Source organism: Chenopodium quinoa, unplaced genomic scaffold (genome assembly GCF_001683475.1).
Source record: "Chenopodium quinoa cultivar QQ74 unplaced genomic scaffold, ASM168347v1, whole genome shotgun sequence".
NCBI lineage: Eukaryota > Viridiplantae > Streptophyta > Magnoliopsida > Caryophyllales > Amaranthaceae > Chenopodium > Chenopodium quinoa.
In genome coordinates this window covers 2,529,694-2,597,884 of record NW_018745454.1, presented here as the reverse complement: position 1 = coordinate 2,597,884, position 68,191 = coordinate 2,529,694, and the positions used below count along the sequence as shown (strand labels likewise).

The window sequence follows — 68,191 nt, the reverse complement described above, 5'->3', positions numbered from 1 at the left end:
TTACAAATATTTAACTATAAACATAAATGATTAAAAAGTGTACATTAGAAACCATTTAGTTACAAATGGAGAGCTTTATATGAAATCATACTTGTGAGTTAAATTTTCGATCATCTAGCACTCTTTAATGGTGGAGATTCTCCCAACTATCTACTAAGGGCCCGTTCTCATACATTTATTTTCAATTCAGTTCAGCTCTTAATTTCTTTTTCTTATAGAATATTCATTTCAATTCAATACAGTTCAGTTCAGTTCAGCTGAGTTCAATTTATGAGAACAGGCCCTAAATCCTAGTGAATTGGATATATGAAGTTGGACTCCTAAGATATGTCAATTTAACAGAGTTTTTTTTTCTTAGTAAAATAAATAAATTACTCAATGAAATCATGGATTGAACATAAAGCACACACATCAATTATCATAGTAAGGTGAAATTTGCTGACTTAAACGCCCATGCATCATGCACTAATCCACTAACTAATTAACACCTATCATGCTATCAATTATCATGTATGATGATGCATAGTAAAGTAATACTACAAAAATTTAATAAAGCAAATTTACTTAACACTTCAATGATCACTCTTGTATAAACTTAACTATGTTGTCAAGAATTGCATTGGTAGCTTGGTACATTAATTGTATTGTTTACAACTTACTCCAAATAGCAAACAAATAAACTATAGAAAAGTTTAGACAAATTCCATTGTTCGAATAAGGCTCTGTTCTTTTGAGCTTTTGAACAGAGTTGAGCAGATTTTAACAGAGCATGTATTAATAGAGTAAAGCAACTTTGAAGAACAATATCTAATTGTATTTTACCAAATCTAATCCGTCTTATTTACGAATTTGGTATTTATGAGCAAATATTAAGTGTGATACTAATTTATCTAGTGTATATTCCGTAGTAATACATTCGAATATCTATCGAATATACTGATTATGACAATGGAGTAAAGTAACATTTTAATTTGAAAGGAAAAAAGAAAACATTTTGTTGATGAAAAAGACTAACAAACTTAGGTGTAAAATCACAACAAATCAAAATATAATTAGTGGAAAAAAGTAAACTACGTGTAAAAATTAAGCTCAAGAAAAACAAAAATAAAAGGGAGGTTGTAATAGTTTTCGGCAAAAAAGTGACATAAGATTCAATGACTTTCTGTGTCACTCCTACAACAAAATCGAAAGTTGTAACTAAGCAAAATTAATTTCAAAAAATAAATTTAAAAATAAAATTGGAGAGAAAAAAAAAATAAAAAATAAATCAGGAGGAGTCCACATCTCCCCACTCCTTTTGAGAATACTCTTTTTAATTTTTTAATTCTTCCCAAAAATATTCTAAATAATTATAAATAAAAATAAAAATAAAAATAAATTTCACCCTCAAAATTCTCAAAAATTTCTTAGTTCATCACTCTCATAACTTCTCTCTTTCTCTCTCCTCTTTTTCTCACTCTTTTCGTCTCTTCTCCCCTCAGGTAACTGTTTACACACAACACACTTTTTTTCTGCTTAATTTTTGTTTTATTTTACTTATTTTTGTTTTGATTTTAGGGTTTTGTGATGATTTTGTTTACTGGAAATTGTTACTTGTTTGTAATTTTGATTTTGTTTTTGGTTGAATTTTTCTGTTGTTAGTAGCATTTTTCGATGTTTTTGTGCTGAATTGTTGAACTATTTTTTCGTTTCATTTATATTTTCGTATTCTGTAAGCTCATAATTAGTGATTAATAAGTTCTAGAATCTGCTGTTTAGAGTAAAGTATCATTGATTTATTTTTATTATTTTTATTTTTACTATATGTTGAGAATTTAGATTTGTAAATGAAGATTGTAGATAATTTTGTGGTGATTTTCATGATTTTTGGTCATAGCTAAATTATGCAGGAAAAATTATGTTTGTTTGACATTTTCGAAGCGGTAGTTTTGTTGCTAGTATGAATTCAAGAGTAAGGGAGGGGGATTGATGTGTGTGAAATCACTTTAGTAGTATATGATTTGGTAGTCGACTCTAATACCCAATCCCGAAAGAATCTGCTCGATTTTTCGTGTCGAAAGTCGATAGGAGCGTATGAGAGGGTTTCCAGTGAATTTATTACCTCTTGGTGATTCCGTAGTTGCTGATTTTGGTGCAGCGAGTTTGATGAGCACAAATTTCATTATATTTGTTTCAAATTATGGAATAAGGTAGGAGTTGAGGTACTTCTGCTGCTAAATGCTACGGAGTAGCTCAAAAAGGGGTATCTAGTTGATGTATAGTTGAAGCTATAGACATAAAAATCACCTCATGTGTTTTCTCATCGTATTTATGTGAAATGCTCTTGCTGTTTTTAAGCTGCTGATTTATCGGAATTTTTAATTTTCTCTTTGCTCCAATTTCAGACAGGCTTTCTAAATAAATCAATGTTATTTTGTTATTTTTCCATCTCTTAGATCGAGTTTCCTTTTTGGGATTTTCCGCTGTGTGACACTAATATCGTTATCGTTGTACGAGTACTTTTGATATGAGCACATCATGCCATCATGGAGTTGGAATCCATGTTAGTCTTATTGCTTGTGTAATACTTATGATTTTTCTTGTTATCTCTTATGATGTACGGCAGGGAGGATTTGTCATGAAGACCTAGATTTTGAAGTACAAAAACTGGCTATGGGTGGTTGCTGTTGCTCTTCCAGAAAGACTCAATTGCAAGGGACACCTGTGTATTACTATGTATGTTAACATAAAGTTTTTTTTTTTTGTACATGTACTCAATCTAATTCGCCTTCTTTAGCTTCTTAGTTTGGTGAAACTGTGAAAGGATGTTAACATAAAGTTTTTTTTTAAGGAGTAGCATGTAATCCTCTCTCATTCTCTGATGCTTTTCGTGCAATTCTTAAGATTCTTCGTTCGGTGAAATTGTGAAAGGATGTTCATCTGCCACGATATATAAGTGTAGGAGTGACTGCCATGCACTAGGGATGTCATCACTGCTTTGACTTGTGAACCTGTGGTTGCCTTTGCATCTCCTGCAACTGTCTCTTTGGAAGTGTTATTAGTGTTACTCCAGTGTTTGCCTCTCCATGATGCTGATCCAATATTTTACTTTTATTTTTTTCATTATTGTGCTATACCATTACTTCAACTAGCAACTGAAGTGATAGAGTCAAGAAGGCATGATCTGATATCACTTTCAGCTGGCTTAAGGATCTTGCATTCTTTATATTGTTGGTCTGTTCTGTTCATCCTTAAGTATGATGTTTTATAGTTGACAAACTTGACCTTCTTATGAGTAGAAAAGGGAGGAGAATCTTCTAGCTGCTTCAGATTCAGCTACTCATTCCAATATACTATATAAATTCTTATGTAAAGAATGGCATCTTTTTCATGAAAAATGTGACCATGTGCCACATTATTTGTGTATTTATTTCAAAAGCACACCCTACAGTTGTTGCTCTGGGCCAGTAGCAGAATGATGTTCTTAATTAAATTTCTAATTTGCATGCATCTTTCTGTCCACATAGTATTAGAATCATGTTTGTTCTCTGGGTTATCTTTCAAAGATCTCTAAAAAAAATAAAAAATAAAAAAATCCCCCGTACTTGTATTGTATACTTGTATTAACTTGCTAATAGTTTCAACAAATTTGGTGTAAGATTGTCCCTAGTGTTGATTTCTTTGTCCCTGCTACAGCTGTAAAAGGTGGGAACTGTTCATGTTGTGGTTGACACATTCCAATTGTATGTGAGCTTAATTTTTTATTTTCTTTCACGCAGTGCCCTCCATCTTTGGAAGAGCAGGATAACTTGAGAGCATACCGTGGGGCAGCCCCCGGGCTGTCAACAGGGCTTTTGGTTGGACTAAATCTGGACACATCGAGCCTGATACTTTCAGACCCCCTCCAGCACCCATTCCTTTTAATGTGCTTTTTGGGCGTCCCCAGACTCCAATTCGTTCTCTAGGATGTCAAGGACCTAAGTGTGATGCAACGAAACAATCAAAACCCACATCTCTCGGAGAGATTGCTGCCATTGATAGATCTGAAAAATTGACACCTGGTGATCATGTTGGGAAATCAGAAGGAAAAACTCTTGCTGATATTTTGCTTGCCTCACCAACGAAGTCTGATGTTGAAATTACAAAATCATCTGAGGCTTATGAGTTAGCCATTGAAGAAGAAGACGCCTGTCCTATCTGTCTTGAAGGTGAGGGTTTTTTCACTTCAAAGTAGGCATTGAGTTACTATCTGTTCCTGTATTTTATCTCACCGATGAATTTTATTTGCAGAATATGACACAGACAATCCTAAAATGGTTACCAATTGTGAGCATGATTTTCACCTGTCATGTCTCCTGGAGTGGATGGAAAGAAGTGATTCCTGTCCAGTTTGTGATAAGGTCTGTATCTAGTATCACTACAAGTACTAATATATATATTTAATTCATGCAGATGATGATCATTATTATGTTTTTCTTTCTTTTTTTGACCTTCCTGCTGGGTGACAGCCAGATTATTTATATCTACTGTATTGGTTGTAGACATTTGAAAACAATGCTTTGTCAGCAGCTCAGCACACTTAATACCTCTCCATGAACCCATATAAACTTGGTTGCCTTCACCCTCTTTCATAGTTTACCATCCAACTTTTACTCCCTTTTCAACTAGAATAATTGGTTAAAACTTAATGTGTGGGTTTCAACTAGAATAATTGGTTAAAACTTAATGTATGGGTTTCTGCTGGAGGGCCAGCCCATTTTAGTGATGGTTGGTCAAGCAAACCTTGGGCAGGGTTTTGACTTGCAGTTACAGTTGCAATTCTAGCAACAGTTGCTGATTGTAGAAGTGTATTATTTTTTGATGTCATGTAAATCGTTGTGGTTGATGAAGTATGAACTTGCAATCTACATTAGTCATAAAAGCTGTTATTGGCTTCGACCGATTAAGACTTTGTATTGGACATCAGTCACATTGGCCAATCCTTTTCAACTTGGGATGTCTGAGTGAGTGAGTTCAGCAAGGTGAATTAAACCTTGATCTGGAGGAGCGAGTGGGTTATATAGGCTGGTGTGAGTTTTGCAAAGTTGCTAAATACCATAAAGTTAGCCTAATTCTCTTGCTTAGAACAGTATTAGTGGGGGATTTAGATGACACAGCCTGACTGGTGGGTACCCTGTTCCTACAATCACTAATAAGTTGTTAGCTGTAAGTAACCTTTATCTGCTTGCCAACTGAACAAGTGATTTGCTACTACAATTTCACAGCATATGATTAAACACAACATAAAAGTTGATTTTACGTTTAATTTACTCCTTGAAATCTGAATTTGAAAATTCCCCTTGGATGTTCTTTAAACTAGATTGGCCACAGGCAGTTGGCAAAGTTACTACATCAGGTGTAATTTTCTTCTGGTCTTTCATTTTATAATTTTCAAACAATGCTTCAATTGTTGAGATATGTGTTGCTGTTTCTATTAAGGGGCCAAATATAACATTTGTTTATTGTACATGGAACAGGAAATGATATTTGATCACCCTGATGGTCAGAACTGAAAATTTCCCTTAATGAGCAGATCTAGTTGCTTATTCCAAATGCTTGCTGGTCGGTAAACCAAACATTAAGGGAGTTATATGCTTCAGTGAGGTCTCAGATTCTTTTTAGCTGACTCAACTTGTGGCTTATTAAGTTGTTCAACATCGTTATTCCATTTAAAGTCTGGTTTGCTGGAGTATCCTGGACTGATCTTTGATGTATGTATCAGTGACTGAAAAATTTGACTGGTTCTTGTCAAAGAATGTGTACAAGCTGCAGGTTAAGGACTGTGATATATTCACAAGCTGTTTGGAAGATTTCGAAAGGGATGCAATGGTTAGCACTCGCCTTTCGGTCTATATAATTGCAGCAAATTCCATTTTATGTACAGATTTTTATTTTGGTCCGTCACCCCTTCTTTTGGTGGTGCTGTTTTGTCTCGTCCTCCATTTATTTTGTACTCCCTCATCCTCCATTTATATTGTCCTCGCTCCCTCATCCTTACCCCGTCTTTAGTAGGTTATGTTTTCCTTACCCATATTAGCTACACATAAAATTAGTGTATGTGCCTCTGTACTTTAGCTTGGTTTCACAATTTTTTCTTTTTTTCAGGAAAACATTTTTTAGTAAAGTCAGTGCTCATTGTCACTGAATTCTGGTCACTATACAAAAATGTCAACAGTGAGTTTGTTCTATCTTCATACTCCTTTCTTGCTGAAGCATTTTTTCAGGATTTCCTTTTCCGTCATTTCTGTTTGCATTTTAGAAAAGCTCTCTTTGCATAAAATAATTATTTTGACTACATGCCCTATGATCTTATGCAATAGTTGATGCATTCATTTCATTATTGGTGATGTACTGATGTGGTCTATATATTCAGTAATCAATAAGCTACGTATTTGATTAGCATGTGATACAGTTGCATCACTTGCATGCTATGAGGTGTAGCACTTTGGTGCTATCCTCATCTCTCGTGGCATAGACCCGGGTTTTTTAATGCACACACCCCTCCCCTTCCTCCTCCCCCTCCCCAGGATATGGAATTACGGCCAGCTCACCCAATATATAAATATGTGACGACCACATTATTCTGAAACCTCTCTATGATATTCGTTCTACGGTTCTACCTATTTTTCTGTGTAAAGTGTAATGACGATTGTTTATTACGTAATGAAGTTGTTTATGAAGGCCAAGGGGGTGATGAAGAGGGAAAAAAGTGGAAGTACTAACCTCGTAGGGTAATAGAATCTAATAGAATGGAAAATTGGAAAGGAATGAATAAATGAATTTGAATGTTGTTGTAAACATTCTTAAAGAATGATAAATAAATATTTTTGACTAATAAAGAGTAGGTTGCTATATTTCCAACAATATTGGGCCCATTTGACATTGCTATCAAAGAATCCTATTTTTACCTTTTAATATTCACTTAAAATTCATGTGATGTCGGTGATATAATACAAAGTTTCTTAAGTAATTTTTCATATAGAGTACTTTATACAATACTTGTATAATATATAGTCACAAATATTAAGTGGATAATCTTTTGCGAATGAGAAAGTATGGATTTAAAAGTTAGAATCTAATCTTAGTTAGAAACATAAAAGGTGGGTTGGTGATACATGGTTTTCAAGTGCCTTGTTTTGCTTCATAATTTTATTTGGCTATTATTGGAAAATTACAAAATTCTGTTCATGGTGGGGGCTTTTGATGTCTTTTCCTCATAGTTGGTTGCGTTGCCTCTTTCTTAAGTTTAAGAGTTAGAAGAGGAAAATAGCATGCAAGAAAATACAAGTATATAAGAATGTAACCCAATCCAAACCCCATTTGTGTGGATGTCACAATCTATGCCAAACTATATATGGACTACATTCATTTTCATGTTACTAGTCTTTGTATTTTGATGACTAAAGTTTCCCAGTAAGGAATAGAATAGTTAGCGTCTTACGAGTAGTTTTTAGACAAGAACGAGTTGTTTTAGCTTTTAAGGTTCATATATGTTAGGATAATTTGCCAATTACTACCACAAGTTAATACCACTTTGTAAATTACTACCCATGTTGTGAATTACTATCGCAAATTAAAAAAGTTGTGAACTACTACTGCAAAAAATTTTAAGATGTTGCGATTACTACCAAATCCCTATTAAACCCAACTATGACGTCATTATATCCCTTTAACCCATGTTTGACCATGGTTTAGGGCTTTAACAAGCCCCTCCCCCCCCCCCAAAAAAAAAAAAAATGGGTTAGGGATATAATGACGTCATGGTTAAGGGCTTTAACCCATGTTTGACCATGGTTAAGATCTTTAACCATAGGTTAAAATGATATAATGATGTCATAGTTGGATTTAGTAGCGGTTTGGTAGTAATCGCAACATCTTAAAATTTTTTGCGGTAGTAATTCACAATTGTTTTAATTTGCGGTAATAATTTACAAAGTGGTATTAACTTGCGGTAGTAATTGACAAATTATACTATATGCTATCTCTTTATTATGAACACAGCCTAAATGAAAGATTTGGAGGTACATTATAATTTTACTTGGTCAAATCAATTTAAGGTATGGTGACAATATCTTATTACTAGCGCTTTGTCCAAATTTTGATTTTATTGATTGGATATACAAATGCTACATTTCTTGAGTTCTTCGCCTTTGTAGTCCTACAATGTGGAAGAACATAGGAGAAACTTTTGTTACACACTTCACCATACTGATTATAAATTTAATACGGAGTAATGCATTGCATATGCGGTATGCCTGTTAAAGCAAAAATAAAATACTATTATTCCTCAAATACAAGTGAAAATTAAGTAGATACATTTGTGTCATTGATATATCAACACATTATTATTAGTTACTTCGTACTTTGATAGTAACAATTAATTTCTCGAATGTATGTTTGCTTAGCCTTTAGGTTGCATATATCAAAACCGTAACAAGCAGAGGGGGACCTTCCACCGGGATCAGGCCCTCCGTGAATTATTATAATTAATTAGTTAATGAACTTAAATAACCTATACTTCGTATTTACTTATAAAATATTGGAGTATAGTGATCAGTTTTGAACAAGAAGTAAAATATTTAAATCCTAGCCCCTATAATATTTTCGGTCAAGATTCGTCACCGGTAATAAGCCAATGTTATTGCATAACTCGTAAAATACAGTAAATGAAAGATTATGATGTTTTAACACTAATCCTGAAAAATTGATTCCAATGGAGTGTGAACTAAAGATGAAGGGAATGACTTTTATGAGTCTGGAATTCTGGATTACATTTTGTTCAAAAGTAGTGCGAGTATCTTTCAGGAAATCAGATGAATATTATATTGCCCCTTTTCTCGTTTCCCTTCACGCGTGTGTCTGCTAGTATCCAACTTCCAAACCATGTGATTATGAATTCATGGCATAAAAATTACAATTTCGATGTTTTTAATAAATTACTATATTTACCTTTTATCATTACCTACTTTTTTTTAGACTATTTATATGTGATTAATAAATATGAACAATTATATTTGGTTGATAAGTTATTTCCTTTTAAGCCTTTCAAGTTTCAATCTAGTAATCGGAGAGAATCCTCGTGTACATAGCGTAAAGAAAAATCAACCCTAGTGTTCGTAATGAGGTTTGATACCACAAACTCAAAGACCTAGAGGCTAGAGTTGGACAAAGGGCAGACCGGGCAGATTGCTACAATGTTGCTTAGCAGGCCAATGTAATGGACAGGGTTGATACACTTTATTGGGCTATGTCATTATATAGTGGGCCTAAAACGGCCCAATATAGACTTTGCTTTGGCATGTTGTGAATGAAATGAGTTAGTGGTGGGGGACATTAGTAGTGGGGAGGCAACCTATGAGTGTCGAGTAAAGGTAACCAAAAAGTTTAACTAACTGTTAGTGGAATAAAGATGAAAACTGATAAAGATTTATTCAAAAGTTGTAGTCTTATTTTATGTAGTGGGAGTAGATAACTTAGCATAGAGGGATAGAGGGCTAGAGGAGTGTATAATGACAACAAGAAATTACTATTTCTAGTAATGAATAGCTAGTGAATAGATTCATACATCACAATAGGTTAAATTGGCCACACATCATCAATCTACTTATATTTCTCTTTTGAACTAAGCACCTTAATCAACAAGGTTTTAAAATGATATATTCCCACCGTCTTCTTTTATTCGTCACTTTTACAATACCTTATCTCATCGACTGGTGTCTATCTAATCATTTGGAGCACAATTTCATCTTAACTTCACATAGTCTAAAATGGATCAGAATTTTCCAGTTTTGATTTGTCTAAATTCAAAGTATAAAAATAAATTGAGTAGATAATATTCCATTCTTATCAAATTAATGTAATGTATATGACTTTTGGTTTTGAAATTAATTATTGATAATTATGAGGCTTTGAAATTTGATTTTTCAAATAAGCATATAATGGTGCATTATTTGACCTTCCAAACTCCCTAAATAGATTCATTGTCGTGAAAAAAAAAAAATTGCAGTACATGAAATCAAACATTTGTTACATCAAGTGATTGTTTATTTGTAATCATTAGGGTAATCAAGAAATTAGTGAAGAAAGAAAATTAATGGTTATAAGTCAAGTGGAGTTATAAAACGATGGGAGTAAATAAAATTTGTAATCGTATCCAAAGCCATTGGCCTTTAATGGAATATGATCCATTGAATCATCCCTATTCACAAGCTCTTGTTCCTTTTGCACCAAACAAACCCAACAATCTCTTTGTTTCCTTCCTTCCCATTTTAATTTTACAAATCATCTCTATTATTACTCTTTTTAAATTTTCTAAAAATAAATCTCACCATCAATTATTATTTATTTGTTTTTTATTTTTTACTCGTATTTTTTTTTTTTTTTTTTTTGGCGTGGAAAATTTTGGACCCCGACTAGACCCTTCATTACTCTGTCACACTCCACTAATTACACTTCACTCCACTCCACTCCACTAGTCCACTTAAATATTTGACTTGACTTCTTCCCCAAAACGCCGTCGTTTCACCCATCTTCTCCACCACCTTCAAAAAATCAAAACCCCCCAAATATTTCCATTCTTTAAAAAATTTCACAATTTTTTCCAAAAAAAAAATGACAATAATTTTGTTCCTCTTAACTCTCTATTCTCTGAGTTTTCTCCCTCAACTTAACTCGTCACCTGACTCAGTCACCATTCTCCGACCAAACTCAACCATTTTCAGCCCAAATCGAACTTTCGAACTCGGATTCTTCACCCCTAACCCAGAACTCGGCAACCTCTACCTCGGAATCTGGTACTCTTCTCTTCCTACTCGAACCTACGTTTGGGTCGCTAATCGTCATACCCCTTTGAAAGACAATACCTCTGCTTCACTTTCTCTCTCCTTTGACCAACTCACTCTCTTTGACTCAGTCAACTTCGTCGTTTGGCGCTCGGATAATCCCCTCCCTGGCTCCCACCTTCGTCTCCTTGATTCCGGTAACCTTGTTCTTCTTTCTAATTCGAACGACGTCGTTTGGCAGAGCTTCGACCACCCTTCTGACACGTGGCTACCTGGGATGAACCTTACTGTTACTGGGTCCATTGTTGCGTGGAAGTCGGAGTGGGACCCTTCTCCGGGGAGGTATTCTCTGCGGTTCAGACCACCGCTTTACGGTGAGATCGAGTTGGTGTATAATGATACGGTGTCGTATTGGAGTACTGGGAGATGGACTGGGAGTTCCTTCGCGAATGTTCCCGAGATGACGGTGACGTACATTTACAGGTTTTACTTCAAGAATGAGTTTACTAAAACGGCGTCGTTTGGGTTCTCGGAGGTTCCGGCCGGGTCGGAGAGTGGGCCCCCTCCGTTGACGAGGTTCCAGGTCAGCCACACCGGGGATCTCCAGCAGTACACGTGGTCACCACAGACGGAGTATTGGAACTCGTTTTGGGCCCGGCCCGAATCCAGGTGTCGGGTTTGTGGGCTTTGTGGGCCCAATGGGGTTTGTTATGGGGAGAATTTGAGGACATGTGAGTGCCCGAATGGGTTCGGGCCAAAAGACGGGCTTGGATGGGCCCGGGAGGATTACTCGGGTGGGTGTGTGAGGTTGGATGGTGGAGGTGAGGTTGGGGTTTGTGGGATGGATGATGGGTTTGTGGAGATGGGTAGTATGAGTTTTGACGAGGCGAAAACGGTGTCGTTTCGAGGTGTGGAGAGTAAGGGGGAGTGTGAGAAGAGTTGTTTAGGTAATTGTTCCTGTATTGGGATTAATTACAATGTGAAAATTAAGTTGTGCAAGAATTTGTTTGGTGTTCTTGTTAATTTGAGAAATTGGACTGCTGATAGTACAATGGGTGGTGATGATGATGTGTTGTATCTTAGAGTGGGAAAAAATGGGTTGAAAAACAAGGGTTTGAGTCATAGAATGATTATTTTGATTAGTGTAATTTCTGGGTTAGTTGCAATTTCAGTGATTATGTGTTTGGTTTTGTGGGTTATTAGAAGGGAAGTTAGGAGGAGAAGGAATGAGGAGGAAGAGGCAGCTTTAGCTGCTACCCATTTGAGGGTTTTTTCATATAAGGAGCTCCACGGGGCGACTCGTGGGTTCTCGGAGAAGCTTGGGCATGGCGGTTTTGGGACCGTGTTTCGTGGTACATTGTCGGATTCATCACATGTGGCGGTTAAATGCCTTGAACGGCCGGGTAGTGGTGGAGAGAAAGAGTTTCGAGCTGAGGTTTGTACAATTGGGAATGTCCAGCATGTGAATTTGGTTAGATTAAGGGGGTTTTGTTCTGAGAATTCTCATAGGTTGTTAGTTTATGAATACATGCATAATGGTCCTTTGAGTAGTTATTTGAAGAAAGATGGTCAAAATATGAGTTGGGATGTTAGATTTAGAGTGGCAATTGGAACAGCCAAAGCCTTGGCTTATTTACATGAAGAATGTAGACAATGTATCATTCATTGTGATATTAAACCTGAGAATATCCTTCTTGATTCGGATTACACTGCAAAAGTTTCTGATTTTGGGTTAGCAAAGTTAATAGGCCGCGATTTTAGTAGGGTGTTGGCGACAATGAGGGGAACTTGGGGGTATGTTGCTCCGGAGTGGATATCTGGAGTGGCAATTACTAACAAGGCAGATGTTTATAGCTATGGGATGACAATGTTGGAGCTTATTGGGGGTAGAAGGAATGTGGAAGCACCACCACCGTCACCACCTAATACATATGGGTGTGATGGGAATCAAGGAACCCATGGAAGCGGAGATACAGGTAATGGCGATAAGTGGTTCTTCCCACCATGGGCAGCTCGGAAAATAATCGAGGGGAACATGGAAGAAGTGGTGGATTCAAGGCTTGGTGTGGCATATGATAGATTAGAGGCGGAGAGGCTAGGGATGGTGGCCGTGTGGTGCATACAAGACGAGGAAGGGGCAAGGCCTTCGATGGGATTAGTTGTAAAGATGTTAGAAGGGGTTGTAGAAGTAGGTGTTCCCCCTCCTCCTAAACTTCTTCAAGCCTTAGTAGCTGGGGAGTCGTCGGTTGGGATAACTTCCGGAAATGTAGTTTCAAACACTGGCGGTTTTGGCTCTGACGATAACAATACCAGAGTTTCTGTAGATTCAGTATCACCTCATTCTCCCAGTAGTCCTAGTAATGCTCTTCATTAGCTACAAATGTCAGTGTATGATACTTGTTACAGAATTCTGTTATCTAATGAGTTTACATAAGGCCATCAATTTTGAGTCTTCAAGATTGTGTGTTCCATTGCATTCTATTCTATATTTGCTACACTGTCTCCATCTATATGCCGATATGTGTATGGGTATGCCGGTATGTTTAGATGTATGCAGTTTTATCCCTACCTTAACCGATCCCCCCCCCCTCCCCCTCTCCCCGGTCTTTGTTGTTGCCAGATTGAATCCTTATACCCTGAGACGGGGACTTCGTGTGGCCGTGTGTGAAAGGGGGTTGTTGTGTACCTGGAAAGGAAAAAAGGTATAGTGCATCATTGCAAAAAGAATCAACAAACAGATGGGCAGTTTTAGAAATATTGATTCAGCAAATCCCTTTACACTCTTCTTATCTTTACAGAACCTTAAGCTTTTAGGCATATAATGCACACTGTCTGCATCATTAGTTTCACATTTGATATCAGGAAAACATCATTCTCTTGCTTTCTTTCATCATACTTGCTATAACCTTGTCACTAAAGCCTTGATTTCGTACGTGTTGACCGAAAACATCCTAAATCTTGACTTAAATTTAATAATTGTACTGATGTTAGATCTGGACTTTGGCCTAGATTTGAGCATTGTGTTCTGTTTCTTTAATTAAAAAGGTCTCTACTGTCCTCTAGGCAACGACAATTTCGTGAGTCCAACTTGAAATTTTGATGGTTTCTAATTTCTATACTTTTATCTTTGCAATTGTTTACTTCATCATTGGTACGACATAATTTTACTTATATATGAAATGTCTTATGTGAATGTCTATAATAATGCGTAATAATTTCTGTATTATATTACTCTCTATACTGTATGAAATGTCTAAGGGTCAATTTTGAAAATTCATCGCGCTCATTTTATTTTCCGCAAGAGGAAAAAAGCACATATACATAGAAACAGTTTGTGCACATTTAAAATACAATAAATTCCAAATTCTACACGAAGGTTATGAGCCACAATTCAGAACGGTTTTCATAGATCTCTACTCCGTAGTGTTTATTTATACATACTATAAAGAATGAAATAAGTTTCAGCTAACACCTAAATGTCAGACATTTAAACCCCTAATCAATAAACTGTCTTCCCCTTTCCATTTAGCAAGAAAATAGTTTTCAACGTATGAATATGACAGTACGTTTTTTTTTCTTATTTGGTTTATATTTAATGCAAACCCTTCAAAAAAAAAAAAACTAAGCTGAAATATGGGAAAATGTAAGAAACTAGGGCATTCCTAAGTTTAAGGGATCATTGTTAAATATGCTTCATTTCATCCAACTTACTATTGTTGGAATGCATGTATTAGTTATCTATCAACCATTGCTTTTTTTTTTGTGATAAGAGTAGAACAAGGACAACAACATCATCATCAACAACCGAAAGATCAAGTAAAAAAAATAACAACAAAATTTGCAACTTAATTTTTATTTTTTTTTCTTTTTGGGGAAATTGGTATTCATAACATAACATAAACTTATATTGTTGATTTTCATCTTCTTTTCCGGGATTGATCTTCTTCCAAAATTTGGATAAGTTTTGAGTTTTAAAATATTGTTTCCCCCTTTTAAGGAACAATTCTAAAGTTCTGTTTTGTTTGAGAAAAAACAATAGAAAATTTCAATACAAAGATAGGCAAGATAGCTAAGGAATTAGAACTAGCTGGACAAAATGTTGGGAAGGTGGGCAATGGTAATGCCTCCCCTTCCCCTTCCGAGGACGAGGTGGAAAATTCCGAGAAGATGGATATACCGTTGATTGGTGGAGACCGGTATGACAGCGAGCATGTGGCCGAGCTCCACTCAGCCCCATCTGGGGTGCTAAAGGCGGAGGATGGGGAGGCTATAGGTGATTATTCTCCTATAAAGAGTTTTGCAGATGCTAAGCATGTATGGTGGACAGAATCGTCGAAGTTATGGGGCATTGCAGGTCCTATTGCTTTCAATATCCTTTGCAATTATGGTATTAATTCATTTACCAATATCTTTGTTGGACATATTGGAAATGTGGAGCTCTCAGCTGTGGCCGTTGCTCTTTCTGTTTTTGGAAGTTTTGTCTTCGGTTTCTTGGTGAGCTTTCTTATACTCCCTACTTTTATTCTTTGGTCATGTTCATATTGCATATTTTCCCACCTTTTTGTTTAATGATTTTGCTTCCTTTTTTCATCTTCTAATTGAGGTAGGGTACTTGGGTGTTGAAATGAGAGCTATGATAATAACTATGGGATAGAGACATGAAACTAATCAAATAATCGAAATTATGTGCTCTGGTCCATTTTTCATCCAAAATAAAGTCTATTTTAATTATTGATCCTGTAATAACTAATAAGATGAACATTTTCCATCTCATTTCTTGTTAAGAGTTGAGATGTGGATCTATCTTCACTACAATAGATGTATACATATGTTTTAAAGTTGATCATGAGCCGGCGTGTTACCAACAAAATACCGTGTGTATATGTTTGTTTGTTTGTTTTCTTTCATAATCTTAAAAAAAAAAAAGAATTTAACTAGCAACCAACATTTTGCTCTCTAGTTCCTGTTCATAGCCCAGAAAATATGTTTAAACAATAACTGGATTTTGCTCATTGGGAAAATTATATTCTCTCCATTAAAATTCTGTTTGAAATTGAGATTTTTCTAAACTTTAACAAATTTGTTATTGAATAGTTGAGTATATATATTTCAGAGCTGATATTGGGCCAGATCTGGCCAAAAAAAACTCAGCCCGTTTTAGCAGAGTGCATGGGGCTGAAAAAGTGTACCCATGCTTGATACTTTGATAGTATTGGGCTGGGCCTTTAATTGAATTGGGCCAGAAATACGCTGTTCAAGCCCAGAACCGTGTTCAATCAGCTCTAAAATGGGTTTTCATTCATTTATGAAAGTATCTTTCAAGAACTAAGATGAACATAGTTGTAAAGTTCAGGAACTATTTTTAAAAGGCTCAACTGGGAGTATGAGGAACAATTTTCGATCACGAATTTTGACTGTTTGGCATATTTAATTTCTTATGATGTACTGCAAAGAATGATGATATTTTAGCTTGAGATTAATTGATCTAGTTTATGATGACAACAATCCACAGTTAGGCATGGGAAGTGCTTTAGAGACATTATGTGGGCAAGCATATGGAGCAGGGCAAATACACATGCTTGGAATCTACATGCAAAGATCTTGGCTTATCCTCTTCGGCGCTTGCTTGTTGCTTTTACCACTTTACTTATGTGCTACGCCAATCCTAATGCTCTTGGGTCAAGAACCTGATATAGCGGAGCTTGCAGGGAAGTTTGCCATACAATGTGTCCCACAGATGTTCTCGCTTGCTGTGAATTTTCCGACTCAGAAGTTCTTGCAGGCACAAAGTGATGTCGCAGTCATGGCATATGTTGGTTTTGTGGCCTTGATCGTCCATGTCATGATGCTTTACCTCTTCATCGAGGTGTTTGGGTGGGCTACCATGGGTGCTGCTTTAGCCTATAATATCTCTGGCTGGGGGATTGCGTTGGCTCAAGCGTTTTACATCATAGGTTGGTGCAAGGATGCTTGGACTGGCTTCTCTTGGTTGGCTTTTCACGACCTTTGGCCTTTCGTTAAGCTCTCTGTTGCTTCTGCTGTTATGATTTGCTTGGAGATTTGGTACTTTATGAGCATCATTGTTCTCACTGGCCACCTTGAAGATCCTGTTATTGCAGTTGGTTCCCTTTCTATCTGGTATGCTAGCTTCCTACATTAAAAGGCCCAACATGCTAAATGACTGCTTTCAATCACAATTTTACAAAATCTATCGTGCACTGGGTTTACGGCGTACGCCTGACATATGTACACCCAGATGTACCGTAGAAGTTCTGTTTTTCATGGTACATTCCCTTTGCACATTTATGCAAAAAAGAGTTGATCTTACTCCCATGTTTTCTGATGCAGTATGAATTTAAATGGGTGGGAAGGCATGCTGTTTATAGGAATTAACGCAGCTATAGGGTAATGCCCCGTCTTTACATTGCTGTTACATAAATTCCATTTACTAGTCAACATGAAATTCCACAACCACTAGCATTCTTCTGCCTGTACTAACCTGTGACCAACAATATCTCAGCGTTCGAGTTTCCAACGAACTTGGATCAGGACACCCAAGGGCAGCCAAGTACTCCGTGATTGTCATCGTTGCTCAGTCACTCTGCATAGGCATCCTCCTTATGTGCATGGTCATGCTCACTAGGAATCATTTTGCTGTAATCTTTACAGAAAGTAAAGATATGCAAAATGCTGTTGCTCATTTAGCTTATCTTTTGGGCATTACCATGGTACTTAACAGTGTCCAGCCAGTCATATCAGGTATATTTTGATCAATCTTTAATTTACAATATCGAAATTATTGATCATGGTTTAATGGGGTTAATAACAATTTCATTGATCAGGTGTTGCGGTTGGAGGAGGGTGGCAAGCCTTAGTTGCTTACGTAAACCTGTTTTCGTATTATGTTATTGGACTGCCTTTGGGATTTCTCCTTGGCTATAAGACTCGCTTAGGCGTGGAGGTAATCGTTAGCTACTGTATTTCTCAGTCTAATTGCATTTCTGTTGGACTGTATCATAGAATTTGTTATGATAAATCTTATGTAGCTTATATTAATTTGATTTAGTATAATTAAAGCGATAAAATTGTACCAATTCATTTGTAACAAGGTTTTGTGGCTACAAAATGCAGGGTATTTGGATAGGAATGATAATTGGGACAAGTCTTCAGACATTTATCCTAGTCTACATAGTTTACCAAACGAATTGGAATAAAGAGGTGAGTCACTATCATAAAAAATTAATGCGTCCTAAAACCATATGGCAAATTGTCCGCATGTGGAATTGTGGAGTAACTCCTTAGCCGTCTTTGGCCTTGTTAAATGATCAGTTCTCTATTCTTTTATCAGTGTGAGACACTAGGAGACTCACACTCGCTAACTAACAATATTCATACCCTAGACCTTACCAAAAAAAAAAAAATGATAATTATGGCAAAAATATAGTCCAAATGTTCAATAAAGTATATACTACGTATTAACCTAAGATTAACATACATATTTGAATTTGGAATGCTGAATTATAACAGGTAGAGGAAGCTTCAGAAAGACTGCGAATATGGGGTGGACAAGCTGAAGAATCGCATGATGATGATAAAAAAGTTCTTACTATGGAGATTGTCCCAAATGATTCATTAAAATAGGTTTTTATTTGTTTTACTCTTTAATCTACATAATATCCAAATTAAACAGGTAGATTTTTTATTTTTTTTTAATTACTCCTTGATAATCTTTTGCTAGTTTTGAACCTAGTTAGGGTTAGGAGATTAAATTGATGGTAGGACATAGTATACAGGACTATAGCAAATTATAGTAATAGTTACAGTACTATCCTTCAGAACATTAAAGTTGGAACTGAGATACAAGAATTCGTTTTTTTCTTCCTATATTAAATACAATATGTCAAACTAATTAATATGAAGTTGGTATTACATTTCTTTACTCGATGAGATAAGGTAGACGATGAATCCTTGATTCCCAAATTATCTTGGTTCCCACTTGTAAGTTGTAATAAACACTTTGGTAAATGGTAATGGTGGTGTCGATATAAATGTCGTCTATAGAGAAATTTATTAATCCTAGTATCATACCCATATCATGTGTGTTATTTCATCAATGTTGTACTTACTAGTTAGTATTTCTTTTTAACTTATCAAAGTTGTACTGTTGTAATTCATCATACTATTAATACAACCATATATGCGACCTTTATATTTGGACAAAGACATGGCTAGTATAGGGCAGTGGAGTAATAGACCGCGTAGAGTCGTAGAGTAGATGGAGGGCTCATAAATCTTGAAGTAGATGTATTAAAGAAGGTAGATCTAACCATAGCAGTCAACACTGAAACTATTTGAGCCGAGACGTCAACACCATCCCAGCTATTATTGAGTCAGTTTTAATCACATTGTGCGCCCAAGAGGGACCAAAAGGTCTAACCGTCTAAAGCTTGGCAACATTTATTTGGGGGAGCTGTGCTATACTGTCATGTGTGCAATAGCTTTCTAAAATTAGTCACGGTTTAACTTTAACCAATAACCATATATAATATATGTTCATTACTCATTTCTTGGGTTGTAATTTTTAAAAATCGAAAATTTCTCTTGAATTTTTCTTATACTCTAATGTCTTATCCACTTATTTTACTCGCTAATTTTTAAAGGATATGGTGGATGAGATTTGAACTCACAGCAATATTATCACGTATGCCCAAATACCTTGTTAAAGAATCAACTCAGCCAAATAGTTTTTAAACTTATTGTAATAATATCAATAAAATAATATTCATACTTCTGTGAGCCAGACAGTATAACCTCTAATCAACTACTAAAAGTGTAGTTTTTCAAACTTGTAATATAATACGTTCGTTGTAGCTTTTCGAAAACCAGGACTAATGGATCGGAATATATAATGGTACTAGAATATTTTGAAAAGCATGACAAAATCACGGATCATCACGTCAACACCATATCGGAGTATGTAATGTGACACAATAATAATTGTACGTTAAAATATAATAGTACTAGAAAAAACGAATTTGCAATACCTGAGTACAGGCCTAGGAAAAAGGCACACACAAATTAAAGATTTCGTTGTTTCACTCAAGATAAAAAAATAAATAAAAAAAAAAATAAATAAATAAAAAAAAAAAAAAAAAAAAAAAAAAAAAAAGAAGAAGAAGAAGAAGAAGGGCGTGCATGGGAGCATGGCTGGTATGAAATTATGTACAATTACAAGTTGGAAGTGCAAATGTGCAATGTGATTGAATTCATCAACCATAAATAAATCATAAATGCACCTGTACAATTCTACAAGGCACTCATCATATAATACCAACAGCTAGCTAGCTATTCAACTAGTCATCTATCACAAAAGTCCTAAAATATCTAACTCAACCTTTAAGTCTCAATCTCTTAGATATCGTAACATTAATTGTTTTTTACTTTACTTTATCCATTATAGATGATTAGCGCATATAATATTTACTTTTTATGAACTAGATTAGCACTCGTGATATTCACGATTTAGAAAAAATAAATAAAAAATTCAATATAGTATAAAATAATTAAATCACAAAAGGAGGGTTTTTGAAAAAAGATCACTAATACGTTTTTGGTTAGTTGATGTTCACACTTTAATTTATTTATTAATAATTATTTTCCCAATATTAAATTTGGAAGGAGAAAAATGATGTCATAAACAATTTTGGAGGAAAATTTTTTCATGAAAAATTGAAATGTGTACAATGATGATGTAAGCGGTTTTTATTTTAGTTATAGTTATCGATAGATAGTGCATGAAAACTAGGTCACTACAGTTTCAGCCTCTGATGATGAGCTGACCTATATATATCTTTTATTTGGCATGATATGTCAATAATTGATATTCCAAAACAATAATTTAATAAAAAATTAGGCCCTGTTCTATTCACCTTAAAAAAATAATATTAAGTAAAAATAATTTCAGTTCAGTAAAATTAATTTCAGTTCAATAAAATTCAGTTTTCTTAAAGAAGAATTATAATAGAAAATCAGTAGAAATAATTTCAGTTTGGCAAAAATAATTTCAGTTCAGTAAAATTAATTTAAGTTCAGTAAAAATAATTTAAGTTCAGCAAAAATAATTTCAGTTCAGTAAAAATAATTTCAATTCAGCAAAATTAAGGTGAAGAGAACAGGGCATTACTCTGATCCATAATAAATATCTTTGGTTCGATCATTTTGGAGTTTTCCTTAAAAAATAAAATCAAATTGAACTGCAAGTCTTGAACCCTTTTTACCTATTTAACTATTTTCTTTGTGTTGTAGTAGTCTACGTAATTATTATCATATAATAATGACATTTCTGTCATTCTACTACTTGTATTTCATAAATTAATTTGGGACCGTCCTCCTGTTACAACTTAATATCTTTAAATACGTATTTTGGGGTCATATACATTGTACTCCTTAGTATATAACATGTAACAAACAACCCTTTAAGCTACTACATACACACATACTAAGAGCTAATCTTAGAGAAAGAAAAGAAAGAAAGATGGTGAACATAGTGAGTTGTTACATGTCAATGTTACACAAAATGATGAAGTTACTAGGAATGCATTCCATAGATGTCGAGATTAACCCAGAAACGACTATTCGTTTCTGGGTTAATACCTCGAACAAGAAGAACAATAAGGAAAAAAAACCACCGGTCATACTTCTCCATGGATTTGCTGGTGATGGTTTACTAACATGGCAATTCCAAATTTTAGCCCTAAGAAAAAAATACACCCTTTATGTTCCTGACCTTCTTTTCTTTGGTAGGTCCCACTCAACTAACAAAACTGAGAGATCTACAAAGTTTCAAGCTGAGTGTCTTGTACTAGGGTTAAAGAAGTTGGGTGTTGAGGAAAAATGTGTTGTGGTTGGGTTTAGTTATGGTGGGTTTGTTGGGTTCCAAATGGCTCAACACTACCCTAACTTGGTGGGTTCATTAGTGGTTAGTGGCTCGGTTGACGCCTTGACTGAGTCTATAAGTAGTGGTTGCTTGGAGAGAATAGGGTTTGCTTCTTGGACTGATTTTTTGATGCCTGATAATGCTCAAGGTGCTAAGGTTCTTCTTGATATTGGTTCTTATGACTTGCCTTGGATGCCTGATTTTTTCTACAAACACTATTGTCAGGTACGTAATCTTATTATTATGTTTTGGCCAAATTAGAAAATAACACCTGCAAAAAGACCCGATTTTGTTTATAACACCTTAACATTTTGAAATTTTATTATAACACCTACAAAAATCCCAAAATTTTGGTTTCACCACCCACTAACGGATTTTTGGATGGAAATCGTTAGAGGGACCCACTAGGGACACGTGTCAGTTGTTTATTGGCTTAAAAATAAAAATTAATAAAAATTAAAATTAAAAAAGAAAAAAAAGAAAACCCCTAAACTCTAACCCAGCCACCAGCCCCACCACCGCCGACCGTCACTACACCGCCGGAGACCCCCCACTGTCGTTGGATTCCATTCCTTCTCCAGCGAAACCACCGGCCGTCACCCCCACCAACATCAGCCCCCCCGTAAATCCCCTTCCCCCTTCCTTCTCCCCGAAAAATCACCCCAACCCACCACAACCCTCCACGAAAACCACCTAGCCCCTTCGCCTCTTTCAGACCCACAACCAAACCACCGTCAACAACCGCTACAAGCACCAATTGACGGAGAACCACCAGCGAAATTTCGATTGGTGCTTGTAGCGGTTGTTGACGGTGGTTTGGTTGTGGGTCTGAAAGAGGCGAAGGGGCTAGGTGGTTTTCATGGAGGGTTGTGGTGGGTTGGGGTGATTTTTCGGGGAGAAGGAAGGGGGAAGGGGATTTACGGGGGGGCTGATGTTGGTGGGGGTGACGGCCGGTGGTTTCGCCGGAGAAGGAATGGAATCCAACGACAGTGGGGGGTCTCCGGCGGTGTAGTGACGGTCGGCGGTGGTGGGGCTGGTGGCTGGGTTAGAGTTTAGGGGTTTTCTTTTTTTTTTTTAATTTTAATTTTTATTAATTTTTATTTTTAAGCCAATAAACAACTGACACGTGTCCCTAGTGGGTCCCACTAACGGTTTCCATCCAAAAATCCGTTTGTGGGTGGTGAAACCAAAATTTTGGGATTTTTGTAGGTGTTATAATAAAATTTCGAAATGTTAAGGTGTTATAAACAAAATCGGGTCTTTTTGCAGGTGTTATTTTCTAATTTGGCCTTATGTTTTCAAATTTTACATGTTCACACACATTCATGTTTAACTATTTATGTCTTTTTTTTTTTGTGACATGTTCATAATTCATAAATAATATATAATATTAATCTATGTGAAATTCTGTTAGACTCACGGTGTTGTACATGGTGATCTCAGATTATGTTTAGCAATAGAAAGGAGAGAGTTGAACTATTAGAGGCTCTTGTGGTCAAAGATGAAGATGCCCATAACCATCAATTTCAACAGGTTTGCAGTAAAAAAAAAAATTTTTTTTTTTTTAGTAATTATTTACTAAATTTTTTGTCATTTAATAGAAATAACCAACATTTTAGTTTACAAGCAAGCTTTTTTTTAATTAATCCTATCAAAATTTTGATCAAATTGAACTCCTGAAATATATAATTAAGCAAAAAAGATGTGCTAATTGATTCTATTTTACATATTTCTAATTTGTTACAGAGGATACACCTATTATGTGGCAGTGAGGACAAAGTATTCAACATGGAGGTGGTAAACAGCCTCAAAAAGTATGATCCCTCCACTTTTGTTCAATTGTTTGTATTCGTCTATTCATAATATGTCTTTTTCAAAACACTTATTTTCTCATAAACATTTAAAAAATATAAAATAAATAAATAACCAGATTTTCTGTCTACTTAATTGCACCCATATATGAGAGGTTGTTATATACACCCGGGTGTATCTGCAAAAGCTAGGGTTTCGGATTGAAAAACCTAGACTCGTGATACCATTAGAGAATATGAGAGATGAGAGAATATTTGTCGTGCCTTCTCATTACTGTAAAGTGAGTATATATACATCAAGGATACTAAGTTAGGCTAAAGCTAACTAAGGAAAGATATACATAAATATTCACAAGATAATTACAATAGATTATTAACATAATCTATCAGTACACCCATGAGTATTTGTCCTTATTTTGATCATTGTTTTTCATTTTATCATCATATTTAAGGAGTATTATGATAACTCTGTAGGTGACAATAGATCTACAATAAGTCAATATGCTCTAATTGGAATCAAGGGTTTACGTCACTGAACAATTTGATTACGTAAAAGTACTCAACTTATAATACTCCATACAAACTAATAATGTGTTTGGTACGATAAAATAATTAGACCAAAATCGAGGTTATTTTACTCATTTTTTCCCTTATGAAATTGTTTATCTTATATCTTAATAACGTATATAAATATATGATGAATGATGCAGAAAATTGGGATCAAAGACAGAGCTACAAGTTATAAAGAATGCTGGTCACCTTGTTTTGTTGGAAAGGCCAATCGCCTTCAACAAATGTCTCGTCAAAATTCTAGCCTCCCTCACTAGCTAATTAATAATTAATGCGTTGCTAATTATTCTTTCAGAATTATATGTATCATCTTTTTCTATTTCTTATGAGCACAAATATAATGCTTATATGGCTTGTATTTTTATAATTATGCATAAGCTAAGGTCGCAATAACTACTCTATAAGAGTTATCCTACCTTATTTATCGTTTCCTTTTGAGTTACACACTTAAATCATATCTTACTAGTAATTATTCTACGCATTGTATTGATTTGCATATCAATGTTGTGAGTATTAATCGCATCAATCAACATTCAAATTAAAGGATTGTGTCAAAGTACAAGCCATGTATATTGTATATACAGGATAAAATATGGTGATAGTTGAGAAATTAATTCCAAATGTCACTTGTTTTAAAGTATTTTGTTAATGACTTGGCCTTTGTGAATTGTCTTGTTGACAAAATGACAATATGCAATTAAGGCAAATAGTATGATTTCATCCGATCTCAACCACTTATTTCAGGAGTTGCAATTGTTATTTAACTTGGTTTAGTTAATTAACTTACGAAATTTTATTTATAATTAGGGTCCAAAATAAATTAGATTGTGATTTAAAAAAAAAAAAAAAAATAGGACAAAAACTATAATATCTTGCTGAAATTGAACAATGCTACCATTCACTTGCATCAATGAGAAAATTTATTGTATGTGGACCATGTAGGTCGTAGGTGTGACAATTTTGGAGGTTTAAAAATGAAGAAAATACAGATTATAGTTTTTTCAACCGTGTAAATTGTACAGGATAGATAATTTCCATTTATAATTACCTGTGCATATGTCAGTTGGTACAAGGTACAACCTATCTTTTTTCAAAAACTTAAAAAAATAAAAATAATTCAACCCTTTTGAAAAAAAAAAAAAAAATTGTAATTTTAATTTTTGTAATTATAGTTTTTTTTTTAAAAAACAAATTTTCGTATTTATATACTAGTAAAACATGGTCAAAGATTGAGAATGTTAATCTTAAAAATTATTTAAATTTAATGGAACTTTAAAACAAGGTCGAACTAGGTATAAAATGTTACGGATTAATTGTAATAATGAGTTTTTTTTTTGTTTGAGAAACTTGTAATAATGAGTAGCAATGAAAATCTAAAAACAAAATCACTCGTCGACTTTTAGAGGAAAAATACACTTCAATTGCTAGTGTTCTTATCACATGGACAAAACCAAAAACTAAATATACAATGGAGAAGGAAAAAAAAAAGTAGATCAAATAAAGAGAAATTACACAATACATAAAAAGTGTAGATCAAGCACTTGTTTATTGGAGGATGCAATCCAAATGTATACATAAAGGAAAATATAGCATTGTTACTTTGTTAGCTTATCACTACTATAGAATTATGAAAAATGAAATCAATAATAATCGATGCTTATTACCTCCGTTTCTTATTAATTGTAAAATTTGCAATAAAAGAACTTTTTTACGTTTTATAAATAAGAGCAACTCCAACGGCAAGCTAATTTGACATGCCACATAAGCTTTTAAGCTAATTGTCATTGTAGTTACTTTGAACTCCAATGACTAGCTATTAGCTTACAATTTTAATGAATTTCACATCCTTTATTAACTTTTTATATTTCATTTTATTAATTCTCTTTTTTTTTTTTTGGTAAGTTTTTTGCCAAGCTAATTGCATTTTCTAGCTCCAATGGTCAAGCTAATAGCTAGGGATTATTTAATATTGCAAGCAAGTCACTAGCTACAACCATTGGAGTTCCTCTAATACCGCTTTATTACAATTAATAAGACACGGAGCAGTCGGAGCTAATATATGTAATTTGATAAATTAGGCAAAAATAAAAATTGACGCACTCTGCAATAGCTAAACATAAGCAACTATGCACAAATAGTGGGGATCATGTTCCACTGCCCTGTATTTCTATTAAACACGACTAATAACTCTAATTTGACTAAGGGCCTGTTCATATTTACTGAATTGAGCTTAACTGAACTGAACTGATTGGAGCTGAATTGAACTAAACTGAACTTATTGGAGCTGAACTGAACTGAACTGAAATGTTTATTTTATGATAGCGGGAAATTAAGAGCCGAACTGAACTGAACTGATTAGAGCTGAACTGAACTGAAATTAAGTAAATATGAACAGACCCTAAGTAAATATCATACAACTAGTTTAATTACTTCTAACTTGCAATTAACTCAGTGCTACTACGTATTTGCTCATAAATTACGGAGTATTGAGTATAATACGTTTATACTTTCTTTTAATCAAAAGAGGAAAAAAAAAAAAGAAGAATAATTAGAGACGAGAAAGTAATTATAAGAAATGTTTAGAATACTTTAAAGCATTATCTCAAGTCTCAAAATACACGATCTATTGTTGAAATTTATTTAGTGACTGTATTAATTCATTGGGTTCCTTTGTCAATTTTTGTTGGGTTTGATAATTACATTAAATTGAGCTAACTGAAAGAAAAAGATTGGGTCATGGGTTAGAAAAATATTTGGGCTTTCGAGTTTTACAAATGCTGAATTACTGACATACATATCAATGGGCTGAAATTTTATAGGTTTGTTACATTTCTATGATAGACTTACTCTTTTTTTTGTTTTTAACAAAGATGTAGACTTGGGGCGTGTTTTGATTTACTGAAAACAATTGAGCTGAACTGAACTGAATTGAACTGATTAAAGTTGAACTATACTGACTGAAATTAAGCTGAACATAGCAGACCCTTAATTACTTTATTAAAATGGTAGTTTCATAGGCATAGTGGACTATTTATCCTACTTTATTACAAGTTTAGGTAAAAAAGACAAATTTGACTCAATGTATCCCGTCTATTTTTAAAATGTTAATCTTTAACAACAATCTTATTACTGTAACAACTAAAAATATCAATAATTGAAAGAATATTTTATCCGTAACATGTGTAAGAAAGGAGCGTGTCAACTAAGAAACATGGATAATAAAAGTAGATATTCAAAGTTGTGCATTGTAGTTTATAATAAAAAGACACATAACAATATAGAGAACATTTATTGACATTATAGTTTTATCAATGTAACTAGTTTCTTGCCCAGGCAATTGCCTCGGGTCATTATATGTATATTGCAAATGAACTTTTATGATTTAACAAAAAAAAATGTGATGAAATATAAATATAGCTTGAAATATTAATTACATTTACTACATATATATGGGATCATATGAGACCACATCCCTTATAAGAGAACCCTATTATATGTGAGGACTCATTATAACCGTTGGATCAATTACATCCAACGGCCACAATTAAATCCCGGTCAAACAAAACTCCTGTGTTTTTTCTCTCTCCTCCTTCCTCTTTCACGCGCTATTTTCTCTCTCCTCATTCAATTTCTCTGTTTTCTACTCTCTTTCTCTCTGCTAGTCTCTCTTATTTTTCATCACTACTTCTTCAATCTTCATCAATTCTTTGTCAAGGTGAGTTTATTGTTTATATTTTCGTGTTTTTCAATTAATTTTAGGTCACATTCAGTTACATTCATCGTTGATTTTCGCTGATTTCAGCTCACACTGTTTATCAATTTGTGTCGATAATGTTTTACTTTGTTTTTTCATTGATTTTAGTTTTATTTTCGTTTTTTTGAGTAGTTATCAAGTTGATTTTGCCTTATTTTCGTTATTGTCCAGTTTTTTCGTTTTTTTGGAAACCTAGAAATCACTGATAATTTGTGCTATTATGTTGATTTTAGCTTGATTTTAGGCATTTTAATTATTTTGTGTATTTTAATTTGATTTTCGGTTTACTTTAGTTCTCAATTGTGTTTTATTTTCTGGTTTTATCTTATTTTTTGTTTGATTATAGCTTTATTTGAGTAATTATTAGTTGATTTTAGTTTTAATTTTGCTTCATTTGAGTAATTGAAGTGGAGTTGTAGTATGTTGAGCAGATCTTAGTTTCAAGTTTTGGGAAGAGGAATGGGGTGACTTGGCATTGTAGTTTGTAGAGTTCTTCTCAGTATGAAGCATAGAGGCAAGTGGCCATATGTGTGCTTTTGTATTACTCATATGCATCTCATGGATATAGAAAAAGTATTTTATGTAAATGTTGGACTTTGGTTACCGCAATCTTGTGAAACTCATTTATGATAAATATGTGATATTTCTTGTGAGCAGGAGCATTATAGTTCTTAATTTTTTGCTCATTTGTCAAATGAGCAATTAATTTTTTGCTCATTTGTCAAATGAGCAAAAACTTCAATGCTCATATAAAGTTCAATTTGCTCATTTTTATATGACTTTGCTCATTCCATACCCACTTTGCTCATTTAAGAAATGAGCAATTAACTTTTTGATTATTTGTTAAATGAGCAAGAAATTACTTGCTCATTTATCAAATGAGCAAAGAAATGTTTGCTCATTTGACAAATGGGCAAGGATTTACTTGTTCATTTCATAAATGAGCAATGATTCCTATCAAATGTTTACTTTAATTTTGAGGTCTATGGTCCATTAATCTAGCAATACCTTAGGTCATTGCCTTACAAGTTACAACTGCAACTTGTGGTGTTACTTTTACTGGTCACTGAGGAAACTTGTGATTAGGTTGTTGGACCTTACGCAGTTACACAACTTGATTGATTTTAAATACTTAACAGGTTCATATTTCTGCTACTGTATATGGTTTGGCTCATCAGAGAATGATGATTTACATCTGAATTATGGAAAACTTGATGCTTTATTGCTTGAGGGTGTTGTTTGTTAGTGACATTAATGGTTTGGGCATGCACTTTTGTAGAAAAACTTGAACTCCTTTGCACTGTAGTTTCTGGAGAAGTTTTTCTTGCCTAGAAAACAGTTTTGCAATAGATTGCAAAACTGTAACACCCCAATAATTCTCTCTTAAAAACCTGTGGGAAACCTGTATATAACCTGAACAATTTCAAGAGAATTACTGGTGTACTACCGCCACGTGTTCAAACATTAAGGCTATCTCAGAAATTTGCAGCGGAAAACCAAAATAGTTTTAAATAAAACTCAAAACAAAGGAATTAAATCAAAATAAGTATTACAAGTTGGAACCATTAAGGGCCCTTATTCAAAACCCAATAAAAGTAGTAAGTGATTAAATTCAGTGTTCAAATAAATTCAAACCCAAAAGAATTAGTGTCAACTAAAATCGAATTAAAATAGATTCAAACTTGCAAAAGAAATAATATGCAAACAACCAACACTCTACTCAAGATCCCACAACCCTGATGAATGCTTCATGTGTAAGAACCTGTAGTTATTCTGCTCCCCAATATTACAAGTGTAAAAATTGGATCGTCACAGGGTCATTGAAAGGCGAATGCCATGACCAAAGAAAGACACACACAAAAGCACGCAGTCAGCAAAGCTGAGTACATACAAGCTGAGAAAACAAATTAAGAAAATACCTAACATGCTACTAATATTCAAACACAAGCATCATTAAATATAGACTCAATTCATGACTCGATTATTAAATTTGTTAAGACCTCACTAATTAATATCAACTAACTCATTTATTTATTTCATTGGATTTAGCAATAGACAAGGTTGTTCAACCCATGTCCCATTTGGAACATCAATAAAGTAAAACCCCATGTCTCCTTTCAGAAACATCAATAAACATCCAACGACCACGGGCGCGACTCCGTGACCGTAGTTAGTATGAGATCTCACCTAACACCTAGTTTTAGAAAAATAATATTTGAAATAAGAGACTCGTAGATCAAACGAACTCGATAAAAGTACACGGCTAATACCCCATGTACCCCAACCCCTGATTGTCATTACTCCAGATGTGCACCATTCCAGAGTTTTATTGCTCATCCATCTTGCACTTTACGTGATTTACAGGTTTAGACTTGGTGATGACTCATATACATATCAATACAAACATCCCAAAAGCAATTCAATCAAACATGGCAAATTCTCAATTTAGATTCTTGATTTATTAGTGACAAACAACATTTATTAATTATTCCATTACTACCTCGGTGTATAAACACCTTGAGTGCATAAGGCACCCCAAAACCTTAACCTCGTCTTACAAGACTTGAATTTCTCCTTTACTCATCCTGTTTACATAATCATGAACGAGTAATAATTTGATCTTTACACCAATCACATACCTTTGCCTTTAAGCGCACCTTGCATAATTAAAGCACAAATAATACTTGCATTATAAACTAGTGCACATCATTTGAAATTCACAATGTATAACCAGACAATTTAACCCAGTCAATCCTATACATGATACTAAGTTCTCGATCCGTCCTTAAACATGCACCTACAAGCAAGGTTATGTATCTTGTACGTACCTTGTGTAAACAATCCGGTTGGCCACTTTAAAACTAGAAGTCGCCTTCTACAAAGTCCTCTCCTAAACCAAACAATTAGAAATAAATCAATATCAAAGCAATTAAAATTACAACAATACTAAACTACTTTAAAACCTCTTAAATCACCAAAATAAAGCCTTTAAATTGTCCCCAAAAATCAAAGTTAGTAATATAACATCCCAACTTTAAGTTTATATGTTAGAATTATGAAAATATAGTGTTTTATATCAAATCACAGCAACTTTAAAGTGGGTAAATAAATCTGGAAATTTGTTTAAAATATCTAAAATAACCCCCCGAAGCATAATTACTTGAATTAGTCATTATATAGCAAGTTAGTGTGTTAAAAACCCAAGAATATATCAATGCAATGCAATTAGAGGCTTCAAAATAAAAGGTATGAAATCTGAAAAATATTTTTAAAGTTAGAATATAAAGTTCAAAGCTTTTTCAATCACAAAATACCCACAATAATTATTTTGTAGGTTTAGAAGCATAAAAACATGAAATTAACACTACTTGTTCATAAAAATTGAAACTTTAATAAATCTGAAAATTTATTTATAATTAAGATAATTATGTTTTAATGTAATTTAAACATAGTATGATTAGATAGTTTGATTAACAAGTTATCAAGCCCTAAAACATGAAAAATCAATGCTTTAAACCCTAAAATATGCAAAACACATAATCTGAAATTTTATTTAATAATTTAGACATACAAAACCCATAAATTTATGATCTTTTGTAATTTATACATACTATTAAAGCCTAATAACAATAATTTTATAATTGAAATCAAATAAAAATTGAATCTTTAATCAAAATAACAAGAAATAAAGAAAAGAGAAATAAGAAGAAGGAGAAGAGAGGAGAGGCGAACTGTAATGGTCGACTGGGCTGGGCGGCGCGACGGTCAGGCGGGCGCGGCGGCAGGGGCGACAGCAGCAGAAACTTCGGGGGGTTTTTTTTTTTTTCTTGTTAGCTGCTCGAATGAAGGAGAAGGAGGAAGATTGAAGCTGCTTTTTTTTCACGTGAGAAGGGGGAGAAGGGTAAGGGTTTTTGAGGGTTTTATTTGGGCTTTAGGTTTCCAAATTAGACTAGGAGTAATATTTGGGTTTTGGGCTATAATGTTAAAATTGTTGTAAATTAGTTAAAAACATATTGGTTTACTTAAATCTTTTCATAAAAATTAACTTATTTAATGAAACTAACATAAAAATATTTGTAAGAATAATATATAAATAAATTATAATTAAGTTAAAAATATGGGGGATTACAAAAACGGAACCTATTTTCATAGTTTTTGACTTTAGTGCCTTCAAATAACTGACAAAATCTTTGTACTCTGTCTCATTAAGTTTTTGTTGGACCTGCAAGGTCAAGAGAAAGCATTTGCAGTGAGCATTTATTCCATCTTAGATCATAAACCAAATTGCTTTGAGCCCATTTGTTGTGTAGAGAAAACATGAGAATTCATGGATATTACCAATGGTTAGCTTGGCCTGCAATAAAGCATGATAAACGATACAAAAAAAAACAGGAAATCATCCTTTTCATTGTCGAACTTTCAAAATGCAAGCCTAAAAAAATACACTATTGCTCATTGTTGTGGGTTAGTTGAAATTAGTTTGAGCCCTTAATCCTTTCAGTTACTGTCTTATAAATGTTAATTGAAATAAATGTTTGCTTATGTTATTGAAATCTCCTTAATTGTATAGGGTTTGATTATGTTATTTGTTTTGCAGCTGATAATCTTGGCTGAACTTCGTGAAAAGTACACCCTGGGAATAATTACAAGTGAAGTGAACACTATTCAATCTGTTAAAAAAATTCCTCAAAAGAAGAAAAAGCAAAGTAAAGTTTCTTTTGCTGACAAAGAAGAAAATGCTGAAAAAGAAGAGCCTGAAGAAGAAAAAGTTCAAGGAAGAAATAGCAAAAGACTGAAAAAAGCTGAATGTTAGGGAATTAAATAGTTAGTAGTGATGATTTGTCTTTTTTGGTTTAGGGAATTGGGTAAATTAAGATTTTATCTACTTTTAAGTAGTTTTTGAATGATGTAAAACTGATTTATAAACAGATTTTACCAACAGAAGTCTACCCTTTTTTTATTATAGTGATGATTATATTTGAATTAAAAATCAATCTTTTATTTGTTTTTACTTCACATACCTTGTTATATACAGCTAGTGTTCATTTGAAATATTCGTTCATTTCTTAAATGAGCAAACAGATGCTTGCTCATTAAATGTTAGATCAATGAATTCTTGCTCATTTGATAAATGTTCAAAGAATTTCTTGCTCATTTGATAAATGAGTAAATAAATGTTTGCTCATTTCACAAATGAGCAACTATTTTTGCTCATTTAAGAAATGAGCATTTACCTTATGGATTATTTGCTAAATGAGCAAGGAATTACTTGCTCATTTGATGATTGAGAAAAGATATGTTTGTTCATTTGGCCTGAGGAGAGCTGATTTTGGACTGGGAGATGAAACAGGAGTGCAATTGTTCCAAGTTCATATAATAGCTAATTTGCTCACTTGCCAAATGAGCAAATAATTATTTGCTCATTTGACAAAATGAGTAGTTAACTATTTGCTCATTTGATAAATGAGCAAGGAATTATTGCTCATTTGAGAAATGAACAAATATTTAGTCACTCGTTTGAATATGTTCTATTTTCAGTTCAACAATATTTGCACAGCATTAAACTATGATTAGTACAAAATTAATTTATTTGCTCATTTTAAATTTGATTGAAAATTAGAACATAACAACAGCATTCAATTGAAAATAAAAACCTACTAACAACATAATAAGAGCATTCAATTGGAAATTTCGTTCAGAACATTTTTTTTATCATAAGTTTAATATAACGTCATTACAATCACCGTCAAGTTTAATCTGATATTATTAAAATCTCTATCAAATTAATCAAACCTAAATAATTGATTCAATTCAATCAAATAATTGATGCGATTAAACATTCAATTCGATTAATGTAATTCGACAAAATTTTCAGAGATGTAAAATCAAAATATTTTGAACATTCATATTAACATGCAATTCAAAATTAAAAGTACGAACAAACCTCAATGATGGATGAAATTGCGACCGTTGAAATTTGCAAAAAGAAACCGTTGAAATTTGCATAAAGAAGCCGTTGAAATTTGCATAAAGACGCCGTTGAAATTTGCAGAAAGAAACCGTTGAAATTTGCCGAAAGAAGAGCATACTCAGTGAATCACCATTGATAAGTAAATCGCCATTGATGAGATTTGATTTGCAGACAGAATAAAGGAGAGAAATAAAGTAGAGGCTGAAGGTTAGTTTGTTAGGCAGGCTTATAATCTCAGCGGTTGGATTTCATCTAATCTAGCGGCTGAGATTTTTCCTCACATAAGGTGTGGGTTCTCACATAAAGGGTGGTTCTCACTGAATCCCGACCTTATATATATATATATATATATATATGAAAATCTAATGCATTCAACGAAGATAATTGAATTAAATAAAAGTTAAACACATACAAACAAAGTTTTTTGAATCAAATGAAAGTCAAACACATTCAAACAAAGTTTTTTGAATCAAATGAAAGTCAAACACATTCAAACAAAGGTTTTTTTTTTAATCAGATGAAAGTCAAACACATTCAAACAAAGGTTTTTGAATCAAATGAAAGTCAAACACATTCAAACAAAGTTTTATGAATCAAATGAAAGTCAAACACATTCAAACGAAGCTAATTGAATTAAATGAAAGTCAAACACATTCAAACAAAGCTTTATTAATCGAATAAAAGTCTAATGCATTCAACGAAACTAATTGAATCAAATGAAAGTCAAACACATTCAAACAAAAGCTTTTTTAATCAAATGAAAGCCAAACACATTCAAACAAAGCTTTTTAAATCAAATGAAAGTCAAACACATTTAAACAAAGTTTTTTTAATCAAATGAAAGTCAAAAACATTCAAACAAAGCTTCATTAATCGAATAAAAGTCAAATGCATTCAACGAAGCTAATTGAATCAAATGAAAGTCAAACACATTCGAACAAAGCTTTTTTAAACAAATGAAGGTCAAACAGATCCAAACAATTTTTTTGAATAAAATGAAAGTCAAACACATTCAAACAAAGCTTTTTTAATCAAATAAAAGTTAAACACATTCAAACAAAGTTTTTTTAATCAAATGAAAGTCAAACACATTCAAACAAAGCTTTTTGAATCAAATGAAAGTCAAACACATTCAAACAAAGCTTTATGAATCAAATGAAAGTCAAACACATTCAAACAAAGCTTTTTGAATCAAATAAAAGTCAAACACATTCAAACAAAGCTTTATTAATCGAATAAAAGTCAAATGCATTCAACGAATCTAATTGAATCAAATGAAAGTCAAACACATTCAAACAAAGCTTTTTTAATCGAATAAAAGTCAAATGCATTCAACGAATCTAATTGAATCAAATGAAAGTCAAACACATTCAAACAAAGCTTTTTTAATCAAATGAAAGTCAAACACATTCAAACAAAGATTTTTAATCCTTAAAAGAGTTTAGCAGTGCATTGACCACGTTTCTTAAAAGAGTTTGGGCCTCCTTACTAGGCTATTTGTCTCATGCCTATTGGGTAGGCTCCTTTATCGCCAATGGGCTTATATCGTTGAGTGTATTATCGTTCGTAGGTTTGAGTCACACTATTCTATTAAGTAAAATTGGACCAATCTCTATAAGGATGGTCAGAGTCAACGAAAATTCTAATTCCGGTGTAAAAATAGCCAAGAAAAAAGCTAACTGCTCAAAAAAAGCTAACTACTCCATACCAAACATGTATTTTGGTTGTATGATGACTATAATAGCACTAAAACTCTTAAACCACACAGATTAGTCAAGAAAAAGAGTCATTCATCAAACATGGCCTAGGTTTTTAAACACGAAAGTCAAGCTTATAATGATCGATTAATCTAATTTAAGACTAGGTCTTGTTCAACTTATTTAAGTAAGTAGGTACTTGTCAATATTGGTAATGATTTGCGTTTACTTTAGCTAAATATCTTTTAAACATCCACAAATGGATATATAGCTTCATCCCATTGGGTTATCAGTTATCACATCATTATTCTCAAACTACATCAATTTAAGGTACAACACATGTTTTGAGTGTAGTCAAACTACATAGCTCTATAAAGCAAATTAGCTTTATACTGCCTATACTCCAATCAAATTAGGTTTGATCTAACCATCTAATATATATATATATATATATATATATATATATATATATATATATATATATATATATATATATATATATATATATATATATGCGTGTGTGTGTGCGCGCGCGCATTATGTTTAAATATTATTAAGAGATTTATGAATAATATCATTAATCTACAAGAATGTTTAGACCTTATATAATTTGTAAAAAAAAAAAATAATAATTAAAAATTATTGACTTAAATTTGAATTCACCCGCCAATCTGTCATCCGATCCCTTAGCTTGCTAACCAAACCATATGGTTAAATCAATTTGTATAACTACTATTAATACTAGAATATCAAACAATAACTCTAAAAATCACACAAATAAGACCTAGCCGGCTTAGATCTCATACAACAAAAAAAGCTCTATTTCGAACCAATCATATAACTATTATATAAAGCTAAACTTTTAGTCAGGCCACGAGACAACGACACTTGGCATTGTAACTTTTTGCCAAATGTCGCGCCACGTAGGCAATAATTAATTATTAGTATGACACATGATTTTATTTTGATATTTTTTGTAGGATTAAAAGGTTGGATAAAATTTGGGATAAAAAGTTAGTTTAACGTTTTGTTTTCAATTAAATTTGGATAGATTTTTTAGATCAAATTATTAATTCAAAAAATTATTTTCGAGAAAATTCCAATTTTATGTATAAGCTGAATTATAACTTTCAATAATTATCTTATAAATTTAGTTTCAAAAATAAAATAAAAATAATTATAAAAAAATCAAGAGTTATTAAGTCACGATATAAAAAAAATTATTCCAACCATTATTAAATATATATAAAGCTATACGATTAATCAAGCCACGATACAACAATACTTAAGCCATACAATTAACCAAGGAATATTTTAACTTTTCGTAAGTGTAGTGTCGGTAACAACTAACCATACATGAGTACGTGACTACGAGAGATTTGAGCCAAAAAAGAGGTTTCATGCAAATTAAATAGGGTTTATAATTTGAATGTTGATTTTATTTTTTTAGCAAATCTTAGAATAATTTGTGAGTTAGGGGAACTTACATACGTACCAATATCAATAAACAACTTGCACACCGCCCCAAACTAACCAAATATCGTGGTTAATTAAACCATGGCCAATAATATGATCACTTTCTCAGTACTTTTACTAACGAATGATAATTCTAAAAATATATTATTCTATATTTTTTTCGGTGTTTAGATAGCCACAAGGGCGGGGTGAGAATTGATCCTAAGATCTCTTGAAATCGGGAGGGAAGCTCTAACCACTTGAGCTATCCTTCACTCTCATATATTATTCTATATCTTTGGGGAGAATATTTTACCATCACTTACATCTCAAAAAATCAAACACATATCAATGAAATAAAAGTCCAAATTGCCCTTACCAAATATTTTATTAGCTTTAAAAAGTTTATAATACAAAAACATATCTTATAGGAATTCAGAGAAAAGATTCAATTTTAAAATCTTATCTTATATCAAATCCTATCTTATATAAAGATAAACTTGTCAATTTTCACACTTTAAAGTTTGAACCACAAACTCGATCCTTGCAATTCAATACCCTCTTAATATACATATACGTTTGGATCTTATGTATATTCATCTTGAATTATAGTTTCACAGTAATAAATTTATCTAACTTATACTGGTTTATAAAGTACTAGATGCAAACGATTGAAAAAAATGTTGAATTGAGAAGCATTGCATGTTTTAAAATTAAACCAAAGAACGTTTGTAATAAAAGAAAACAAAATTAATTTATTAATTATCTTGTAGATTGACTTGTTTACGTTTGATTTTAGTTTAATGTGCTAGTTAAGGGCATAATTGATGCATAACAAAACAAAAAAATTTAAAAAGTATTTGACAGAATTATTATTATTTTTTTTTAATTTCAAACTGAATCATAAAAAATGTAATATAGGGAAACAATCCCAAAATCAATCAATAAAATATATTCTAAATTAAAAAAAAAAGAAATAATAGAATATTCTCAATTTACTTGTTTACATTTTTTTTTACAAAAATTTCCAAGATGCTCAAGGTATGTAAGGCATTAGTCTAAGCCTAAAGAAAACTCTTTCTCCACTACTCTTCCTCTCTTTTAGGGTTTTTTTTTTATTTTTTTTATGCGTTTCGGCGGAAAATAGTCTAATTTCTTCTAAAATTAGACTATTTCACACTCTTTTTTTTTTCTTTAGTTTTGCAATTTAGATTTCAATAAATCTATACGAGTAATGTAGATGTTTGCCCATGTCACCCTATGGTGGAGTTGTTGTATTAATTTAATTATTTGTTTTTGTTTAGTTTTTATTTATTTATTTTATTAAAAAGGTAATCTCTTTTGTCCTATTATCAGTTCACTGGTAAAGAGTTGTCCGGAATCACAATGGTTGTCAAATCTTCAAATATGTTCAAGTGAATCAGATGAAAATCATCTTCTTACGACTACTACAAATTATTAGACCGTCTCTTCGAAAAACTGTATATTCTAGTAATGTGTACGAGAGATGTACCATAGTGCAAGATCTATTCAACGATTGTAGCTTTGATGAAAGAAACCTTATTTGATTCAATTTTATGTATTTGTTAATTTAGGTTTTCATTTGTAGATGCGTATGACTTTTGATTAATAAACTGATTTTTTTTTTTTTTTTAAAAAAGATGCTCGAGATATGCAATAGTGGTAGCAAAAATTTATTTCCATTGTTTTTGTTTATATCTAATGAGACCTTAATTTTTTTTTATTTAAGAATAGATGATTAAAGAGTCGAGATAAAGTATGTGAATTGTGAAAATAACAAATCGTCTCAACTTTAAAAAAGGAGACAATATTTGATTATGAAATTTCTCTCTTGTATTGATTTCAATATATATACCTTCCGTGTATGGTAAATATAGGTAGGGATGTCAGTGGGGCGGGTCAAGTAGGAGACCCGCCCCATCCCCGCCCCAATGGGGCGGGGATAGGTCTCAGTTTGGCGGGTGGTGGGGCGGGGATGGGGATAAAAACAATACCCGCCATGGGTGATGGGACGGGGGTGGATTTTAAGTTGTACCCGCCCCATCCCCGCCCCGCCACACCCGCCCCACTTCGTACCCGCCCCATCCCCACCTCATACTCACATCTATATATCTTTTAAAGCAAAGTTACATACTTTTATTCTATTTATAAAATAATTACATGAAATACAATATTAATTATAATACTTTGTACGACACTTATACTATAACACAAAAATGTGTATAGAATGTTTTATTTTATAATTCGTATTAATTATGTAAGATTGTGTATTTGAGATACGGATATTAGGTAGATCTTGGGTGGGGATTAGGCGGGTCTTTGGTGGGGATTAGGTGGGGATGGATATCCAAGTGGGGGGTGGGGCGAGGATGGTTTTGGAGTTGTACCCGGTGGGGCGGGGATGGGATGAAAATTGGACCCGCTGCGAGGATGGAGATGGGGATAGGGATGAAAATATTAGGTGGGGATGGGGATGGGAAGGCCAACATCCGCTCCGCCCCGCCCCGCCCCATTGACATCCCTAAATATAGGCAAAATTTAAAAAAATTCTACCCATAATTGATAGTGTATCCCATATTAAAAAATTATTATGAGATTTATGCATATCATGAATCTTTCCTTAAAAATAAACTGTCCTATTATGAATATGAAAACCCAATTGATTTATGTGCAAATGTGTAGATCGAATTATAAAAATCATGTCAGATATGTATCCACTTACCGATCTACCATCTCATGCTACCATTCAAAAATCATAGTAAAGTCAACCATGGTTAATTACCAAAAATAGCATAAATATCAATCACAAACCTTGCCCATTGCACAGATCTAAATCCCATTCGATTCAAAAGCAGATCTCATCACAAAACGAACCCGGATTGGAACCTAACCTAACAAATTGAAAAGTAGATCTCATAAAAAAAAAAGTGAAACTTACATTATACCTTAACTCGCATCCTACCCTAAAACAACCAGCCACCATACTTAACTTTAACCGTAGTTACCACTTTCCCAATACTTTATTCCTATAAATCAAACACCAAACCTCACAAAAAATCACCAAAATTTTTGCATCCCATAATTTATTTTTCTCTCTCCCCTCAACCCCCACTCTCACCCTACCTCCACCTCTTTCTCCTCCCATAAAACCCAAATAATTTCCCTCTTTCTCTCCTATATAATCCCTAATTCTTCTACCCCCAAACTTTCAATACACAAACCATATTAAATTTTTTTCAATTTTCTCTCTCTCTCCTCAAATTCCAATTCACCCAAATTGAAGGCCCTCAAAAAAATAAAAAAATCACCAAAGAGGGCAAAAAGGGCCAAAGAAGAAAGAAGAAAGAAGAAAGGTCAAGGAAGTTTCACTAGAAATTCCAAAATTTCCCCTAATTTTTCTCTGGTACGTCTTTCTCTCTCTAAAAATTTCTTTCTGTTTCTCTCTCTAACCCAACTCACATCACACTATTCAATTTTTTCGAGGACTTCTACTGTGGTGGGGTGGGGAAAACTGGGTTTCTATTGTTTCATCAAAATTTTCAAATCACCCGCTTTCTCCCTCCTTTTTCTTCCCCCCCCATTTTTTTCATCTTTTCTTCTTCAATTACGAGGTTAAGCAACAATTTTTGTAGATACCCAGAATTTAGATTAGGTTAAAACCCTAGTTATAATGTGGAAACACCATTTACATTGCTTGAATTTTTGTGATTATTTGCTTGTTTATTTATGTTTTTTCAGTTGATTTGTTGGTGGGTTTTTGGGTTTGGATTTGTTTAAATATAATGTCATTTACTGGTTTAGGGTTTGAATTGGAAAGTCCATGGCAGGGTGGTCAAAATTAGGAGGTTGCAAGTCAGTTCAGACGCTTGAATCGTGTAATAAGGGTTTGAAAAGCGACGAAAATGAGCTTAGAAGTTCATTTGTTGATTTGATTTCGGTTTTTTTAGAGGAGAGTTGTTCTACTCAATGTTTTCGGCCTTTACCTCCAATGCTTGGAAATGGGCATGCTGTAGATTTGCTTAAACTGTACTTTGTTGTGAAATTGAAGGGTGGATTTGAGGCGATTTCCAAGAAAAGGTTGTGGGATGAGGTGGGTTTACTCTATGGTTTGGGTCCTGGAATTGGGTCTGCTTTGAAGTTGATTTACTTGAAGTATTTGGATTCTTTAGAGAGCTGGTTAGGCAAGTTATCGAGGGTTGAGAGCTCGAAGAACGAACGGTTTCGTAGCGGGGTGTGGTCGAAAGGGGTTATGATGGCGCTAGGGTCGGAGTATAGTAGTTTTGTGTCTAATATCATGAATGAGATGAGGAAGAGTGATGATACTTATAGCTTGAAAGAGAAAAGTGGGGTTACTTACATTGACTTGACAGAAGATGGGGAGAATGAGAATGAGACTGAAGATGATAAATCGAATTGGAATAAGTTTGTTAGGAGTTTTGGAGATGATGGTGATTCAACACCAGAGAATGAGGATACTAGCAAGTTTAAGCAGGATGTTGAGATGGGTTTTTCTGATGGTGTTGGTTTCACGGGAGAGAACAATGATAAGGAGAACTTTAAGGAAACGAAGAGTGAGATGAGTTATGCTGGTGTTTTTTCTTCGGATGGGTCGGATGATGGTAGGTCTTCAGTTGACACTTTTGTGGTTGATAATGTGGTTAAGAGTTCTGAAAATTCGTGTGATTCTAAGAAAGGTTCGACTGATGATGAGGAATTGGTTATGGATTCGAGTGTGTTGAAGGAGGTTTCAAGTCTGAAAAGGAAGAGGGATTCTTTGTCTGATATGCTCTGTTGGATAGCTAAAGTAGCCAAGCATCCTACTGATCCCGAGATTGGCACAATTCCTGAGAACTCTAAGTGGGCATCGTATGGAAATGATAACAGTTGGAAGCAAGTTTTGTTGGCTCGTGAAGCTTTGTTCCTTAGAAGAAGTGCTGAGCAATCTGCTTTTCAGGTACTCAGCTATTTCATTTTCTTGATATTTGATAATTTATTGTAAGCCTATTTGAAATCTAATAACAATATTGCATAACATGGAACTACCTATCTTATATGCTTTGGGCAATAATTTTCGCATATGTGCATGAGATCATGTATGATGGAGCATGTTTAATCTAGATAGCTTCTTGTTAAACTTGACTGTTAATAACACCACACAAATACCATGTCACTGTGAATTGATGATGCTGGTAGTGGTTATCCTATCCTTCACTACAAGTGTTCAGTATCTGAAGTTTGTTAAGAGTTTTAGGAGGGGCAGTGTTTGTAAATCACATATCTTTGAGAATTTTTGGTTTACTTGTGCAATGTACGTTTCCTTCTTAAGCTATGTTTAGCTATCTGAGTCTGATGTTGTCATAGGATCCATGATACCAAGTTTTTATATGGAATATGCATAGTATCTTATGTAGTATAATTGCGTGGTGTTACATGTAGCATAGGGCTATCTATGAAGTAGTAAGGTATAATTGAAAAAAGCTTGATATCTTTGTGGATTTTGTTATCAAATGGAAGCTTTTCTTGTGCGGTATTAACCTAGAAAGATATAGTTGAACATGTATTAAATGATATGTTGTATCCGGCATTTTTGAGATGTGAGGAAAGTCTTAGAAGCATGTGTCAGCCGTGAGGATCCTGGCTATGGCAAATATTAAGCATAATCTTTTTATGGATACTAACTACATAAAACCTGTTAAATAAATTTAAATTGTCTGCAGTTCTTATTTATGGTAGGCCTTTGTATTTTGGATTAAGAGTAAATTGGCAACAATATCTCTGTGATCATGACTGATGTCAGTCAGGTTGCATATCTCCAGCTCCCACAATCCCCAAGGTGGGAGCCTCTTGGGAAGTTTTTGGGTAATGTTGATGTTGATGATAACTTTTCGTGGATAGGAAATGACAGTGACTGAAGCTTGCCTAAGTTACTCTATAAATTTAGGCTAGATCCCCTCGTTCCTGCTCACTGCACAAATCTATTAATATAACTTTCACCATCTAGAAGCTGTCATATACCAAGCAAAGCTTGGTCTAGTGGTAAGGTTTGTCACCTTGTGGGATCAAACCCCACTAGAGGCAATTGGGGGGTGGGGATTCCCTTATCCTTCCCCCCCTACTCCCAAATTGTCTAGCCCGCTAACCCGGATCGGGTTGGACTTGTGAGAGGTTCCGGCTCCGTAGGGCCCTTCTCCTTACCTTTAAAAAAAAATCTAGAAGCTGTCATATTTATGTAAAAACTCTTAATAATCTGTAATACTTTCATTGATTTGTACATCTTAACTTTCTATTCTTTATAGATTCCCCCCTTGTGCTCTATTAGAATATCATGCTTTATTAAATGCCATGTTTTTATCAATGTGTATGCCTTACATCTGACCTTGCAGGAAGTCATATAAGTCCGAGTTATGACTCAAGAACTGCAGTCAAGTTTGCTAGTAGAGCTAACAGATAAAACAGCTTGAAGAATTTGCCTTAAATTATCTGAGAGTGATCTCTCATTGATCCCTTTTGGTTGTTAAGCACGATTTTTTTTAATATGGCTCATTAGGTTTTCTTCTGAGGTGGTCTTGGCTATGCATGTATCTACTCATGGGTGTTTCACTTTCTTATGTCCATCATTTAGCTGTCACCTTGCTAAATTGCTTTTTTCTATCTCTTGGTGTTGGTTGTTGAACTATAATTCAAATTGAATCAGATAATGAGTGTTGTCACCCATTGCTTCCTTAATTGATTGTTGGCCAATTTCAATGAATTTCTCTTTTTTGTTTCACAGTTCTTTTCTGAGATTGTCTTGGTTCTTTTTTTTGTTTTTGTTTTTTTCTTTGTTTGGACTACTATCCATTATTGTACTGTTATTTCTGCTCTGCAGAAAAGGCAGAAAATGCATCCATCCATGTTTGATGATAACGAGGGACCAAGATTCAGTCCTAGACTCCTTCTACCAAACTCACCTCCCGTTGCGCCGTCATCTACTAATCAAGGACGTCCAAGGCAACGGTTGGAGGCTCGTCTGGACATGAAACCAACTGCTTCAATCTACACAAGTCGTCCTCAGCAGAGAATTCCTCTTGGAGAAGAGTTTCAGGTACAAGTACCAGAATGGACAGGAGTGGTTGGTGAGTGTGACTCTAAGTGGTTAGGTACTCGAGATTGGCCGTTGGAAAATAGAAGTAACAATGTCTTGATTGAAACATATCCTGTTGGGAAAGGAAGGTCAGATAATTGTGGCTGTCTGTTTCCTGGAACTGTTGAGTGTGTGAAGTTTCATGTTGCAAATAGAAGAATGGAAATGAAGTTTGAATTAGGTTCAGCATTCTATACTTGGAAATTTGATAAGATGGGTGAAGAGTGTAGCGTATCCTGGACTGCTGAGGAGGAGAAGAAATTTAAATATGTGGTAAAGGAGAATCCTCTATCGCATCAAAAGTGTTTTTGGAAACAAATACTTGAGGTTTTACCCAAAAAGAGCTGGGTTGACCAGGTGAACTACTACTTCAATGTTTTTGTGCTTCGACGTAGAGCTTTCCAGAATAGAAGCACCCCCAAGGATATTGACAGCGACGATGATGAGTCAGAATATGTGCTAGCTAGAATGGCAACTAACACTCTCAGACATGACACTGCTTCTCGAATATAGATCATACAAGCGTGAGAAAGCACCTCATCATGGGATATGGGTGCAAATATATTATTTTTCAGGACATCAGGATTATGGCTGCCTCTCTGAATTTTGTTTGGATATTTTCCCTATTGATTAAGTAAACCTCCATTCCCATTGAGCTATCTACGTCTGCACATACCACCACAATTTTGATACAGTGAAGACCCTTGTGAATTACTCTACTTTATGCTGGCAGGTATACCTTTTGATGCAAATTCATTAAGCCGTTGGTTTTTGGACCTGTTTTTAATTTCTATGAATTATAGAACTTCAGATCCTGAATTACTTGTTGTACATAAACTCCTTCATGATTTTGTTGCCAAGTCATGATAGCAAATCTTTGGAAGCGAGGTTTCAGACAATCAGATTGCGCTTTTGCTTTCTGTTATTGCAATTGTTGCCTTGTTGGTTCTTGCATCAAATCATTGTTGCAGTTATTATCTGTTTGTAGCGAATGCCTAAATATCTGCATTCCTATTGAAGTTTGAAGTTTTTATCTTTAATTTTTTATTTTATGGTTTCATTTCTACTAGTGTTAATTGTATTTTACATGTTATATGTTGTTGCAATCTGCACTTGCACATCTTCAGGAAAACTTAGGTGCTCTTAACATATTGATAGAAACTTGGCAAAAAACACAAGTCGTGGAGATTCTGGTTTCTGTTCAATTAGGCACAATCCCTGTGAAGTTTTGTAGGTGTCACAAGTTCACAATATCATCCAAAACCATAAGGATAGGGTAGGCGAGTTCCAAACCCCAGACCTTTAGGTTGGGAGGTACGAGGTGGGAGCTCTACCAATTGGATTTGCCTTGTTAAACTGCTACGGAGTTGTTAATACCTCTGGTTCACAGGGTCCATCCATTTAAAACTTTAAATGAAATGTCATCTCCTTGGCCATATCTTTTCCGTCATCTATTGTTGGCTGGGATGGCATGTGAGGTACATTAGTAAATACGAGTAGGGGCAGAGTCAATAACTTTTGTATTTTTAGTTTATTACTTGTTCTACATAGAATTAGTAATACACAGGAACATAAATCCACACCATAAAGGCATAAACTCATATTAATTATGCACACACCAACTCGTATACTTGTTGCTTGTTATCTTGCGTTTGTGCAAGAGTATTTGCAGTGCATCTCTGTTTTGGAATAACACCAGATAACTGGTTTCCAGAAAACTTAGTAAATTTGTAATGGACTTTGATGAGTCAGAAGTGATCCTTGCTTTGTTACCATGGATCTAAAGTTGTAAACCAACTCCAAATTATTTAAGTGCAAGTGCCATAAAGGCAGCTGTTACTGAGGTTTAAGGCCAATCACACGACTCATCTCCTTGTTGCACTTGACAATTTGACATCTTCTCTCCCAACAGCAATTGTATGACTACTAGCGTTTAGGCTGTGCAAAAGCAGGATGAGACACTGCATGCAATGAGAAAGCTTTGCTTGAACTCAAGTATAGGCTTATAGCTAACTTCTCTTGGTCATGGCACAGTGGTTGCCGCGGCTGCAACCCTGCAAGGAAGCAGGGGAGGGAGAAAGCACTAAAAAATTCAATAATTAGAGTAAATAGTGGAATCAAAAAGAGTATGAACATTGTAGACGACCACTGCACACAAACTGTGATCTCTCATTTATCTGATTTTATTTTACTGGCAAGTCTGAACTTGTAATATGCAAGTGAAACATATTGGTTTGGAGTTTGAACAGGTATAAATTTATAGAAGCCAGTAGGTGGGAAGGGATGAAAGAACGTGATAAATAGATTATATTGACTGGCTTCTCGATCTAGTCTACAGACGTCAGAGGAGGCGAGCAGGAACAACGACTAGCAGAAAGAGACTATACTAAAATCAAGCTCACACACCTTATCAGGTTAGCCATGCAAAGTTTATGAAGAAATAATGTTGGCAAAAAGGAAACTTATATTGGGAATAGTATAAGCGTATACACTATTAAAATTTAGTTGTATTAGATATCCTTCATAGCAATAAGAGAAAATCAAGATCCCATGTAGAAAATCCTTCTTTGTAGTTTGTAATAGGAGAAAATCAAAATCCAGAGTTTGAGCTTTAGTTACAATATATAGAGCTGTCAATTCGGGTAAACAGGTCGGGTTTGGGTCGGGTAAGAGTGGGTCTGGTCAATTCGGATTAATTCCATAACCTATGCGGGTCATGCTTGAGCCGTATCACGTCGGGTCATACTTCTTATCGGGTTTGGGTCGGGTTAATAACATGTCGGGTTACATTCGGGTTGGGTGAACAATAGATCGGGTTTAATTCGGGTTATCACAGGTTAAAACGGGTTAGGGTAATTCTCGGGATCGAGTTGGGTTCGGTTCAAGTCAATAATTTACGGGTTTGAATCAGGTCGGGTCATTCTCGGGTTTGAGTCGGGTTCGGTCCAAGTCAATAATTTGTGGATTATAATTAGGTCGGGTCATTCTCGAGTTCAAGTCGGGTTCGGTTCAAGTCAATAATTTGCTGGTTATAATTATGTTGGGTCATTTAAAGTCGGGTCATTCTCGGATTCAAGTCGGGTTATGTTCAAGTCAATAATTTGCAAGTTACAATCAGTCAGGTCATTTCCAAATCAGGTCATATTCGGGTTCAACTAACTATAAATAGATAATTATCATTTTTATCAAGCTAATTATTTCCTTTGGCTATAAAGTCTATAATATATATGACAATATACTAGGGAACTATAGTTTATAATTTAGGAAGATAATTATCTCCTTTGACCATACAACAAATATATACTATATTTAACTCTTAAATTTGAGGATGATGCTCCTTTCTTTTGCTTGCCTAGACCAACTTGGTCTCCCTAGACAAAATGCTTTGATCAACAATAATAAGATAGTCTAAATTGCATATAAGGTGATTTGAAATCGGGTCATGAACAATTTGGTTTGAATTAGGTCGGGTAAATAATAAGTCGTGTTAATTTCGAGTCGGGTTAGTAACAGATCGGGTTAAATTTTTGGTTCAGGTAAGTTACAGGTCCGGTAAAATTCGGGTTGGGTCAATTATAAGTCGTGTTGAATCTGCGCCAGGTCAATAACAAGTCGGATTGATTTCGGAACAGGATTGTAATAGGTTAGGTTAAATTCGGATCGGGTTAGGAACGGGTCGGGCTGAATTCAGGTCAGGTTAGTAACAAAGTCGGGTTAAATTCGGGTTTTGACGGGTAAAAACGGTTTAGGGTAAATTTCGGTTCATGTCGGGTTCGTTGCAAGTTAATTAAATTGGCCGTTGTAAACCGGTAAATCGGTGCAAGTTGTAAACCGGCAAATTGGCCATTTAACAGCAAATTGGATGGTTCCACACACCCAATTGGACTCCCGTAGATTATTAAGGACCATGGTAAACATTTCGGCAATTTTTATTTTCGAGTAAAAACAAGTCAAAAAATACCAAAATTAAAGACTGATATTCACGCTTTTTGAGAAATTTTTAATGTTTCGTGGACCGGTGTCGAAAGACATTGAGAATTTAGGGGAAACATCTCGGGGTCAAATAATATCGTTTGGAACCATATATGATTATTAGTTGTTGTCATAAATGTTCGTGGTAGGCTTGTGTAGGGAATAATTTCAAGCCTTTAAAATCCCACTAGCTTGAACCCCACTGTGATCATACACTAAAGTACGGTGGCGTTCAAAAGAGAAGAAGATAGAGCAAAAGAGTCGCCAACAAGTTTTTAAGGAACTTGTAAACCGTTCACGAGGTGAAGGTTACACCCCTTAACGATCCAAGAGATCGTCAACTCCATAAGGTCATGAACCAAATAAGGGTTCGGGGATGATGGTACAAATCCAACCTAAAAGAGATTGAACCTGCCCTAATAATAGGCCTCTACTTTATTCTGATCGTATTCATGTGCGCTTTCTGACTAACATACAATCAATAGATTTAACCCTAAACATGTTTATCTATGTTGGTTGAATATTAATGCACAAATAAACTATTATTGGCGATCACTTGAATTATAATCACAATTAACCTAACAAGATTATTAATATCTTATTAAGCGTGATTACAAGTACCAAGTTCCCTTTAACATGCAATAAAAGGTGTGATCAAGCAATAAAGAATAAATAATGTATCAAGCAACATAATCAATAATAATTATGAATAATAATATTAATCATCATAATAATAATAGTAATCATGAATAAAAATAATCATTATCAAAATAATAATAATAATAATAATAATAATAATAATAATAATAATAATAATAATAATAATGATATTCATAAATTATTATAACAATTATAATCATAATCATGTTCATGTTAATATTAAGGCATAATAAACATAGCAAGATCCTAGGCATGATACTAACAAGATTAATAACAAACCCTAGCATGTCACTAAACAATAAAAATCAAATCTTTAGCCCTAACATGATACTAACATGAATTAATATTAGGAAGAACATAGGAAGCATCATAACAATCATATTTAATATTAAAAATACCCTATAACTGATACTAGGAATAACATAATAACAATATAAACATGATTTCTACATCATAAATCAATAAATCAATAAAATCCCTTAAAGTACTTACTTGGATGCCTTGTACCTCTTTCTAATTACAAAATACACACGTTAGTAACTTCAAGGAAAATAATAATCAAAACAATTAAATTAAATTATTGAAAGAGAGATTTGGGACCAAACCCTCAGAAATTAAAACCTTTCACGTCTAGGGCGAAGGCAACTTCGAATATGGCTAAGTGTTTCTAGATTTTATGAATGCGGAATTTTGTATTTGAGAACAAAGTTTAGAAAAAGAGAGAGAGAATAATCAAGAAAATATTGATGAGAGTTGGTGATTGAAAAAGAGGAGATATGACCTCTATTTATAAGAAAAAAGAGGGTCGAAAAATTAAGAAAAGAATCCAAATTCGAATCGAAATAAAACTCGTAGACAGCAGTTTTTGCGGATTTTGTTTTTATCATATCTTTTGATCCAGAAGTCCAAATAAAGAAAATAATATGTAGTTGGAAAGATCTTGAAGTCTACTTTCCAACCCAATTAAAATCAGATTAAAACATGTTGTAGAATAAAAGATATTAAGGAAATAGTGAGACGGTGTCAGTTTTGGATAGAGTTTCATGTCTTATTCATATCTTTTCCGTTATAGCTCGGAATTATTATTATAATATATCATTGGAAAGATAATTTCAATATCTATCCAACCATATAAAATTTGGATAAAAAATATGAGGCACGAAAAAAATATCTGACTGTCTTTGAACATGTTTAAATCCGAATAGAATTAGGACTTTAAAAAAGGAAAGTTTTATATATAAAAAAAGTTTATATTTAAATCAAATTCCTTAATCTTATCTTTTCAAAAAAGGATAATTAAGATATTTTAGAAACTTATAGAAGATTCTAATCAATCCTAATTAGTTTAGGAATAGGATTAAACCTTTGGACCCTCCTCATGATCATTGGGTCGTAGGCAAAATACGGTTTGGGCCCAGTTTAGTATTTTGGCCATAACTTCCTCATTATCCATCGGAATTGGGCTTATAATATATCGTTGGAAAGATATTTTCAAGACCCATCCAACTACACCATTATTGGACTCTTATCATGGACCAAACTAAACTGGAATGGACGTTTTCATAAAATAGAGTGGGTTTTCGAAAACAGAGAGAAGAGAAAAGAAATAAAAACTTTCCGCAACGCTAGACCTTTCCGCACTTCGTTTCATTCGATTATGATTCGACGTGAAAGGCACTCATCACTGGGTTTGGTTTTGGGGAGACACAAATGGGTGTCTACAGCTTGAAATAATGAAATCGGTGCAAGTTGTAAATCGATAAATTGGCCGTTTTAAGCAAATTGGATGGTTCCACACACCCAATTGGACTCCTAGAATGTATTAGGGACCATGGTAAACATCTCGTCAATTTTTATTTTCGGGCGATAAAAAGTCAAAAAATTCCAAAATTAAAGACTAATATTCACGTTTTTTTGAAATTTTTTGGAGGTTTCGAGACCTAGTGTAGAAAAGTCTTTATATTTTTAGGGGTTACATCTCGGGGGTCATATAATGCCGTTAGGAACCATATATGATCATTATATGTTGTCATATATGTTCGTAGTAGAATTGAGTTAATGAAATTGGCGGAAGTTGTAAACCGGTAAATTGGTCGTTTAAAGGCAAATTGGATGGTTCCACCCAGCCAATTGGACTCCCCGAAGGTATTCGGGACCATGTTAAACATTTCGGAAATTTTTATTTCAGGACGAAGAAAGTAAAAAAATTCCAAAATTGAAGGCTAATATCCACGCATTTTGAGAAATTTTAGAGGTTTCAGTGCCGGTGTCGAAAAGTCTTGAAATTTTTGGGGATACATCTCGGGTTCATATAATGCCGTTTGGAACCATATGTGATCATTATATGTTGTCATAAATGTTCGTGGTAAGCTTGAGTTAATGAAATAGGCGTAAGTTGTAAACCGGTAAATTGGTCATTTAAAGGAAAATTGGATGGTTCTACCCAGCTAAATGGACTCCCGGAAGGTATTCGAGACCATGGTAAACATTTCGGAAATTTTTATTTCAGGACGAAAAAAAGTAAAAAAATTCCAAAATTGAAGGCTTTTTGAGAAATTTTAGAGGTTTCGGGGCCGGTGTCGAAAAGTCTTGAAATTTTTGGGGATAAATCTCAGGGTCATATAATACCGTTTGGAATCATATATGATCATTTTTTGTTGTCATAAATGTTCGTAGTATGCTTGAGTTAATGAAATACGTACAAGTTGTAAACCGGTAAATTGGCCGTTTAAAGGCAAATTGGATGGTTCTACCAACCCAATTGAAATCCTGGAGGATATTAGGGACCATGGTAAACATTTCGGCAATTTTTATTTCTGGACGAAAAAAAAGTCAAAAAAATTCCAAAAATGAAGGCTAATATCCACGCTTTTTGAGAAATTTTAGAGGTTTTGGGGTCTGGTGTCGAAAAGTCTTGAAATTATAGGGGATACATCTCGGGGTCATATAATGTCGTTTGGAACCTTATATGATCATTATTTGTTGTCATAAATGTTCGTGGTAGGTTTGAATTAATGAAATCAGTGCTAGTTGTAAACCGGTAAATTGGTCGTTTAAAGGCAAATTGGATGGTTTCACCCACCCAATAGGACTCTCGGAGGGTATTAGGGACCATGGTAAACATTTCGGTAATTTTTATATCTGGGCGAATAAAAAGTCAAAAATTCCAAAATTGAATGTTAATATCCACGCTTTTTGAGAAATTTCGAATGTTTTATGGCCCGGTGTCGAAAAGAAATGAGACTTTAGGAGATACATCTCGAGTCATATAATGTCGTTTGGAACCATATATGATCATTATATTTTGTCATAAATGTTCGTGGTAGGCTTGAGTTAATGAAATCGGTGCAAGTTGTAAATCGGTAAATTGGTCGTTTTAAGGCAAATTGGATGATTCTACCAAGCCAATTGGACTCCCTGAAGGTATAAGGGAGCATGGTAAACACTTCGGAAATTTATTTTTGGGTGAAAAAAGTAAAAAAAAAATTCCAAAATTGAAGGCTAATATCCAGGTTTTTTGAGAAATTTTGGAGGTTTTTGGGACCGGTGTCGTAAAGTCTTTTGATTATAGGGGACACATCTCAGTATTATATAATGCCATTTGGAATCATATATGATCATTATATGTTGTCATAAATGTTTGTGGTAGGGTTGAGTTAATGAAATCGGTGCAAATTGTAAACCGGTAATTGGTCGTTTTAAGACAAATTGGGTGGTTCCACCCAGCCAATTGGACTCCCGGAAGGTATTAGGGACCATGGTAAACATTTCGGAATTTTTTTTTTGGGTGAAAAAAGTCAAAAAATTCCAAAATTGATGGCTAATATACATGTTTTTTGAGAAATTTTTAAGGTTTTAAGGCCTGGTGTCGAAAAGTTTTTAGATTATAGGTGATACATCTCGGGATCATATAATGCCGTTTGGAATCATATATGATCTTTATATGATGTCGTAAATGTTCGTAGTATGCTTGAGTTAATGAAATCCATACAAGTTGTAAACCGGTAAATTGGCCGTTTAAAGGGAAATTGGATGGTTCTACCAACCCATTTGGAATCCCAGAAGATATTTTGGACCATGGTAAATTTTTCGGCAATTTTTTATTTCCCGACGAATAAAAGTCAAAAAATTACAAAATTGAAGGCTAATATCCACGCTTTTTGAGAAATTTTAGAGGTTTCGGGGCCGGTGTCGAAAAGTCTTGAAATTTTTGGGGATATTTCTCGGGGTCATATAATGTCGTTTGGAACCATATATGATCATTTTTTGTTGTCATAAATGTTCGTAGTATGCTTGAGTTAATGAAATCCGTACAAGTTGTAAACTGGTAAATTGGTCGTTTAAAGGTAAATTGGATGGTTCTACCAACCCAATTGAAATATCAGAGGATATTAGGGACTATGGTAAACATTTCGGCAATTTTTATTTCCGGACGAAAAAAAGTCAAAAAATTCCAAAATTGAAGGCTAATATTCACGATTTTTAAGAACTTTTAGAGGTTTCGGGGCAGGTGTCGAAAAGTCTTGAAATTTTTGGGGAAATATCTTGGGGTCATATAATGCCGTTTGGAACCATATATGATCATTATTTGTTGTCATAAATGTTAGTAGTATGCTTGAGTGAATGAAATCCGTACAAGTTGTAAACCGGTAAATTGGCCGTTTAAAGGCAAATTGGGTGGTTCTACCAACCCAATTGGAATCCCGAAGAATATTAAGGACCATGGTAAATATTTCGACAATTTTTACTTCCGGACGAAAAAAAGTCAAAATTTTTTGAGAAATTGAAGGCTAATATCCACGCTTTTTAAGAAATGTTTTAGAGGTTTCGGGGCCGGTGTCAAAAAGTCTTGAAATTTTAGGGGATACATGTCGGGGTCATATAATGTCGTTTGAAATATTATAATACCTTTATTTGTTGTCATAAATGCTTGTGATAGGCTTGAATTAATGAAACGATGCAAGTTGTATACTGGTAAATTGGGTCGTTTAAAGGTAAATTGGATGGTTCCACCCACCCAATTGGACTCCCGGAGGGTATTAGGGACCATGGTAAACATTTCGACAATTTTTATATCCGGGCAAAAAAAAAGTCAAAAATTCCAAAATTGAAGGTTATATCCACGTTTTTTGAGAAATTTCGAATGTTTTGTGGCCCGGTGTCGAAAAGAATTTAGATTTTAGGAGATACATCTCGGGGTCATATAATGTCGTTTGTAACCATATATGATCATTATATGTTGTCATAAATGTTCGTAGTAGGCTTGAGTTAATGAAATCGGTGCAAGTTGTAAACCGGTAAATTGGTTGTTTTAAGGCAAATTGGATGGTCCCACCCAGCCAATTGGACTCCCGGAAGGTATAAGGGACCATGATAAACTCTTTGAAAATTTTTATTTTTGGGTGAAAAAAGTCAAAAATTTCCAAAATTGAAGACTAATATCTACGCTTTTTGAGAAATTTTGTATGTTTCGTGGCCCGGTGTTGAAAAGAATTGAGATTTTAGAAGATACATCTCGGGGTCATATAATGTCATTTGGAACCATATATGATCATTATATGTTGTCATAAATATTCGTGGTAGGCTTGAGTTAATGAAATCGGTGTATGTTGTAACCCGGTAAATTGGTTGTTTTAAGGCAAATTGGATTTCCATCAAGCCAATTGGACTCCCGGAAGGTATTAGGGACCATGGTAAACATTTCGGAAATTTTTATTTTTGGGTGAAAAAAGTAAAAAAATTCGAAAATTGAAGGCTAATATATCCACGTGTTTTGCGAAATTTTGGAGGTTTTGGGGCCCGGTGTCGAATAGTCTTTAGATTATAGGGGATACATATCGGGATTATATAATGCCGTTTGGAACTATATATGATCATTATATGTTTTCATAAATGTTCGTGGTAGGCTTGAGTTAATGCGAAATTTTGGAGGTTTTGGGGCCCGGTGTCGAAAAGTCTTTAGATTATAGGGGATACATATCGGGATTATATAATGCCGTTTGGAACCATATATGATCATTATATGTTTTCATAAATATTCGTGGTAGGCTTGAGTTAATGAAATCGGTGCAAGTTATAAACCGGTAAATTGGTCGTTTTAAGGCAAATTGGGTGGTTCCACCCAGCTAATTGGAATCCAGGAAAGTATTAGGGACCGTGGTAAACATTTCAGAATTTTTTTTTTGGTTAAAAAAGTCAAAAAATTCAAAAATTGATGGCTAATATACATGTTTTTTGAGAAATTTTTAAGGTTTTGGGGCCCGGTGTCGAAAAGTCTTTAGATTATAGGTGATACATCTCGGGATCATATAATTCCGTTTGGAACCATATATGATCATTATATGATGTCATAAATATTCGTAGTATGCTTGCGTTAATGAAATCTGTACAAGTTGTAAACCGGTAAATTGGTTGTTTAAAAGCAAATTGGATGGTTCTACCAACCCATTTGGAATCCCGGAGGATATTAGGTAGGGCTGAGCACAACTACCCGAAAAACGTCAACCTGAAAACTCGTTCCGTTATTGTTCCGAAAATTAGGGTACCCGATCCGATAACCATAATGGTTCGAGTACCCGTTCCGATAATTTGTTATCGAGTATGGTTATTGGATATTATTTTAAAATTAACGGTTACCCGTTCCGAACCGATAAGCAATATTTTAATTTTTTATCCTACTTAAATATATTTTTTACAAAATCTAAACTCTTATTTTACTTCATAATCACTATATAATATCAATGATTAGTAATATAATTAATATTTTGGTCAAGATAATGTGGTATTGTTGTTAATTAGTGTTAAAATATATCATAATAACTAATTTATTAAGTTTCATTATCACTATTGGATAATTTATGGGGTACCCGATAACCGTTCCGAAAATCCGGGTACCCGAATTCCAGGTACTTGAACATATCGGTTCGGTTTATGGATATCACTTTTAGTAATATTAATTATCGAGTACCCGAACCGCTTTTACTAATGGTACAGGTACCCTTCCAATGCTCACCCCTAATATTAGGGATCATGGTAAACATTTCGGCAATTTTTATTTCAGGACGAAAAGAAGTAAAAAAATTCCAAAATTGAAGGCTAATATCTACGCTTTTTGAGAAATTTTAGATGTTTCGGGACCGGTGTCGAAAAGTCGTCAAATTTTAGGGGATACATCTCGGAGTCATATAATGTCGATTGGAACCTTATATGATCATTATTTGTTGTCATAAATGTTCGTGGTAGGCTTGATTTAATGAAATCGGTGCAAGTTGTAAACCGGTAAATTGGTCACTTAAAGGCAAATTGGATGGTTTCACCCACCCAATTGGACTCCCGGAGGGTATTAGGAACCATGGTAAATGTTTAGGGTATTTTTACCCTGCCACGTGGCCCAATTAGAGGGTGACACGTGTCAGCCTCAGATTGGTCCAAAATGGACCAATCCCTGCTTGACACGTGTCATTCCAGAAATAAAGGGGAAAAGGCGGCCATCAGGCCCAAATCCCGAGAACGCCGGAAAACGGCGCAACCCACCATTGATTAGGGTTCAATGACCTAATCAAGGGCAATTCCCAAAGATCCTATAAATAGGGAGATGTCTCTCATTTTGAGGACACGTTTTAACATTTATTACACATTTACTCTTTGATAGAGACATCCTGAGCTTGGAATCCGAGCAGATCCCTATCTAAATTTCCGCACCTTTTTCTCCCTTCAAGTTTCTAACTTGTGCGTCGGAGGCGGAGCACCACCCAACTGGTGTCTCCGTTTGTTTTGCAGGTACAGCTCACCCCGGATCAGTCTTCGTGTTGTAACTCTCCCGAGGGACAAAAACACCCAAAACAGTAAACATTTCGTCAATTTTTATATCCGGGTGAAAAAAAAAAGTCAAAAAATCTTAAAGGTTAATATCCACGCTTTTTTAGAAATTTTTAATGTTTCGTAGTCCGGTGTCGAAAAGAATTGAGATTTTAGAGGATACATCTCGGGGTCATATAATGTCGTTTAGAACCATATATGATCATTATGTTGTCATAAATGTTCGTGGTAGGCTTGAGTTGATGAAATTGGTGCATGTTGTAACCGGTAAATTAGTTGTTTTAAGGAAAGTTGGATGGTTCCACCTAACCAATTGGACTCCCGGAAGGTATTAGGGACCATGGTAAACATTTCGAAAATTTCTATTTTTGGGTGAAAAAAGTCAAAAAATTCAAAGAGAAATTTCGGAGGTTTTATGGCCTGGTGTTGAAAAGTCTTTAGATTATAGGGGATACATCTCGGGATCATATAATGCCGTTTGGAACCATATATGATCATTATATGTTGTCACACATGTTCGTAGTATGCTTGATTTAATGAAATCCGTACAGGTTGTAAAATGGTAAATTGGCCATTTAAAGGAAAATTGGATGGTTCTACCAACCCAATTGGACTCCCGGAGAATATTAGGGACCTTGGTAAACATTTCGAGAATTTTTATTTCCGGACGAAAAAAGTCAAAAAATTCCAAAATTGAAGGCTAATAATATCCACGCTTTTTTTTAGAAATTTTAGATGTTTCGGGACCGATGTCGAAAAGTCATCAAATTTTAGGGGATACATCTCGGAGTCATATAATGTCGATTGGAACCTTATATGATCATTATTTGTTGTCATAAATGTTCGTGGTAGGCTTGAATTATTGAAATCAGTGTAAATTGTAAACCGATAAATTGGTCGTTTAAAGGCAAATTGGATGGTTTCACCCACCCAATTGGACTCTTGGAGGGTATTAGGGATCATGGTAAACATTTCTGAATTTTTTATATCCGAGCAAAAAAAAGTCAAAAACTCCAAAAACTGAAGGCTAATATCCACGCATTTTGAGAAATTTCGAATGTTTCGTGGCCCGGTGTCGAAAAAGAATTGAGATTTTTGAATGTACATCTCGGGGTCATATAATGTCGTTTGGAACCATATATGATCATTATATGTTGTCATAAATGTTCGTGGTAGGCTTGAGTTAGTTAATGAAATCGACGCAAGTTGTAAACTGGTAAATTGGTCGTTTTAAGGCAAATTGGGTGGTTTCACCTATCCAATTGGACTCCCGGAAGGTATTAGGAACCATGGTAAACACTTCGGAAATATTTATTTTTGGGTGAAAAAAGTCAAAAAATTCCAAAATGTAACGCTAATATCTACGTTTTTTGAGAAATTTTGGAGGTTTTGGGGCCCGGTGTCGAAAAGTCTTTAAATTATAGGGGACACATCTCGGGGTTATATAATGCCGGTATGGAACCATATTTGATCATTATATGTTGTCATAAATGTTCGTGGTAGGCTTGAGTTAATGAAATCGGTGCATGTTATAACTCGGTAAATTGTTTGTTTTTAGGCAAATTGGATGGTTCCACCAAGCTAATTGGACTCCCGGAAGGTATTAGGGACCATGGTAAATATTTTGGAAAATTTTATTTTTGGGTGTAAAATGTCAAAAAATTCCAAAATTGATGGCATAGCTAATATCCATATTTTTTTGAGAATTTTGGAGGTTTTGGGGCCCGATGTCGAAAAGTCTTTAGATTATAGGGGATACATCTCGGGATCATATAATGACGTTTGGAACCATATATGATCATTATATGTTGTCATAAATGTTTGTAGTATGCTTGAGTTAATGAAATCCGTACAAGTTGTAAACTGGTAAATTGGCCGTTTAAAGGCAAATTGGATGGTTCTACCAACCCATGTGGAATCCCGAATGATATTAGGGACCATGGTAAACATTTCGGCAATTTTTATTTCCGGACAAAAAAAAGTCAAAAAATTCCAAAATTGAAGGCTAATATCCACGCTTTTTGAGAAATTTAAGATGTTTCAGGGCCGGTGTCGAAAAGTCTTGAAATTTTAGGGGATAAATCTCAAGGTCATATAATGTCGATTGGAACCTTATGTGATCATTATTTTTTGTCATAAATGTTCGTGGTAGGCTTTAATTAATGAAATCGGTGCAAGTTGTAAACCGGTAAATTGATCGTTTAAAGGCAAATTGGATGGTTCCACCCACACAATTGGACTCCCGGAGGGTATTATGGACCATGGTAAACATTTCGGCAATTTTTATATCCGGGCGAGAAAAAAGTCAAAAATTCCAAAATTAAAGGCTAATATCCACGCTTTTTGAGAAATTTCGAATGTTTCGTGGCCCGGTGTCGAAGAGAATTTAGATTTTAGGAGATATATTTCGGGGTCATATAATGTCGTTTGGAACTATATATGATCATTATATGTTGTCATAAATGTTCGTGGTAGGCTTGAATTAATGAAATCGATGCAAATTGTAAACCGGTAAATTGGTCGTTTTAAGGCAAATTGGATGGTTCCACAATGCCAATTGGACTCTCGGAAGGTGTTAGGGACCATGGTAAACATTTCGGAAATTTTTTTTGGTGTAAAATGTCAAAAAATTCCAAAATTGGTGGCTATAATATCCATGTTTTTTGAGAAATTTTGGAGGTTTTGGGGCCTGGTGTCGAAAAGTTTTTAGATTATAGGTGATTAGGGGATTTTTATCCACCAATCACCGTCAGACAAGTGGACCAACCAGGTTCCGCCACGTGTCCTTCCCGAATGCCAACGGGAGCCCGCCACGTGTCAATCACAGATACGTCCTCTACGGACCAATTAAGACACGCCACGTGTCCACCCATGCCAAATGGGAAAACCGGCCATCAAGGCCCAATCCAGTCTAGAGGCCCGATCAGCCCTAGGTTTACCTTAAACCTAGAGAGTTGCACGCTTCTCAAGGCTATAAATACTTAATTAATCCTCATTAGTTAGGTAATTAATCGGATAATCAAGAAATCAAGCAGAGAAGAACAGAGTTATTAACAACCGGCTAATCTCGCTAACAACGCAGATTACCAACCCTAAGCACTCTCACCTAGAGAGATCTCATTACTTTAATTTCTGTATTAATTACTCCTTAATCAGGTACTAACTTGACCGTTGGAGGCGGAGCTCTCAGGAGTCTCCGTTATTTTGCAGGTACAGGCGTCCGGTTCCAGTCTCGGAATTGTAACTCTCCCGCAGGACATCAGAAAACCCCGAAACATTTGGCGCCGTCTGTGGGGAGAGTACTTCAGAGATGGCATCCAAGTCTGTACCGACTCCAGAAGAGAGGCGTCCCCTAGACGACCCTCAAGTTCAGTCGGACCATGATACCGAAAGTGAATTTGAAGTTGAAACTCATACAGCTCCAGACGGGACCCTAAGGGCCCGACGTACCCGTCATACCGAAATGAGGGAACGGGAGCATCTTCAAACAGGAAGCGAGCCAGCAGGCGCACCGCTTGCTCGGCAACAGCCGACTGATGGGTCTGCTCCCATCACAAGGAACGAACTCATGACCTTCATGAGGGACTTCAAGGGAGAGATCCAAGAGTTGATCAACAAAAAACCGCCTGCTTCAGTCAAAGAACAGTCGGCCAGGAAACCTTCCACTTCACTGAAGAGGAAGCCAGTTCAAGGGCGAGAGGCGACTCCCCATCCTAAATCCAAGAAGCGGGAGCCACCTGCTCTTGATTTCACAAAACTCCGTTATCCTACGGGAAATAGGAAACCGGTTCGTCATATTCAGGCGGACGGGTCAAAGCAAACGTTCACAGATGCTCGGCACCTGCTAGAGCAGAAGAAGAGTGACCGATTATCAGAGTCGGCTTCTACTTCAAATTTTCAGGACAGTTTGCGAAATGCCTCGATGAGGCATACTCAGTCGTACCATGAGAGTCAGTCAGGCGGCACCTCCCGTCAGTCCGGCTTTCATAGTGCCCAGGCGGTACCAAACTTACCATTTGTGCCGCAACAACAGTATTTTATGCAGCCACCTCCATTTGGTGGACCTGCAGCAAAAAACGTCCAACCTATGGACTGGCAGCTACGGCTGCTTAGACTTGGTGAACAGCCGTCGGCCTTCTCCAAGGAAATTACTGAAGCCGCTCAGCCGGCCAAAGTAAAAAATGTTCTAGTAGGCGCCTATAACGGCACTACTAACCCAGAAGACCATCTGATGGCATTCACCAACCTGATGTACCTTCAAGGGTTGGATGATCCCACTTGGTGCAAGTGTTTCCCAGCGACTCTCAAGGGAATTGCACAGCAATGGTTCGGCAACCTGCCGACTGGTTGTGTAAACAACTTCAGGACGCTTGCTTACTTATTTGCCTCCAACTTCGCTATGAACATCCCTGCGAAGAAAACGACCCTTGATTTGGGAACAATTCAGCAGGGCGAGAAGGAGGGGCTTCGTTCTTACATCAGGCGGTTCAACCTGATGAGAATACAGATTCAAGGGTTACCGGATGAGGTAGCTTATACTGACTTTTTTAGAGGTCTCAAAGACGGGTCTACCTTTAAATTTGATTTAGTTCGAAAAAGGGTGGCGACTCTTCAAGAGGCCTTGATTGAAGCAGAAGCCTATATACAGGCGACTGATCTGTGTACGATAAAACAGTCGGACGGGAAGAGGTTCGACAAAAGAGAGGGACGACAGAAACAGTCGTCCAACAAATATGAGAAAAGAAAAGAGGTCTGGGCGGCTGATTCCTCTAAACAACCGGCCCAGAAAAAGAAAAAAGAATTCAAACCATACTCCCCAAAGTATGTGTTTAACAAGGATAACCAGTTTATCCTAAAAGAAATAAAGGGACGGCTCTCAATTGAGAAGCCGCTCCCCATGAAGGGTTCTGCGAGCAACCGGAACCAAGACAAAATCTGTGCTTATCATGATGACGTTGGTCATCACACCAATGACTGCATCAGTCTCATGCGGTACCTAGACCGCTTGGCTGATCAAGGTGATCTTGACACTTATGTCAAGAAATCTACGGGGAACACTTCCTCAAAAAAGCAGTCGGCCAAAAAGAATCAACAGGCCGACAGTTCCGATACAGATGATGCAGTCGTCTACACCATTGCAGGCGGCTTCTCAGGAGGCGGCCCCACTATTAGGGGCAACAAAGATAATATAAGGCGGTTAGATGTAAACTCCGTTCACCAAGAACGGCCGTCCAAATATACATTTCCTGAGATTGTCATCACTGAAGAGGATCTAGGAGGAATAAGGGGGCCGCATGACGACCCTCTCGTTATTGAATGTAAAGTGGCCAACCAGAGAGTTGGCCGAATCCTCATAGATACCGGGAGCTCCTCAGATCTCATCAGCAGCAAATGTCTGTCAAAACTGAAATATCAGACGGACTGCATACTTCCGGCCTCCCACCCTTTAATAGGGTTTGGAGGAGGAGTCGTCCACCCACTGGGACGAGTAGATCTACCCATTCGCCTGGGCGAAAAAGGGGAAGGACGACACATGGTAGTCCGGTTCCTAGTAGTAGAGGAACTCTCGGCCTACAACATGATTCTGGGACGACCAACCCTGAATAATTCCAAGGCTGTTATAATCCCGTCTCTTATGCTGCTTAAGTTTGAAAGGGATAATGGAACAGTCGGCTCCCTGAGGGGAGATCAGAGGATGGCCCGAGAGTGCTATCTCTCGGATGTCAAGCCCACTGTTATGGCCACTGGGTCAAGTGGAGAAAAAACAGACCTTGACAATGTCAAGGATAGTACGCCTGTTCAAGAAACAGGCGACAAAAAGAGAAAGGCGTCCCAGACAGAGGCCGCAAGAAAATAGCAATCATTGGCAGAGGAGCGGCCGGATGAGTTCCGCCCTCAGCCGGATGGTGAGCATGCGGACCTGATCTTAGACGACTCACGTCCTGACCGAACAGTCAAAGTTGGGACGACTGCTCTGAGAAACCTTGGTGACGACTTTCACAGTCTGTTGAAAGAATACAAGGACATCTTTGCATTTGAAGTCCATGAAATGCCAGGCATTAGTCCTGATCTGGCAGTACATAAACTCGCTGTGGATCCGAAAAAGAAGCCGGTACGGCAAAAGAAGCGGAACCATGGTGAAGAAAGAGGTCAGGCGGCAGCCGCCGAAGTCAAAAAATTACTTGATGCAGGGTTCATTCGGCAATGTTACTTCCCAGATTGGGTTGCAAATGTGGTGCTTGTTAAAAAGCCGAATGGCACCTGGCGAATGTGTGTAGACTACACAGACTTGAACAAGGCGTGCCCCAAAGACAGTTACCCTCTGCCTAAAATTGATAACCTGGTCGACTCAACAGCCGGCCATGCCTTGATGAGTTTTATGGACGCTTATTCTGGTTTCCACCAAATTCCTTTATGGAAGAAAGATCAGGAGAAGACGGCCTTCGTCACTAATCAGGGATTGTACTGTTACACGGTCATGCCGTTTGGTCTTAAGAATGCCCCGGCTACCTTCCAACGAATGATAAACACAGTGTTCTTTGATCAGATTGGGAGAAACGTCGAGGCATATATTGATGATATGATTGTCAAGACTAAACTTCAGAAAGATCATCTGACGGACCTCCGAGAAACTTTCGCCACACTCAGGCGGCACCATGTCATGCTCAATCCCAAGAAATGTGTATTTGGAGTTGAGTCTGGGAAATTTCTCGGATTCCTTATCAATCAGAGAGGAATAGAGGCGAACCCTGGGAAGGTACAGGCGGTCATTGACATGCAGTCGCCTCGTACCGTCCGAGAGGTTCAGAAGTTAACGGGTTGTCTGGCGGCCTTGGGGAGATTCCTAAGCCGATCAGGCGACAAATGCCTATACTTTTTCCAGGCAATTAAGAAAAAGGCAAGGTTCGAATGGGGGCCGGATGCTGAGGCCGCCTTCCAGAAATTAAAGGTTCACTTGCATTCCTTGCCGAGGCTGGTCAGCCCTTTGCCCAAAGAAGATCTCTACATGTACCTGGCCGTCTCTGATCATGCGTTAAGCGCGGTGCTTCTTGCTGAAAGGGACGGCTGTCAGCTCCCGGTCTACTTTGTCAGTCACGTACTGAAAAAATGCCGAGTTGAGGTATCCCCTAGTGGAGAAATTTGGTCTTGCACTCTTCATGGCTGTTAAAAAATTGAAGCCCTACTTTTTGGCACATGCAGTCGTCGTGTATACCGACCAACCAATCAAACGGCCTCTTACCATCATGGAGTCGTCAGGACGAATGATCAAATGGGCCATAGAACTACAGAGCCTTGAAATTACTTTCGAGCCTAGAAAAGCAGTAAAGGGGCAAGCCTTTGCTGATTTTATTGTAGAGATGACTCGTCCTCCTGACTCTCAAGTTCCAGACCAAGTCTGGAAGGTATATGTGGACGGAAGCTCTACTTCAAATGGTTGTGGAGCAGGCGTCGTATGTCAATCTCCAGAGGGCGACAGATTCGAGTATGCCCTACGCTTCAGTTTTCAGGCTTCAAACAATGAGGCAGAATATGAAGCTTTACTAGCCGGGATCCGCATGTGTAAGGCGGCAGGGGCAAGAAAAATAGACGCCTGTTCTGATTCACAATTGATAGTGAGTCAGTACAATGGCGAATACGAAGCAACACATCCGGCTATGATCAAGTATTTACAGGCGGTCCGACAAGCAGTCGGCTCCCTTGAGGATTTCCATCTAATCCAAGTGCCAAGATCAGAAAACAACCAGGCAGATGCACTGTCAAAATTAGCATCATCCGCCTCCTCCGATACTCCTCGAACTGTTTTTTGGGAAGTAATGGAAAAGAGAAGCATCGAGGAAAACCCTATTGGAATCCTAGACAGAAGCTCAACCTGGATGGATTCAATCAGGGCATATCTGACAAACGGTACACTGCCGGATGATCCTCAACAGGCGGCAGCACTAAAAAAACGAGCCTCCTGTTTTGAAATGATACAGGGAGAACTTCACAAGAGGGGGTACCTTCAACCCTTCTTAAAGTGTGTTACTCCTGAAAAGGGACGAGAGATACTAGATGATCTTCACTCTGGTTTCTGTGCTTCCCATATAGGTGGTAGGATGCTTGCTCAAAGGGCAAGGCGCCAGGGGTACTTTTGGCCTACTTTGGAAGCAGATGCAATGGAGATGGTGAAAAAATGCGACAAGTGCCAAAGGTTTGGCAAATTAATTCACCGTCCGGCTACTGACCTCACTACAATTCACAGCCCACTGCCGTTTGCTAAGTGGGGCATGGACATCCTGGGTCCATATACGCCTGCTACAGGCGGCAGAAGGTATATACTTGTTGCCGTTGACTACTTCACTAAATGGGTAGAGGCGGAGGCTGTAAAGGGAATCAAGACGAAAGATGTAATTTCATTCATTTGGAAAAACGTCATCACTCGGTTCGGGGTTCCCATGTCTATGGTTTTTGATAATGGTCCCCAATTTGAGACGCCTGTTCTCAAAAGCTGGTTGGGAGACCAAGGAATTGCACACTACTTTGCATCTGTCGGTCGTCCACAAGAAAACGACCAGGTAGAAGCCTTTAATAAAATCATCTCAGACGGTCTCAAGAAAAAGATTGAACGAGCAGGCGGCCTATGGGCGGATGAACTACCACATGTTCTCTGGGCCATTAGGACGACTGAAAAAGGGGCGACTGGAGAAACTCCATTCCTCCTAACTTATGGTGCGGAAGCTGTTCTTCCAATAGAACACTACGAGCCGACTCTTCGAGTAATGCTGTATGACGAAGAGGCAAACTGGGAAGCCATGCGCCTGGCATTAGACTCACTTCTTGAAAAGAGGGGCAATGCTGTTTTGCGCCATGAGATCTATCGCCTGAGAATGACTAGATCATACAACAAAAAAGTACACAGGCGTCCACTCAAAGTAGGAGACTTTGTACTTAGAAAAATGGAAGCAGTAGGTAGGGCTAATGAGTCTGGCAAACTAACTCCCAATTGGGAAGGACCCTACCGAATCTATGAGGAAGTCAGGGACGATACCTACCGCCTGGAAACACCAGACGGACAACCGTTGCCTCGAACTTGGAATGTAGATAACCTTAAAAAATATTTCTTCTGAGAGATGTAAAGTAAAGAGCTACTTAAAGTTTGCACTTACTATTTAATTGTATTACGAGGGGCATGCCGTCTGTACCTTTACAGTCGGCTACTCTCCATTGAGTTTTCCACTCTATCTTCTGAGGGGCATGCCGTCTGTTCCTTTACAGCCGGCTACTCTCCATTGAGTATTTTACTCAAACTCTTAGCTAAAAAGATTAGGGCCTGGCCGACCCTGTGCCTAACAGGCGGCTACCCTTCTTTCAGTTAGCACCTACGTTCACCAAGAACTTACAAAGGCCACTGGCCGAATGATCAGACCAGGCGCCAAGCCAACTGATCAAATCTACAAAACTAATTCGACCTGTCCCAACATCATAGCAGGCGTCCGACGGCATCCCTCCGGATGAAATTCGTCGCAGAGAGCAGCTCCCTTTTGGGTGGAACATTGTTCTATAAACTAATTACACGGCACCTATACGACTGTCCCCAAGGGCAACCACGTAGCCGTTTTTGAGACAAGGATAACTCTATCACTAACCAAATCAGGGGTAGCAGTTGACATCTGAGTCAGATGACCGCCTGTATTACTTGGGATAGATGCAGGGGGTACCTATTGAGATGATAGCCAACAAACATTGGCGAATCAAGGGGTCTAGCCGGCCTACGCCGCCTGGTACCTCTACTTCTCAAACAAAAGTGACGGCGACTGAGTAACTCCAACGTTAACTCATAGTCACTCCCTCAAATTTGGTATGGAATCTAAAAAGTTTGAGTCGTCTGCCTGTTTTAAACAAACAAGGGCACTCGAACCCCTATTCCTACTAAGTAACCTATTGAGTTAATAGCCAACCAACATTGGCGAATCAAGGGGTCTAGCCGGCCTACGCCGTCTGGTACCTCTACTACTCAATCTAGATTGCGACAAAGACTAAGTAACTCCTAAGTTAATAGTCACTCAAACTTAGTATGGAGCCTAAAAGGTATGAGTCGTCCACTTGTTTTTAATAAACAAGGGCTCTCAACCAATACTCTTGCTAGGTTAACAAATTACGAGTTAAAAGCCAACATTGGCAATAAAGGGAAACAACCGGTACCCGCCGCTTGTTCCTTGGCGACTAGGTAATTCTATTTACTTGGTCAGACAAATTGAATAAATAGTTCGAATAGCGATTGAATAAATGGCCGACTGATCATCTACCCTGGAAACAGACTACCAGTCGTCCAGGAGCATAGGCGGCATACTTACTATTTGTACCTGTCTTAACGTTCGGCCATACACAACAGTCGGTCTAGTGAACAAATTAAAAATACTTAGACAAATTTGAACCAAAACAAAAATTTGATTAAAAATGAGCCGGCCATAAAAGACCAGCAGAATATTCAAAACCCCGGCCCCCTGGCCGGGTAATTACAAATCAAACGGCACGCAGGCTGTGAAAAAAAAATACTTAAAAGCTTAAGAAGGGGGCAGTTCAGTATCAGCAGCTGCCGCCTGGTCAGCACTCTTCTTGCTGGACTCGGCCTTAGCTGCACCCTCTTTTGATGCCTTACCCCCAAGTGGCACAAGCGCCACGACCGGCTCTTCCTCCTCCAACGCACCGTCCAACGCCTCTTCTTCAGCAGCCGCCAGGATCTGTTGATTATATATTTCCGAACACTGGCGGTACGTTCTTTCCCATGAGGCAAAGTCGGCACTGGGGAACAGTCGTTCCCAGGTCATGCGCTGGATTTGAGCGGAGTCTTCCACCATCTCCCGGACGAGCTCTTGTTTCTCTTGCTCGGCCTTATCCGAGAGCTCTTGGGTAAGACTCTTCTCTTGGTTCACCAGGCGTTCTTTTACGTTGGCCAAAGATTTCTCCATGGCTTCGTAGGAGTGCATTTTTTGGCGAAGAGGTTTCAGCTCGGCCTTAAGGTTGGTGACGGTCCCCTCCAGCTCGTCAACCTTCTTTTGGGCCGCCTCTAACTGAGCACGAACAGCGGCGGTAGCCTGCGCCTGATAATAAAGAAGATCAATGGTCAGTACTTCATTTTGGGCAATTTGAAACATTGCCTTATCACAGCTGGAGGCGGCCATAGCCTTTGCGGCCTTTACCTCTTTGTTTTTCCGATCAATCGGCTTGCGAAGGCTGTTGACTCGGAGCAGGGCCTAAGTACAAAGAAAAACAGGCGTCAGTTTCCAAACAGAAAAGTTAACAGGCGTCCTGGAACTCAAAAGCTCAAAAATATGCTAAGTGTACCTCAGCAAGGACCCCTGAAATCCCATCAAGGTCAAGGGTGCCGGCACCCCTGACCGCCTCCCTGTCAGATGGAGGAACTACTTTAACCATTGACTTGGCTACCTCAACCAAGTCAAGCCCTTGGGGGCCGGCTGCATTAAGTGAAAGGAAAAAACAAGTTAGACCTAGTCAAGGAGGAAGCAAGGGTGAGTTTTTACAAGTGAGCATCCATACATCTAGGCGGCCCCGCCTGGGTTTTTGAAGAAGTGGCCGGCTGCTTCTCAGCCGCCACTGTTTTCC

The 68,191-nt window shown here is 36.0% G+C and overlaps 4 protein-coding genes and 1 pseudogene across 5 annotated transcripts; all 5 read left to right on the top strand.

Moving 5' to 3' along the window:
- The first annotated feature begins 1,444 nt into the window (after positions 1-1,444).
- Positions 1,445-6,233, top strand: LOC110714077 (annotated as a pseudogene).
- A 4,184-nt stretch (positions 6,234-10,417) lies between these two features.
- On the top strand, positions 10,418-13,242 carry LOC110713988 (G-type lectin S-receptor-like serine/threonine-protein kinase SD2-2). The gene has a single exon (XM_021892443.1). The coding sequence runs from the start codon at positions 10,630-10,632 to the stop codon at positions 13,171-13,173; it is 2,544 nt and encodes an 847-aa protein (XP_021748135.1). The 5' UTR covers positions 10,418-10,629; the 3' UTR covers positions 13,174-13,242.
- Positions 13,243-14,614: 1,372 nt separating this feature from the next.
- On the top strand, positions 14,615-18,856 carry LOC110713989 (protein DETOXIFICATION 34-like). The gene is made up of 7 exons (XM_021892444.1): positions 14,615-15,293; positions 16,312-16,937; positions 17,148-17,204; positions 17,320-17,558; positions 17,642-17,760; positions 17,931-18,017; positions 18,327-18,856. Exons 1-7 carry the CDS (start codon positions 14,967-14,969, stop codon positions 18,438-18,440), a joined length of 1,569 nt encoding a protein of 522 aa, XP_021748136.1. The 5' UTR covers positions 14,615-14,966; the 3' UTR covers positions 18,441-18,856.
- Positions 18,857-21,230: 2,374 nt separating this feature from the next.
- Positions 21,231-24,659, top strand: LOC110714238 (monoacylglycerol lipase ABHD6-like). The gene is made up of 4 exons (XM_021892733.1): positions 21,231-21,960; positions 23,179-23,268; positions 23,482-23,549; positions 24,257-24,659. Exons 1-4 carry the CDS (start codon positions 21,334-21,336, stop codon positions 24,375-24,377), a joined length of 906 nt encoding a protein of 301 aa, XP_021748425.1. The 5' UTR covers positions 21,231-21,333; the 3' UTR covers positions 24,378-24,659.
- A 15,088-nt stretch (positions 24,660-39,747) lies between these two features.
- Positions 39,748-45,177, top strand: LOC110714080 (AT-rich interactive domain-containing protein 1-like). 2 transcript variants are annotated; one of them, XM_021892548.1, is made up of 3 exons: positions 39,748-40,417; positions 40,816-41,968; positions 43,883-45,177. In XM_021892548.1, exons 2-3 carry the CDS (start codon positions 40,835-40,837, stop codon positions 44,648-44,650), a joined length of 1,902 nt encoding a protein of 633 aa, XP_021748240.1. In that variant the 5' UTR covers positions 39,748-40,417; positions 40,816-40,834; the 3' UTR covers positions 44,651-45,177. The 2 variants fall into 2 exon arrangements, with proteins under 2 accessions (XP_021748240.1, XP_021748239.1); XM_021892547.1 differs by lacking the exon at positions 39,748-40,417 and having other exon boundaries at positions 40,427-41,968.
- The last annotated feature ends 23,014 nt before the right edge of the window (positions 45,178-68,191 follow it).

What these genes read in the sequence shown, in the direction of transcription:
- LOC110714080 (XM_021892548.1), top strand. Translation starts at nt 40,835, where the DNA reads ATGGCAGGGTGGTCAAAATTAGGAGGTTGCAAGTCAGTTCAGACGCTT. An exon ending in CTGAGCAATCTGCTTTTCAG is followed by an intron (nt 41,969 to 43,882) that starts GTACTCAGCTAT and finishes TCTGCTCTGCAG; the next exon opens with AAAAGGCAGAAAATGCATCC.
- LOC110713989 (XM_021892444.1), top strand. Translation starts at nt 14,967, where the DNA reads ATGGATATACCGTTGATTGGTGGAGACCGGTATGACAGCGAGCATGTG. An exon ending in AGACTCGCTTAGGCGTGGAG is followed by an intron (nt 17,761 to 17,930) that starts GTAATCGTTAGC and finishes TACAAAATGCAG; the next exon opens with GGTATTTGGATAGGAATGAT. An exon ending in AAACGAATTGGAATAAAGAG is followed by an intron (nt 18,018 to 18,326) that starts GTGAGTCACTAT and finishes GAATTATAACAG; the next exon opens with GTAGAGGAAGCTTCAGAAAG.
- LOC110714238 (XM_021892733.1), top strand. Translation starts at nt 21,334, where the DNA reads ATGGTGAACATAGTGAGTTGTTACATGTCAATGTTACACAAAATGATG. An exon ending in TCTACAAACACTATTGTCAG is followed by an intron (nt 21,961 to 23,178) that starts GTACGTAATCTT and finishes TGGTGATCTCAG; the next exon opens with ATTATGTTTAGCAATAGAAA. An exon ending in GTGGTAAACAGCCTCAAAAA is followed by an intron (nt 23,550 to 24,256) that starts GTATGATCCCTC and finishes TGAATGATGCAG; the next exon opens with AAAATTGGGATCAAAGACAG.
- LOC110713988 (XM_021892443.1), top strand. Translation starts at nt 10,630, where the DNA reads ATGACAATAATTTTGTTCCTCTTAACTCTCTATTCTCTGAGTTTTCTC.